Genomic DNA, 72089 nt, shown 5'->3' with positions numbered 1-72089 from the left:
CTGTCATGTGCTGCTCCCATCCTGCGCCCGTTCTGTCATGTGCTGCTGCCATCCTGCGCCCCGTTCTGTCATGTGCTGCTCCCATCCTGCGCCCCCGTTCTGTCATGTGCTGCTCCCATCCTGCGCCCGTTCTGTCATGTGCTGCTGCCATCCTGCGCCCCCGTTCTGTCATGTGCTGCTCCCATCCTGCGCCCGTTTTGTCATGTGCTGCTGCCATCGTGCGCCCGTTCTGTCATGTGCTGTTCCCATCCTGCGCCCCTGTTCTATCATGTGCTGCTCCCATCCTGTGCCCCCGTTCTTTCATGTGCTGCTCCCATCCTGCGCCCCTGTTCTGTCATGTGCTGCTCCCATCCTGCGCCCGTTCTGTCATGTGCTGATGCCATCCTGCGCCCCCATTCTGTCATGTGCTGCTGCCATCCTGCGCCCCCGTTCTGTCATGTGCTGCTCCCATCCTGCGCCCGTTCTGTCATGTGCTGCTGCCATCCTGTGCCCCCGTTCTGTCATGTGATGCTCCCATCTTGCGCCCCCGTTCTGTCATGTGCTGCTCCCATCCTGCGCCCCTGTTCTGTCATGTGCTGCTCCCATCCTGCGCCCGTTCTGTCATGTGCTGCTCCCATCCTGCGCCCGTTCTGTCATGTGCTGCTGCCATCCTGCGCCCCCGTTCTGTCATGTGCTGCTGCCATCCTGCGCCCCTGTTCTGTCATGTGCTGCTGCCATCCTGCGCCCCCGTTCTGTCATGTGCTGCTCCCATCCTTCGCCCCTGTTCTGTCATGTGCTGCTCCCATCCTGCGCCCGTTCTGTCATGTGCTGCTGCCATCCTGTGCCCCCGTTCTGTCATGTGCTGCTCCCATCTTGCGTCCCCATTCTGTCATGTGCTGCTGCCATCCTGTGCCCCCGTTCTGTCATGTGCTGCTACCATCCTGCGCCCGTTGTCATGTGCTGCTACCATCCTGCACCCCTTCTGTCATGTGCTGCTGCCATCCTGCGCCCCCGTTCTGTCATGTGCTGCTGCCATCCTGCGCCCCCGTTCTGTCATGTGCTGCTCCCATCCTGCGCCCCCGTTCTGTCATGTGATGCTCCCATCCTGTGCCCCCGTTCTTTCATGTGCTGCTCCCATCCTGTGCCCCTGTTCTGTCATGTGCTGCTCCCATCTTGCGCTCCCATTCTGTCATGTGCTGCTGCCATCCTGCGCCCCCATTCTGTCATGTGCTGCTACCATCCTGCGCCAACATTGTATTATATGCCCCCCATAAGATGCTCCAATATATATGGCCCGTATGCTGCTGCCATATAAATAAAAAAAAAAATACCATACTCACCTATGGTCGCTGAGTGCTGGGGGCTTGAGCAGGCGGGGACATCGGCGCGCTGTGGGGGTCAGGTGCCAGTATCACCGCTAGCTCAGGCCCCCAGCACTTGCTATAGTCACCTGTCTGTCCCGTTCCAGCGCTGCGCGCTGCCATCTTCCGGCTACTCTGGCTGTGACTGTTCAGTCAGAGGGCGGCGCCGGCGCGCATTAAGCGCGTCATCGCGCCCTCTGAACTGGGAATGTCACAGCAGAGGACCCGGGGGACGGAGCCGCACGCAGCGCTGGCACGGGGGACAGGTGAATATACTTACCCTCCTGGCGGTCCCTGACTCTCTGGTGGAGATCGCGGTGTGCGTTCAGTGTTTATGCATACCGCGATCTCCTGGGAGCGTCACTCTGTGAGACCCAGACTGCGCCGGCGCTTGCGCAGTCTATAAAGGCTTCGGACAGAGTGACGCTCCCAGCGTTATATTATAGATACAGGAGATGACATACAGGTGTATACTATATATAAGGGAGATGACAAACATGTATATACTGAGGTGAAAATGAGAGGTGTGAGGTGAAAATGAAAAGGTGTGAGTGCAAAATGAGAGGAGTGAGGGAAAATAGTGATCGGAAAATGACAGATGTGAGGTCGAAATGACAAGTGTTAGGGGGGAATGAGAAAAGTGAGGGGGAAAATAAGAGGTGTGAGGGGGAAAATAAGAGGTGTGAGGGAGAAAATGAGAGCTGTGAGAGGGAAAATGAAAGATGTGATGGGGAAAATGAGAGGCGTGATGGGAAAATAAGAGAAGTGAGGTGCTATAACTAACCACAGATATTTACTATGCCCAGGCAACGCCGTGCTCTTCAGCTAGTTATATATATAGATAGAAGGCCGAGATTGAGATCTGTCATGCATCATGTGTAAAATAAAAAAACATTGCTATTGTGCACTGTCATTGAGATGGGATCATGGGGGATGGGAATGGATCATGGGGGATAGGATCATGGGGCTGGGAATGGCTCATGGGGCATGGGATCATGGGGAATAGGATCATGGGGGATGGGACTGGATCACGGGGATGGGATCATGGGGGCTGGGAATGGCTCATGGGGGATGGGATCATGGGGGATGGGATCATGGGGAATGGGATCATGGGGGATGGGGCTGGATCATGGAGGATGGGACTGGATCATGGGGCTGGGATCATGGGGGTTGGGAACGTCTCATGGGGGATGGGATCATGGGGGATGGGATCATGGGGATGGGGCTGGATCATGGAGGATGGGGCTGGATCATGGAGGATGGGGCTGGATCATAGGGGATGGGATCGGATCATGGGGGATGGAGGCTCAGGCTGCACTCACCCTAAAAAATGTATTGCACAGCACTTTACTTTAAAAGCAGCACTGCAGCAGCAGGTTATTGAGAGAAATGTAGCCGGGCTAGCACTTTCAGGGAGGGTGTCACCGTGTCAGGCTCTCCTCTGCAGGCTGCACTGCAGCTCACCACACAGCCGTCGCTACAGTCTACAGGCCAGGGCAGGAGTCAGGACAGAAGGTGTCCTCTGCTGAATGTCCTCACATGAACTCGAGCCTGGGAAAATATTCTAAAAAGTTCCCAGGCTTGAGTTCATATGAGGACATCCAGCAGAGGGCGCCTCACCAAAGGTGAAGGTAACTACAAGTCATTGACCTACTTTCCATTAATTCGCTGGGGTTTTACTGGCATGAGCACAGCTGCATTAGCAGAGCTCCTGCTTGTAAAATTAGTTAACCCCTTCAGATGGATTTACAGCGTGGGACGAGACTGATCATCAGAAGGTATGGGATATTTTTTTTTTTTACCTTTTTTACAGAGCGAGGGTCTTCAGGTGGATTACCTGTATAATAAACTATTCCAACAACCTGTGTATTTATTTCATTAAAACACTTTGTAATAATGTGTTTTTTAAACATTTCATACTATTGGATTAATAATGGATAGTTGTCATAATTGACGCCTCTCCATTATTAATCTGGCTTAATGTCACCTTACAATAGCAAGGTGACATTAACCCTTCATTACCCCGTATCCCACCACTACACGGGAATGGGAAGAGAGTGGCCAAGTGCCAGAATAGGCGCATCTTCCAGATGTGCCTTTTCTGGGGTGGCTGGGGGCAGATGTTTTTAGCCAGGGGAGAGCAAATAACCATGGTCTCTCTCCAGGCTATTAATATCTGCCCTCAGTCACTGGCTTTACCATTCTGGCAGAGAAAATTGCGCGGCAGCTCACGCCAATTTTTTCCGCGATTTAACCCTTTAAATTAATAGCTAGAGCGCCCAAATTTTGCACATACACACTACTAACATTAGTAGTGTGGCATATGCAAAAAAAAAAAAGGGATATGAGATGGTTTACTGTATGTAAACCATGTCTCATATCATGTCGGGTTTGGGAAGGAGATAGCAAGAGCCGGCAATTGAATTACCGGCTTTTAAGCTATCTAGCGCAGTATGAAATATTAATATATATACATATATGTGTCTCACTGATATATATATCTATATATATATATATATATATATAAGGAGACAAAATGGAACAGCACAATGCTCACCAGGTGCGGGTGCCTAGCCCCCTGGATAGAATGGTCCAAACATTCATCCAAATTGAATACCAAATACGAAAAAGAAGGCAGCACTCCCAAAGTTTTCAGGTGAAAAAAGATGGAGATTTAATCGACCCACATCACTGTGCGACGTTTCGGCTCACTGAGCCTTTTTCAAGCTATCTAGCGCAGTATGAAATATTAATATATATACATATATGTGTCTCACTGATATATATATCTATATATATATATATATATACCCCTATACTATGTGCAGACATTTATTTTAGCTATTCTATTGTAACCTGTCAGTGTGATTTTACTGTACACCGCACTGAATTGCCAGCTTTTACACCGCTGCGTATTTCTCGCAAGTCACACTGCTGGTCCGTGTGTAATCCGTATTTTTCTGGCCCCCATAGACTTTAATTGGCATATTTTTTTCACAATACGGTGACAAACGCAGCATGCTGTGATTTTTTACGGCCGTAGAACACCGTATAATACGATCAGTAAAATACGGCTGATAGGAGCTGGGGCAGAGAATCATTGTACCGTATGCAATCCGTATTTTCAGCACCTCTCTTACGTCCGTAAACCACGGACGGGTAGTGTGACGCCGGCCTTATTGTGAGTTGTATCATGAAGCTTTCATAATTGGACTTTGATCTTGCTTTATTGTAATATTGGTTTTGTTTTCTTTTGTACATTCCAGTCTGATGAAGGTCAGTGTAATGACCAAAACGTTACACTATTTTCCTGGAGCATATTTCTTTAATAAAAAATAATTCTGCACAAGCATTGAATCTTTTGAGTGCTGGAACAATTTTTTGAATATTTGATAGGGGAGTCGTAACCCCTTTTTCGAGCACCACTGTCATCAGAGGAGTGACATGTCATTATATTTAATATTTATGATGTGTGCCTATACTTATTATCTTACATAACCTGCATCACGCCACAATATATGGCAGTATTTTATGACAAGGGATTTTTTGTATACTATGTGAGAAATGCACTTAACCTGCACTTTAAAACAGAGATATAACGACTAGCCACAGTATATGGTGGTATTTTATGACAAGTGATTTTGTTTAATACACTTTGTGAAAAATGCACTTATCCTGCGCCTTAAAACAGTGCCATAATGACGTTTCAAATACTTTACAAACTATGGACATGCGCAGAAGTCAGAACCTTTCCCAATATGGCAATCTTTTTTTCTTCAGCACCGCATTGCGCAGGTGCATACACATTTGGAATTACGGGAAGGTTGTTATGTCGTCACAGACATGAGCAATAGACTCCTGAGGACGCCGAGGATCTAGCATGTATTTTTAATGAAGAATGTGTCTTTTTAGTCCTTTTTGGCGTGCAACACCTGTGACTAATTAATCACATGATACTTGCAATATTAAGCATTTTGTACACTATATATCACTATACATGTATAAGATATTTTATGAAAGATTTTGTATATTTGCACTTAGCACTTTAATCGATGTAATAAAGTGATTAGGTCTTCACAAATAATGTTTGAAATTTTATGCTAATGAATTCATTAATGACAAGTGCACCCTATATATGTCTGTTGCACTGCTTTGGTTCATTGCTTGAGAAAGGATTTGCTTTATCCGAAACGTTGCCACACCACAGGGCATTAAAGTCCTCTTTTTTACATCTTTTCTGCCGTTTCCCTATATATATATAGAGAGAGAGAGAGAGAGAGAGAGAGAGAGAGAGAGAGAGAGAGAGAGTACAGACCAAAAGTTTGGACACCTTCTCATTTTAAGATTTTTATGTATTTTCATGACTATGAAAATTGTAAATTCACACTGAAGGCATCAGAACTATGAATTAACACATGTGGAATTATATGCTTAACAAAAATGTGTGAAACAACGGAAAATATGTCTCATATTCTAGGTTCTTCAAAGTAGCCACCTTTTGCTTTGATGACTGCTTTGCACACTCTTGGCATTCTCTTGATGAGCTTCAAGAGGTAGTCACCGGGAATGGTTTTCACTTCACAGGTGTGCCCTGTCAGGTTTAATAAGTGGGATTTCTTGCCTTATAAATGGGGCTGGAATCATCAGTTGTGTTGAGCAGACGTCAGGTGGATACACAGCTGAGAGTCCTACTGAATAGACTGTTAGAATTTGTATTATGGCAAGAAAAAAGCAGCTAAGTAAAGAAAAATGAGTGGCCATCATTACTTTAAGAAATGAAGGTCAGTCAGTCCGAAAAATTGGGAAAACTTTGAAAGTGTCCCCAAGTGCAGTTGCAAAAACCATCAAGTGCTACAAAGAAACTGGCTCACATGAGGACAGCCCCAGGAAAGGAAGACCAAGAGTCACCTCTGCTTCTGAGGATAACTTTATCTGAGTCACCAGCCACAGAAATCGCAAGTTAACAGCAGCTCAGATTAGAGACCAGTTCAATGCCACACAGAGTTCTAGCAGCAGGCACATCTTTACAACAACTGTTAAGAGGAGACTTTGTGCAGCAGGCCTTCATGGTAAAATAGCTGCTAGGATACCACTGCTAAGGACAGGCAACAAGCAGAAGATGCTTGTTTAGGCAAAAGAACACAAGGAATGGACATTAGACCAATGGAAATCTGTGCTTTGGTCTGATGAGTCCAAAATTGAGATCTTTGGTTCCAACCACCGTGTCTTTGTGCAAAGCAGAAAAGGTGAACGGATGGACTCTACATGCCTGGTTCCCACCGTGAAGCATGGAGGAGGGGGTGTGATGGAGTGGGGGTGCTTTGCTGGTGACACTGTTGGGGATTTATTCAAAATTGAAGGCATACTGAACCAGCATGGCTACCACAGCATCTTGCAGCGGCATGCTATTCCATCCGGTTTGCGTTTAGTTAGACCATCATTTATTTTTGAACAGGTCAATGACCCGAAACACACCTCCAGGCTGTGTAAGGGCTATTTGACCAAGAAGGAGAGTAATGGGGTGCTACGCCAGATGACCTGGCCTCCAGTCACCAGACCTGAACCCAATCAAGATTGCTTGGGGTGAGCTGGACCGCAGAGTGAAGGCAAAAGGGCCAACAAGTGCTAAGCATCTCTGGGAACTCCTTCAAGATTGTTGGAAGACCATTTCCGGTGACTTCCTCTTGAAGCTCATCAAGAGAATGCCATGAGTGTGCAAAGCAGTCATCAAAGCAAAAGATGGCTACTTTGAAGAACCTAGAATATAAGACAAATTTTCAGTTGTTTCACACTTTTTTGTTAAGTATATAATTCCACATGTGTTAATTCATAGTTTTGATGCCTTCAGTTTGAATTTACAATTTTCATAGTCATGAAAATACAGAAAAATCTTTAAATGAGGTGTGCCCAAATGGTTGGTCTGTACAGTATATATATATATATATATATATATATATATATATATATATATATATACATACATACACACATACACACTCCTACTGATAGGGAATTTAGATTGTGAGCCCCATTGGAGACAACGATGATAATGTGTGCAAACTGTAAAGCGCGGCGGAATGTTAGCGCTATATAAAAATAAAGAGAGAAATTTTTTTTTTTTTTTTTCCATATTTGAGAAAAAAAAAATCACTGGCACGTGCGCTGCAGTATGATCGCATGTGTAATGTGCAGCTAATTCTTTTATTTCATGCTATAAATGAATAAAAAGTCTCAAAATGGCACCGGCCACGCCTGCACAGTACCAGCTATCGGCGATACAATAGCTGCTAGTGCGCAGGCGGTGCCATCTTGCTGTTTAAAAAAAAATGCCTCCTCCAAGATGGCGCCGCCTGCGCAGTAGCATCTATTGGTAATCGCTCATAGATGCTACCACGCAGACGCCGCCATCTTGTAGAAAGTTTTTTTTTTTTCTCTAGTAAGATGGCGCCACCAGGACCCGTGCAGTATCAGCCCGAGTTGCCAGAACAGCAGATCGCCCCCCCAAGTGACCCTATTTTACAAACTACACCTCCCTCAGGAATTCATCTAGGGGTACTATGATCATATTGACACCATATTGTGTCACAGAATTTTATACCATTGCGCAGTGAACAAAAAATTATTGCATTTTTTAAACACTAAAATTTCGTTTTGGCCCCAGATTTTACATTTTCACACAAGAAGTGGATAAATATGGCACCATAATTTGTCCCACAATTTCTGCTGAATGTGGCTATACCCCATATGCGGCTGTACAGTACTGCTTAGCCGTACGGAGAGACTCGGGAGGGACAGAGCGCTGTTTGCCTCTTGGAGAACATCTGTTCCTAGACGAGTTTGCGGACTCCATATACAGAGCCCCTAATTGCTAGAGGAGCAAAATCTCCCCTCAAGTCACCCCATTTTGGAAATTATAGCCCTTTGGGAATTAATTACAGGTGTAGTGACAACTTTGATTCCATGGAGGTTTTCCAGAAATAAGCAGCAATGAATATTGCAGATTGAAAATTGCAAACTGCCATTGTAGTGACCAGTACGCTGTAGTGACCAGTACGTGGCAGTCACTAGTACGTTATGCCCAGCCCGTGCTTCTGGAGGCATGCACCCCTAAGTTAGGCGGGCTCTCATCGCTTCAGAAATGCTAAACATGTGGATGCTAAATGTGGTTTAGGTACACTGTGGGGCTCAGAAATGAGGGAGGCATTTGGAAGTGCAGAATTTGCTGAAATTCTTTTGAGGGGTGATTAGCCATTTTGCTTTTCCAGAGACTTTGTGCTACCAGTAAGGTACAAGCCCTCTATATTTCCATTAACAGATGACAGACCTGAGTGGGGACTTGCTTCAACTCAATCCACAAAAATAGCTTTTATTGGTAACATTTTACATAACGTTTGGGGTCACATTTATCTGGCGCTCTACGCTGACCACTTACTTTGGGGTTTCCAGCTAAATCTCTGACTGACATGATTCAGATGAAACCTCAGAGGGATCCATTCACTATAATGAGGCAGCAGAGTTACTTTGGACTCCATCTGGTCTCTGTTCGGTGATGTCTTTCTATTCAGAGGTGCACAAAACTGTGTCAGACTGCACTTTTATGCACACCTAAAAAGACGGACACCGCCGGATCACAGGTCGTTCAGCATCCACAGTGCCTCCATCTGCCTCATTACAGGGAATGTTCCGCTGGGGCTTCCGTCCGAATCACACATTTCAGATATTTACACAGAAACCCTGGTGTAAGCACTCGGCACAGAGCGCAGTATAAATGTGTGCCAAGCCTTAGGCCGGCGTCACACTCAGCGTATAAAAAATACAGTCCGTAATTTACAGCCGTAATACGCAGAAAAGTCCCCAAAATAGTGGTCTGTATCTCATCCGTAGGCAGGGTGTGTCAGCGTATTTTGCGCATGGCATCCTTCGTATGTAATCCATATGGCATCCGTACTGTGAGATTTTCTCGCAGGCTTGCAAAACCAAAATACGGACATACAATGGATCCATGTTCTCCAAAAATCGTAAAAACAGAGAAATATCTATCTATCTATATATATCTATCTCATACAGCACTAGATAGCTTAAAAGCCGGTAATTCAATTGCCGGCTTTTGCTATCTCCTTCCCAAACCCGATATGATACATGGTTTACATACAGTAAACCAGCTCATATCCCTTTTTTTTTTTTTTTTGCATATTCCACACTACTAATGTTAGTAGTGTGTATGTGCAAAATTTGGGCGCTCTAGCTATTAATTTATAGGGTCAAATCGCAGGAAAAATTGGAGTGGGCTCCCGCGCAATTTTCTCCGCCCGAGTAGTAAAGCCAGTGACTGAGGGCAGATATTAATAGCCTGGAGAGGGACCATGGTTATTGCCCCCCCCCCCCCAGCTAAAAACACCTGCCCCCAGCCACCCCAGAAAAGGCACATCTAGAAGATGCGCCTATTCTGGTACTTGGCCACTCTCTTCCCATTCCCGTGTAGCCGTGGGATATGGGGTAATGAGGGGTTAATGTCACCCTGCTATTGTAAGGTGACATTAAGCCAGGTTAATAATGGAGAGGCATCAATTATGACACCTATCCATTATTAATCCAATAGTATGAAATGGTTGTTGGAATAGTTTATTATACTGGTAATCCACCTGAAGACCCTCGCTCTGTAAAAAAGGTAAAATAAAAAAAAAACAATATCCCATACCTTCCGATGATCAGTCTCGTCCCACTCTGTAAATCCATCTGAAGGGGTTAACTAATTTTACAAGCAGGAGCTCTGCTAATGCAGCTGTGCTCATGCCAGTAAAACCCCATCGAATGAATGGAATGTAGGTCAATGACCTGTAGTTACCTTCAGTTAGCGGTGAGGCGCCCTCTGCTGGATGTCCTCATTCTGAAAAGTTCCCAGGTTCGAGTTCATATATTTTAAGGGTTAAGGGTATGTGCACACGTAGAAAGCTCCTCTGCTGATTTTTCCGCAGCGGATTAGATAAATCCGCAGTGCAAAACCGCTGCGGTTTTTCCTGCGGATTTATCAGGTTTTCTATTGCGGATTCCGCTGCGGTTTTACATCTGCAGTTTTCTATTGGAGCAGGTGTAAAAATGCTGCGGATTCCGCACAAAGAAAGGACATGCTGCGGAAAATAAAACGCTGCGTTTCCACGTGTTTTTTTCCGCAGCATATGCGCTGCGGATTTAGTTTCCCATAGGTTTACATTGTACTGTAAACTCATGGGAAACTGCTGCGGATCCACAGTTGCAGAAACGCTGCGGATCCGCAGCAAAATCCGCAACGTGTGCACATACCCTAACGAGTGGGACAGTTTCATAGATTAAAAGTAATCATTTTTTTTCAAAAAAGTATTTATGGGTACAATATATTTTAGATTAAAAAAAAAAAAATAAAAAAATTTTTTTTTTTTACTTTTATACTTTGTTACACTATGGGACTATCATTTTTTACAGGCTTGTATAGCATGGGGATGCAGTAGTATCCCTATGCTACGTAAATGATCACGCAACTTTGCGATCGCTGGTGACCCGGATGTCATCATGAAGCATGCTGGACTTTTTTTGGGGGAAAAAAAAAAAAAAATGACAGACATCCTAATGCAAACCCAACTGACCCATTACACTGATTAAAGTAGTGTCCATCATGCAGCGCTGTGGAGTCCATTTTGGTGGAGTCGGAGTCATGGAAATTGAGAAGTCAGAGGTTTGGCTTACCGACTCCACAGCCCTGTCATCATTTAACCATTACATTTCCTGCATATGTAACGCTCTTCATTTCCTATCATAGAACAGAAAAACAAACCTCAGAATGCTAGTGTGAACCTCACCTTAGTACTAACTGTAGAGGTCCTGTAGTTTCCGAAAAAGAATACAAAAAAAGGACAACGGAGACCATTTGGAGATTTTCATTTACGATGTTTATTTCAGTTTCATCAGTTTATTCAAATCTTCAAAATAATTTTTTCCTCTTCTACATTTGTTTTTAGTATATAGATATATATATAAAAAAATCCACAAGTGCACCACAGTGTATTAAACATATGGACTGTTAAATGCCCTTTAGCATACCAGTCATAATAACAGCCAACACGCACAGTATGGAGTGACTGGGCCTTGCTCGAGATGCGTGCAGCCGATGCTGAAGATCACTCAGGCCGCACTCATCGCTTCGAATGTCGGATGAACCTTGAAGAACAAACTCTGCCTATTGCTTCTGAGCAAAACGAAATGGAAACCAAAACGCGAGATCTTTGGAACAGCAGGAACTTGCAGAACAATAAAGTGACTTCAACAAGCAGCTAACTGACCACGTACTCAACACGGGCACTGAACTGGATCCCTGAAATCTCTCACAGGATACTCATTTAAAGGGACACTAACAGTAAAGATGGGATTTTTCCCCCCCCCCCCCCCCGAGTTTAATAGGGTTAAGCATGGATAGGTCAGTACCAGTTTTTCAGAAACTGGAACTGCAAACAAACTATGGCTTCTATGAAGAGAATTCAAGCGACTGACAGCCTGTGCGAGAGTTTTCCTTTGTACAGCCAAAATGATGAGGTCTTTACTTGGTTACAAAGCTTTGCCATATAGCTTTGGCCAATCTTTAGGATAGTGTCCCTCTAAAATAAAGAATAATCATTTATAACATCATTTGAGGTGCTTAGGACGTGAATGGGTTTTCACACAATAAGTTTTTTCTGCTTTAAAAAAAAAAAATTATCTTGATATATGAAGACCCATTCACTGACATTATAAACATTTAACTCTTATTGCATTCAGAAGATATCATGACTTTTTCGGGAACTCCGTTTGGAAGAACATAATCCTCAGAGAGGTGAGCGCTAGTGATGAGTGAGGGTGTGTGGATAAAGTGCTCGTGCACCTTCGGCACGCTCGAATACCACGTTTGAGTCCCTGCGGCTGCACCAGCCACAACACATGCAGTGAATCCCTGTTTGCTAGGTGATCCCTGCATGCGTTGCGGCTGTCGAAGCCGCGAGACAAGCAGCTGCGGGGACTCAAACTTGGTATTCAAGCACGCTGAAGATACTCTTAACGCATGAGCATGCTTAGATAACACCTTACATGAGCACATCCGCTCATCACTAGTGAACATTTATATATAGAAAAGGACGAGTAATAATACTGGAGCGGGTATAATTCCATGTGGCGTCTTTAACCCATGTCTTACTTCTAAGTAAGATGTCGACCTACATACCCAATATCGGTGGCGATTACTCATTGCCATTTCACAATGCTTGGAGACATTGATTCATGGTTCACAGACTTCTCATTCCTCAATAGCAGGAATAACAAGAAATGTATCTACGGATATAAAGGGATTTAGGCGTGTCCCTAAAGTGTGAATAGAGCGGACCTCCTGCGAACAAGGTCTATTAGGTTCTGTAATAATATAATGTCAGAACATTAGGCATAGGGCAATGATGTAGCACAGCGGACGCTGCATCTGGTGTATGCACCGAGAGATGTCATACGTATCCCCCTTTGCCAGACAAAAGCCAAGAATGTGTCATTTTGGGCTCAACTACATTGGTATAACCTTATTCTGTATGGAATAGAGCAACTCATCACAATTCCAAACAAAGGCATCCAGAAAAAAAAAAAAAAAAAAAAAAGGATTCTGTGCTGCATACTTTCCTATGGGAGCTTATGGGTTATAGGTAGCACTGTATAAGCATGCCGTGACGTCTGTGGGAGGTACGCAAGAATAATCCCCCGATGCATGCCGCCTATGAAAATGGCAAAATGAGGTGTAAATGTGCCGTACTGATAAAATAAGTGAGGTCCACATCTGACTAATTTACACACGGAGGAGAGATTTGGGACGTCACACAAGTTTCAAAGCTGCGTGACCCCTTAGGAATGAGGTTTATACGGCTGCGAGAGGTCTTCAATAAAATAACAGCGGTCATGCTACCTTTTCCCCATTCATCTCTATGTAAAATGTATCAAAGCTCAAAAGGTAAAATTCTTCTAATCAGATGGGCAGAAATGTTTATTGTCTTTTCTCTGATGGTGAACTTGCGAGATCAGACATCAAAGCAGCACTCGGATAATGCAGGTACTGGTATTGCTGGATTACTGGAATTTACCAGTACTGGACCCAAGAGCCATTCACTGCCTGTTTTCAGAAGCTTTGGAGCTGCTGATCATCCTCCAGCTCCTACAGGGCAGTGTACTTCCTTGACCGTAACTACAGCGTTGTTGTTTTTTTGTTTTCTGAAAATGTCTAATACCAACATATAAAACATTACAAAAAAAAAAAAAAAAGGTGAAAAGAACGATCATCATACCCAGGGACCACGGCTGGACGCTGAAATAATAGACTGTATGAAATAAGAGACCCGACCTCTGCAAGTGTACAGTGGTCCGACGCCATCTACTGGCCAAAGCAGCAAATGTCTGGAGAGACTACGACAGCCCATAATGTCCGCACAGACCTAAATGTTACAACTGCACAAGATGTTGCAGCCGAGTCTACAAGGAGTCATTTTGTGGTACCGTACAGGCACTTGACAGTCTGAAAAAAACATCATGGATGCGATAAAACGCTTTGTGTAAATTACTTTCGCTCCAATATATATACGTCCTTTTCTATAGATATTGCAGAAAATAAATTGTCTTAGCAACAAAGCCAAACAACCTGCTGAGCTCCAAGTTACCTTCAAAGTGGAATTCTTTTATACCCCTTCCTAATACAAAGATCCTATCAGCACGTTTAATTATAATAAAAGGGTGAAGAGAAGTGAGTGGGAGGTAGGAAGTGGTAGAAAGGGATGTAAAGCTTTTTTTTTTTATTTTTATTTTTTATCATTTTTAACAATTTTTTTTCCCCTCTGTATAAAGGATTTCCAGCAGGAGTACGAAGCACCAAGCAGACATCCCACAGCCTTGTTTCTAAACTCCAATCCTGGGTTAATATTCTAAAGCAGAGCATTGTGGGGAGTGCTCACGCAGAGATGTCAATCCTTGTACAAAATTATTAGCCCGCTTGTATTCTCATTTTGTTACTTTATACCCCCCCCCTTTGGTGCCTGCGGATCCTCCTCACCACATGGTGTAACCTCCATCTGAGCCCCCCATGAAGTAGTTGCCTCTTCTCTGTGTGACTATGACGTTGGCACCTTGCATGGCAGCCAGCTGAGCTGCGTTGGGAGGGCAGCCAGGAGGTGGAGGCTGAAAGAGAAGAACCAAAAATCAGGAAAAACTGGACAGATTTATGTAAACAGACGTGCATCAGATTTAAAGGGCACCTGTCATGGTGAAAATGTGAAAATGATATCTGATCTGCAGGTAGGAATGGATGATCTGACTGATCTACATCATTGTGGGGAATACATTCTATTTGATTGAAATCCCTGGTGTCTGTAAGTATACGAATCCAGTAAGCGGTCCTAATGAGTGATTGACAGCCTTCTCCATATAACTGTGCATGCACTGATGGCCGTCAATCACTAGTATGAGCACCCACTGGACTCAGGCATACACACGTTGCCCACAGATCACATGTGACAGGCCCTTTAAAAGTGGGCTCCATCTGCACAGGATGACTGGTCAAACTAAGTCGTCAACTAAGTGCCTCACAGCGGAGCCAGCATTTATATACACCTTCACACCTGCTCCATCATTTCCATCTATCGCCATTCTTCACCTCTTATTTGATTGACAGATCTTGCTTCATCGAATCAGAGAAGGGGAGAGATAGAAAGAAGCCAAGCAGGTGGGGAGGTGTATTTAAAGATTCTGCCACGCTGTGAGGCCCCGCGCGCCTGTACGTGGTTTGAACAGTCATTCTGTGCTGACGCGCTTCGAGTCATTCTTAAATTCTAGTTAAAGAATGTGGATAATTACCAACACAGACGGCCAAACTAACACTCAGCGGCCACCTGCTTTAGGATATATTTTATTTTTGGTAGATTACTGCCAGTGAAGCAGCTGCTGACCAGTGACGCCGTGTGTGATGCTGCAGCTCATCCCCAGACATGGGCCAGGCAGTAAATGGGAGGTGGCGCTCACCAGTCCTTTCCTTCTCCTGACTGTGGCCATGAATTTTATATCCGGAATGAAACCTGTAACCACTTCTAACCCCAGACTATTTTCATTTTTTTCATCCCTTATTTAAGCGTCGTAACTTCTTTTTTACTTTTCAGATGACATAGCCGTGTGAGGGCTGGTTGGCTGCAGGACAAGGAGTAGTTTTGAATAAAACCTCAAATTTTTTTTTTTTTTTTTTTTTTTTTTTAACAAGCTAATGAAATGGAAAATGAAGGGGAAAAAAAAAATTACAATCCAGTGAAATGGCAAATAAGAAAAAAAGGTCCTGCAATATTGCCTTTGCTTTTTGGAGTTTTTGTAGCGTTTATGGTGTGCTAAAGAATGACGTAAGTAACATGATTCAATAATCCAAATATGGGGATCCCAAACGCAAAAAAATTTAAATCACTTCATAGATTGTAAAAAGAAAAAAAAAAAAAAAAAATGGGTTTGCATCATCATTTACTTTTAAAAGTTGGTATGCATGCAAAAGAGAGGTTACTAGAGGATAGGACCATCCTGAATTTGGGTTCACTGACGCTGGTGGGATGACTTATTTATTTTTTTTTTTTTATACACTATTGCTTGTTTCCATCATCGGCTTTGTCTGTTTATTGACCAGACAACATCTGCAAAGAGTTTGTATGTTCTCTCCGTGTTTGCGTGGGTTTCCTCCGGGCACTCCGGTTTCCTCCCACATTCCAAAGACATACTGATAGGGATTGTAGATTGTGAGCCCCATTGGGGACAGCGATGATAATGTATGCAAATTGTAAAGCGCTGCGGAATATGTTAGCGCTATATAAAAATAAAGATCATCAATAAAGATCAGTGTGAACATGCTCCTATTTTGCATGCATACCAACTTATTCTCCAGTTCATTTATTGCAGTTTAATTACACAGTACATAGCAAGGGCACAATAATAATAATAAAAAAAAAAAAATTTAAACACATCCAATTGTGGAACTTAAATAATAAAGATTCTGATTAAAATTAACTTGTTTGTGGGAAACCCCCTTTAACTGGTTTGCTGCATTAGGGTTCCAGCAACACCGCTACTTGCATCCTGTGATAAAACACAGCAGCAATGGCAGCAGATAACTAGTGCAGGCCCGTCGTAACTTCTATTCATACATTCATTATGCAGAAAACTTACTGGCACGCTTGCTGAACTTCCTGCACCAAACCTTGCACCAGCATCATATCCACCTTCAACTAGGAGTGTGGAACCAGGGGGATACACCGGTCCAATGGGGTAGTAAGCCATGGGAAGAGAGGAAGTCATGGGTGCAACCGGCATCGTCTGAGCCATAGGCAGATACATGGACGCTCCTGGGTAAGCTGCCGACATAGCAGCCATGTTAGCAGCAGCAGCTGAGTGAACATATCCTTGGCGATACAGCTGCACAGAAGAGAAAAAACAGACAGGAATAGCATTTAACAAGACATTTAGGAAAAAAGGTTCACATTCCATCAACAAGCAAGTAGCATCAAATCATGTATAAGAGGAATGGAGGGGAGGGGGGATTGGCTGATGTTTCACATACGACTTGTGTCATGTAACTTTACATTAATATTTCTTGTGTAACAGATTCCTGTGAAAGTTGCATGTTCATATAAACCTTGGAAAGACAGCTGTGACAGTGTGCATATACCTCTTGAGCTTTGTTCACACAGGGTACATACTGTGCCATTTTCTACATGCCCTTCATCTCTAAGGTTTTTTCGGGTTACTGTTCGGTGTTTCCCCTCCACCTGCCTCCGGTCTTTATGCAACAGGTCACTGCTTATATATATAGTAACCTGCCTCCTCTGTTTGAAATCCCCCTTCACATAGGAAGAAGCAAGCGGAGAGTCACAGATCAGGAGGAGACGGCCCCGTGCACCCAAATCTGATTAGCAGTATACGACAAATGGTGATTAACCCCTTCATGACCCAGCTTATTTTGACCTTAAAGGGACACGGTCACCTGGATTTTGAGGGAACAATCTTCAGCCATGGAGGCGGGGTTTTGGGGTTTTTGATTCACTCTTTCCTTACCCGCTGGCTGCATGCTGGCTGCAATATTGGATTGAAGTTCATTCTTTGTCCTCCATAGTACACGTCTGCACAAGGCAAGATTGCATGTACTACAGAGGACAGAGAATGAACTTCAATCCAATATTGCAGCCAGCGGGTAAGGAAAGGGTGAATCAAAAACCCCAAAACCCCGCCTCCATGGCTGAAGATTGTTCCCTCCAAATCCAGGTGACAGTGTCCCTTTAATGACCTGGCCGTTTTTTGCAATTCTGACCAGTGTCCCTTTATGAGGTAATAACTCAGGAATGCTTCAACGGATCCTAGCGGTTCTGAGAATGTTTTTTCGTGACATATTGGGCTTCATGTTAGTGGTAAATTTAGGTCAATAAATTCTGCGTTTGTGATAAAAACGGAAATTTGGCGAACACTTTGAAAATTTCGCAATTTTCACAATTTGAATTTTTATTCTGTTAAACCAGAGAGTTATGAGACACAAAATAGTTAATAAATAACATTTCCCACATGTTTACTTTACAACAGCACAATTTTGGAAACAAAATTTTTTTTTGTTAGGAAGTTATAAGGGTTAAAATTCGACCAGCGATTTGTCATTTTTACAACGAAATTTACAAAACCATTTTTTTTAGGGACCACCTCACATTTGAAGTCAGTTTGAGGGGTCTATATGGCTGAAAATACCCAAAAGTGACACCATTCTAAAAACTGCACCCCTCAAGGTACTCAAAACCACATTCAAGAAGTTTATTAACCCTTCAGGTGCTTCACAGCAGCAGAAGCAACATGGAAGGAAAAAATGAACATTTAACTTTTTAGTCACAAAGATGATCTTTTAGCAACAATTTTTTTATTTTCCCAATGGTAAAAGGAGAAACTGAACTACGAAAGTTGTTGTCCAATTTGTCCTGAGTACGCTGATACCTCATATGTGGGGGTAAACCACTGTTTGGGCGCACAGCAGGGCTTGGAAGGGACGGAGCGCCATTTGACTTTTTGAATGAAAAATTGGCTCCACTCTTTAGCGGACACCATGTTGCGTTTGGAGAGCCCCCGTGTGCCTAAAAATTGGAGCTCCCCCACAACTGACCCCATTTTGGAAACTAGACGCCCCAAGGAACTTATCTAGATGCACAGTGAGCACTATAAACCCTCAGGTGCTTCACAAATTGATCCGCAAAAATGAAAAAGTACTTTTTTTCCACAAAAAAATTCTTTTAGCCTCAATTTTTTCATTTTCACATGGGCAACATGATAAAATGGTTCCTAAAATTTGTTGGGCAATTTCTCCTGAGTACACCGATACCTCACATGTGGGGGTAAACCACTGTTTGGGCACATGGTAAGGCTCAGAACGGAAGGAGCGCCATTTGACTTTTTGAATGAAAAATTGGCTCCACTCTTTAGCGGACACCATGTCGCGTTTGGAGAGACCCTGTGTGCCTAAACATTGGAGCTCCCCCACAAGTGACCCCATTTTGGAAACTGGACCCCCCAAGGAACTTATCTAGATGCTAGTGAGCACTATAAACCCTCAGGTGCTTCACAAATTGATCCGTAAAAATGAAAAAGTACTTTTTTTCCACAAAAAATTTCTTTTTGCCTCAATTTTTTCATTTTCACATGGGCAATAGGATAAAATGGATCCTAAAATTTGTTGGGCAATTTCTCCCGAGTACGCCGATACCTTATATGTGGGGGTAAACCACTGTTTGGGCACACGCAGGGCTCGGAAGGGAAGGCACGCCATTTGGCTTTTTAAATGGAAAATTAGCTCCAATCATTAGCGGACACCATGTCGCGTTTGGAGAGCCCCTGTGTGCCTAAACATTGCAGATCCCCCACAAATGACCCCATTTTGGAAACTAGACCCCCAAAGGAACTAATCTAGATGTGTGGTGAGCACTTTGAACCCCCAAGTGCTTCACAGAAGTTTATAACGCAGAGCCATGAAAATAAAAAACAATTTTTCTTTTCTCAAAAATGATTTTTTTAGCCCGCAATTTTTTATTTTCCCAAGGGTAAAAGGAGAAATTTGACCCCAAAAGTTGTCCAGTTTCTCCCGAGTACGGTGATACCCCATATGTGGGGGTAAACCACTGTTTTGGCACATGCCGGGGCTCGGAAGTGAAGTAGTGACGTTTTGAAATGCAGACTTTGATGGAATGCTCTGTGGGCGTCACGTTGCGTTTGCAGAGACCCTGATGTGGCTAAACAGTAGAAACCCCCCACAAGTGACCCCATTTTGGAAACTAGACCCCCAAGGAACTTATCTAGATATGTGGTGAGCACTTTGAACCCCCAAGTGCTTCACAGACGTTTACAACGCAGAGCCGTGAAAATAAAAAATCATTTTTCTTTCCTCAAAAATGATGTTTTAGCAAGCATTTTTTTTATTTTCACAAGGGTAACAGGAGAAATTGGACCCCAATAATTGTTGTGCAGTTTGTCCTGAGTATGCTGGTACCCCATATGTGGGGGTAAACCACTGTTTGGGCACACGTCGGGGCTCGGAAGTGAGGGAGCACCATTTGACTTTTTGAATACAAGATTGGCTGGAATCAATGGTGGCGCCATGTTGCGTTTGGAGACCCCTGATGTGCCTAAACAGTGGAAACCCCTCAATTCTACCTCCAACACTAACCCCAACACACCCCTAACCCTAATCCCAACTGTAGCCATAACCCTAATCACAACCCTAACCACAATCCTAATTCCAACCCTAACCCTAAGGCTATGTGCCCACGTTGCGGATTCGTGTGAGATTTTTCAGCACCATTTTTGAAAAATCTGCAGGTAAAAAGCACTGCGTTTTACCTGTGGATTTACCGCGGATTTCCAGTGTTTTTTGTGTGGATTTCACCTGTGGATTCCTATTGAGGAACAGGTGTAAAACGCTGCGGAATCTGCACAAAGAATTGACATGTTGCGGAAAATACAACTCAGCGTTTCCGCGCGGTATTTTCCGCACCATGGGCACAGCGGATTTGGTTTTGCATAGGTTTGCGATGGAACACTGCTGCGAATCCGCAGCGGCCAATACGCTGCGGATCCGCAGCCAAATCCGCACCGTGTGCACATAGCCTAATTCTAAAAGGTATGTGCACACACTGCGGAAAACGCTGCGGATCCACAGCAGTTTCCCATGAGTTTACAGTTCAATGTAAACCTATGGGAAACAAAAAAAAAAAAAAAAAAAAAATCGCTGTACACATGCTGCGGAAAAACTGCACGTAAACGCAGCGGTTTACATTCCGCAGCATGTCACTTCTTTCTGCGGATTCCGCAGCGGTTTTACAACTGCTCCAAAAGTAAACTGCAGTTGTAAAACCGCAGCGAAATGCGCAGAAAAACCGCGGTAAATCCGCAGCGGTTTAGCACTGCGGATTTATCAAATCCGCTGTGGAAAAATCCGCAGAGGACCAGAATACGTGTGCACATACCAAAGCCCAAGCCCTAACCCTAACCCTAGTTCTTACCCCAACCTTAGTGGAAGAAAAAAAAAAATTCTTTATTTTATTATTGTCCCTACCTATGGGGGTGACAAAGGGGGGGGGGGTCATTTAGTATTTTTTTTATTTTGATCACTGTGATAGGTCACAGTGATCAAAATGCACTTGAAACGAATCTGGAAGATGGCGGCGCCCAGGAAAGAAGACGGACGGACCACGGGAGGCTCGGTAAGTATGATGGGGTGGGGTGGGGTGGGGTGGGGTGGGAGCACGGGGGGGTGGAGGCTGTGGATCGGAGCGCAGGGGGGGTGGTTGGAGCACGGGGGGAGCGGACAGGAGGACGGAGGGGAGTGGAGCTGTGTACCGGAGTGATTGGAGGACTGGGGGGGGGGAAAAAAAAAAAATAATAATAAGTGGGGTGGGGGGGTCGGTTGGTTGGGGTGTTCAGACCAGTGTTTCCAGCCATGGCCGACGATACTGCAGCATCGGCCATGGCTGGATTGTAATTTTTCACCAGTTTTAATAGGTGAAATATTACAAATCGCTCAGATTGGCTGTTGAAAGTGAAACAGCCAATCAGAGCAATCGTAGCCATGATGGGGGTGAAGCCACCCCCCCTGGGCTGTACTACCACTCCCCCTGTCCCTGCAGATCGGGTGAAATGGGAGTTAACCCTTTCACCCAATCTGCAGGGACGCGATCATTCTGTGACACAGCATATGCGTCACAGGTCGGATTGGCACCGATTTTCATGACGCATACGCTGTGTCACAGGTCGGGAAGGGGTTAAAGAAGAAGAACCACAAAGCCGATTTCATTACCAAAGGTAACATTGTAATCAGTATGACAGCGCCATTACAGCCATGTCTTTACTATACATTACAAAATCGGGCCGACAGGTTCCCCTTAACATGTGGCGTATTCTTATCTGGTTCCTTGAAAAGTCCAGGGCAACAACTGCTGCACCAGAAGAATGGGAACAATCCCATAGAAAACTATGACATCAATTGCCACATCTGTTTCAGTACAGAGTTTTGTTATTACATGGAGATTAAAAAAAAAAAAATCAGATAAATGAAAATAAGGCCTATGGCTGGTTTCACATTTGCGTTTAAATCCGCAGCGTTTAGAACGCATCCGAAAGTGGTGAAAAAAACGCATGTAAACGCGTACAAACGCTGCGTTTTTTTAGACGCATGCATTGTCGCATGCGGTTAAAAAAAATGCCGCGTTTGTACGCGTCTACATGCGTTTTTTCCTGCGTTTGCGCTTTTGGTACGCATGATGAGAAATTTCACAAGCTGGTTTTTGTTCATTCTGCTTCACAAAAATCGGAATAAAAAGCAATCAAAAATGTCACGTGCCCGAAAATGTTACCAATAAAAATGTCAACTCGTCCTGCAAAAAACAAGACCTCACATGACTCTGGACCAAAATATGGAAAAATTGTAGCTCTCAAAATATGGTAACGCAAAAAATATTTTTTGGAATAAGCCGGATTACGTACCGGTAATGCTCTTTTAATGAGTCCACGACAGCACCCCACATGAGAGAGAGGGATCCGCCCATAGGAACAGGAAACCTACAGAATAAAAGGAGGCGGTCCCCTCTCCTCCTCAGTTTAGTTACAGAGTATAAAAAGGGGAACCGCAAAAGTGTTAGTATTCATTCTTATTCAGTCACATAAATTTCTTAACTCTATACAACCATTATTTGTGACCTTAAAGGAAAGAGCTGTGCATAATTTAGGGAGGGTAATACATGGGTGCTGTCGTGGACTCATTAAAAGAGCATTACCGGTACGTAATCCGGCTTTTTACCCTTCGCCACGACAGCACCCCACATGAGAGATTTTCAGAGAGTCATTATTTGGGTGGGATTACTGTATTAAGAACAGCTCTACCAAAGGTCAGATCAGAAGACGTGGACAGATCAAGTCTATAATGGTTGTAGAAGGTAGAAGGTGTAGACCAAGTTGCAGCCTTACATATTAAATGGATCGGTACATCTGCTTGTTCCGCCCAGGAGGAAGCCATGGCTCGTGTTGAGTGCGCTTTTATACCCACTGGAGGAATCTCGCCTTTTGACGTATAGGCCAAGCAGATAGCCTCTCTGATCCACCGAGATATGGTAGCTCTCGTGACCCCATGTCCTTTCTTGTGGCCCTGAAAGGAGATAAACAGAGCCCTACTCTCCCTCCATGTCTGACACCTTTCTATATAAGTCAGGATGGCTCTTCTGACATCTAAGGTGTGGAACTTATGATGTTCTGGAGTTACAGGTGAATCAAAAAAGGAAGGGAGAAATATTTCTTGTGACCTGTGGTAGGTGGACGCTACCTTAGGGAGGTATGAGGGGTCTGGTTTCAGGACTATCCGATCATGAAATATCAGTAAGAAAGGTGGGTCTACTGATAGGGCCTGGATGTCACTAACCCGTCTAGCTGAGGTTAGGGCTACTAGTAAGGCTACTTTATATGTTAGGATTTTTAAAGGTATTGAATCTAATGGTTCAAATGGAGAGCTTGTTAAGGCCTCTAATACTAGATTTAAATCCCACGGAGGTAGACGGGGAATATGGACCGGTTTACTACGTTCACAAGATTTTATGAATCTGGAGATCCACCTATTAGCTGCTATATTGCATCCATATAGGGCTCCTAATGCCGAGACCTGAACTCTTAAGGTATTTACAGATAGTCCTAACTCTCGGCCTTTTTGCAAGAACTCTAGGATAGGTGTGAGTGGAACTTGCTTAGTGAACGGTACCGTGTAGAAGTCTAAAAATTTATTCCATACCCTACTATATATTAGGGTGGTAGATCTTTTCCTGCTCAATAAGAGGGTGTTTACTAGTTCTGTTGAGAACCCTCTGGAACTTAATAGTTGCCTCTCAAATTCCACGCCGTCAAGTGAAGACCTTTCACTTGCGGGTGGAAAAAGGGGCCTTGGTACAGCAGCTCCTTGTCTGATGGGAGGATCCAAGGATCGCATAGGCACATGGTCTGGAGACAAGAGAACCATGGTCTTTTCGGCCAGAATGGTGCAATGAGGATTACTCTTGCCTGTTCCCTCCTGATCTTTCTGATCACTAGAGGAATCAGAGACATTGGAGGAAAGGCATATGCCAGTCTGAACCGCCAAGGATGGTGGAGAGAGTCCAACATATCTGGGTGATCCCTGGTGTTCAGGGAAGCGAACCTTTGTACTTGCCGGTTGTCTCTTGTGGCAAATAGGTCGATTTGTGGTATCCCCCATGCTTCTGTTATCCTTCTGAATATGGATTTGTTTAAGGTCCATTCTCCTTGACGCAACTCGTTTCTGCTGAGGTAGTCTGCCCTGATGTTCTCTACACCTTTGATGTGCAGGGCTGTTAAGGATGTTAGATGAGCCTCTGCCAGCTGAAAGATGTTTGCAGCTATGGTCATCAGACTTCCTGACTTTGTACCACCCTGACGGTTCAAGTATGCCACTGCGGTGGAATTGTCTGAGTAAATTCTTACATTTGTTCCATGAATCTGCGGAAGAAAATGATATAAGGCACATTCTATTGCTTTTAACTCCTTCCAGTTGGAGGAACATATTAATTCTGTCTGATCCCAAGTATTTTGGGCCAGATTGTCTTCCATATGTGCTCCCCACCCAATAGGGCTGGCGTCGGTGGTAATTATTTTAGACGGGTCTATTATCCATGGCACACCCCGTGATAGGTGGTCCATGTCTAGCCACCAGGATAGCGATTCTAAGACATTACTGGAAAGAGTTATTCTACTTTCTAGATAACCGTCTTTCCCCTGAGCCGACAATACTTCGTACTGCAATTGACGGGTATGGAATTGTGCCCAAGGTACAGCAGGGATACATGATGATAATGACCCCAGTAAGGACATGGCCTTTCTTAGTGTCATGTAGGGTTTGCGTATTGCGTCTGATACCTTTGATTGTATAGTCAACCTCTTTGACTGAGGAAGAAAGCATTTCTGACTTACGGAGTCTAGCTGGATTCCTAGAAATGTCTGAACGGTTTCTGGATTCAGCCGAGATTTTTCGAAGTTGACGATCCAACCTAACTCCTGTAGGGACGAGATCGTATTAGATAAACGAGTTTTACATTGAAGTGTAGAGCTTCCTACCACTAGAAAGTCATCTAGGTAGGGTATTATCAAGGTATCTCGTTGGCGTAGATGAGCCATCACTTCTAGTATCACCTTAGTGAAGACGCGGGGAGCCATAGAAAGCCCAAATGGCATTGCAACATATTGAAAGTGACGAATCTTTCCCTCCAGGGTGACTGCTACCCTTAGGTACTGCTGATGTTCGGCATGTATGGGAAGATGGTAATAGGCGTCCTTTAAGTCTATTCCGGCCATGAAACACCTAGGGAATAAGAGTTTTATGGTAGAACTAATGGATTCCATTTTGAAGGTATGATTACGCAGGAAAGAATTTAATTTTTTAAGATTTATGATGGTTCTAAATGAACCATCTGGTTTATTAATCAGGAATAAAGGGGAGTAGAACCCTTTCCCTTTTTGATCCTGGGGAACTTCAATCAGGACTTTCTTAGATAGAAGAGATAGGATCTCTATTTCTAGAGCCCTCTGTTGGTCCTGACCTTTTGGAGATGTTATTATGAAGGAATCCCAAGGGATTCGATCAAATTCTAATTTAAGGCCGTATTGCACAATGTCCAGAATCCACTGGCTGGATGTTATCTGTTCCCATTGGGGAAGAAAAAATTTTAATCTGCCGCCTACTTCCTGGTTAGCGGTATTTACGTCTCGGATTATGGGACCCGCTAAAAAAGGCACCTTTTTGCTTTGGGTCCTTCGACTCCCATCGCTCTCTTTGTTCAAGCGGCTTGTTCCTAGTAAAGGGGCGTCTCCTGAAGGCCCTCCTGTAGGATGGAAGATACTGGTTAGGGAAGCCTTTCTTCCTTTCACCTGCTTTATTCAGGAGTTCATCCAGCGTCTTCCCAAAAAGGAACTCACCCTGACAGGGAATCGCACAAAGTTTCGCTTTAGCTTGTGCGTCCCCCTTCCAATTTTTTAGCCAGAGTGCACGCCGGGCTGTGTTGACTAGGCCGGCTGACCTGGCTGCAAGACGTAGCGAGTCCACTGAGGCATCAGCTAGGAATGCTACTGCTTCTTTAATTTGAGGCAATTTCAGCAGGATAGATTCCCTCGAAGTTTTGCCTCTAATCTGTTCCTCCAATTGCTCCGTCCATACTAGTAGAGATCTTGCAGTACAGGTACTAGATATGGCGGGCCTGAACGCCCCCGTATTGACTTCCCATGACCTCTTTAGTAAAGCTTCTGCTTTACGGTCCAGCGGGTCTGTCAGGACCCCTGAATCCTCCACTGGTAGGACCGACTGTTTGGTTGTGGAGGCTACCGCAGCATCAACTTTTGGCACCTTTGACCAGGTGTTTAGGTCTTCATCGCTGAAGGGATAGCGCCTTTTAGAGGATGATGGTAAAAACCCTCTATTCTGCTTGTCCCACTCCTTTTTGACAATATCTTTGATGGTTTGTATGACGGGGAAGGACCTACGTTTCTTCTGTCCTAACCCCGCAAACATTATGTCCTGTGCTGATTTCTTTTCTTTCCCATCTGGGCACCCCATCGTGCTCCTGACAGATTTTATTAAATTGTCCACATTACTGTTGGGAAGACAAAGTCCCCCTTCAGTCTCGGATGAGCTCGGCTGAGATCCCTCTTCGTCTGAAGAAATACATACACCCTCTGACTCCGAACTAACCGGAGACCGGGACCTGCTAGGCTGACGGGTACTGGCGCTACTTGTCTGCGCCAAACCCTGCATCTCTTCTCGGATAATAGCTCTGACATCTGAGGGAGTCATGATATTTTCCTGCCGTAGAGTTTGCATGATACACTCTGCACACAGTTTTTTGGCATAATCATCCGGGAGGGGCTGCGTACATAAAGCACACTCTTTATGCTTAGATTTGTGTGTCCTTTTCTTAGTCTAGAGGAAGGATACAGGAGGAACATATATCAGCATATAGGAAGAGACTCTTTCAAAAACTCACCCAGTGAAGCTGACAGGTACCGGTTCTGGAGGCGGAATTCGTTTGGTGGTAGAACTCTTCTCTGGAGGTCGGCCACCACTCTTTGTGCTGCTCCTCGTGCTTCTCTCCCTGCTGGGAGAGCGCTGTTGCACTGCGGGCAGGTGCGCTTCGTCGGCCGGTGAAGCCATTTCACACACACCGGCCCGACGCTAGCGCTGCATTTTTAAACTTGCCGCCCATTCTCCTGCCTCCCCGGACCAACCCGGAAGTGCTCCCGCGACTTCCGGGTTAGACGCGCCGTTCTCACTCACCATGCGGCCGCCAGAGGCTATTAAGCCGGCCGCTGCAGCGCGCGCGTCCTCACAGTGCCGGCCGGACCTACGGTGACCGGACCCGGACCGTGGATGTTTGGCCAGACGAGGGGGGAGGCTGCAAGCAGGGGCTCCCCCGCCGCTGCTTCTGGTACCGCAGCCCCTGCCGTTCCCACAGAAACCGGCGCAGGCGGGTGCATGGCCCAGGGCTTCCTCTTCATCTGTAGGTAAGCCGGGTCCCTGTAGGAACAGGAAACCTAAACTGAGGAGGAGAGGGGACCGCCTCCTTTTATTCTGTAGGTTTCCTGTTCCTATGGGCGGATCCCTCTCTCTCATGTGGGGTGCTGTCGTGGCGAAGGGTAAAATAAAGTCTTTCAGTGTGCGACGGCTGCTAATCATAAAAATCCACTAGAAAACCCCTTATAAATAGAAATCAAACCCCCCTTCATCACCCCCTTAGTTAGGGAAAATTTTAAAAATTAAAAAAATGTATTTATTTCCATTTTCCCATTAGGGTTAGGGTTAGGGCTAGGGATCCCTTTATCACCTTGATGATGGGGAGTGGCTGATCAGTGTCTAGACTTGTTTTTCTCTATTGAAACGCATGCGTTCAAAAACGCAACCAAACGCATGTGCTTAAAAACGCATGCGTTTACATGGACAGCAATACGTTTTTTTGACGCAATCGAACGAATGCGTTTTTTTGCTGCAAAAAAACACCTCTAGAAATTACATGTTGCATTTCCACGCCAAGACGCAAGCATCGAAAAGACGCATGCGTCGTCAAACGCAGCCAAACGCGTACAAAAAAAAACCGCATGCGTTTTTAATCTAATATATAAAGCTGTGTGTGTGTGTGTGTGTGTGTGTGTGTGTGTGTGTGTGTGTGTGTGTGTGTGTGTGTGTGTGTGTGTGTGTGTGTGTGTGTGTGTGTGTGTCCGGGATTGGCACCTGCACCGTCGCAGCTACAGCCACACGTCTGGACCCCGAGAGCGTCATAGGCTATGTTGTAAGGCGAAATTTTAACCCAGCGCGTTCCAATTCACCAAACAATTTTGCCCCTATCTACATAATGGGGAAAAAAGTGAAAGGAAAAGTGTTGGAGGCGTCGCAGCTACAGCCACAAAATTTTGCACAGTCACACGTCTGGACCCCGAGAGCGTCATAGGCTATGTTGTGAGGTGAAATTTTAACCCCGCGCTTTCCAATTCACCAAACAATTTTGCCCCCATCTACATAATGGGAAAAAATGAAAGGAAAAGTGTAGGAGGCAAATTGACAGCTGCCAGATGTGAACAAGGGGGACTTAAAGAATGAGAGCGATGGCGCCAAAGAGTATATACCGTACAGTTGCTAAGGTGGGGCCCCGACATGGGATACTCACCACACACGGGGATATGAACACACACACAAAATGCGCCACACACTACCACGTGCTTGAACACATATACCACCCTCAGCACACATTTCACCACAAATACACCAACCTCGCCACATAAAAGTTGAAACACAAAAGTCGCCACTCGAAACTCGCCACGCGCAGAACTCGCCACATGCAAAAACTAGGCTCTTGCAAAACTCCCCACAAGTGCAAAACTCACCTCATGGAAAACTCGCCACACGCAAAACTTGCACACGCGGAAAAATTGCCACATGCACAAAAGTTGCAACACATGCAAAAGTTGCCTCACACAAAACTTGCACATACTCAAAAGGCACCACACATAAAACTCGCCACGCGCAAAACTCGCCATGCGCTAAACTTGCTGCACACAACTTGCTACACTAACCTATCACATGCAACTCGACACACAAAAAGTTGCTACACGCATGTTGCCACACAAAACTCATCTCACAAAAGTCGCTACATGCATGTCGCCACACGCAACTCAACACACACAACTTGACAAACGAAACTCGCCCTAAAACACACACAAGTCTGGTATTATCCTTCAAAAATAAAAAAATCTGATTAATAAGTAGACAAACTACAACAAATGTACCATATAGGAAATACGGCAGCTGTCAGTCACATGACCTGTCTATTATGTCTATGTGTGAGCTAATATATACTGCCAGGGGGAGGGCTTCCTGTTGGCTGGGGATTTATCAGGCTGCCAATTTAGCTTACAAATACTGAGGTAAAAATACTGACCAAATAGCATGTGAACGCGGTCTAATACAGGAGGAGATGACACACAGGCATATACTATATACAGGAGAGATGACACACAGGTATATACTATATACAGGAGAGATAACACACAGGTATATACTATATAGAGGAGGAGATGACATACAGGTACATACTATATACAGGAGGAGATGATATACAGGTATATACTATATACAGGAGGAGATGACATACAGGTATATGCTATATATAGAAGATGACACAGGTATATACTATATACAGGAGGAGAGGACATACAGGTATATACTATATACAGGAGGAGATGACATACAGGTATATGCTATATATAGAAGATGACATGCAGGTATATACTATATACAGGGGAGATGACAGGTATATACTATATACAGGAGGAGATGACATACAGGTATATACTATATACAGGAGGAGATGACATACAGGTATATGCTATATATAGAAGATGACATGCAGGTATATACTATATACAGGGGAGATGACACACAGGTATATACTATATACAGGAGGAGATGACATACAGGTATATACTATATATAGAAGGAGATGACATTCAGGTATATACTATATATAGGGGAGATGACACACAGCAGGTATATACTATATACAGGGGAGATGACATACAGGTATATACTATATACAGGAGATGACATACAGATGTATACTATATATAAGGGAGATGACAAACATGTATATACTGAGGTAATGAGGTGAAAATGAGAGGTGTGAGGTGAAAATGAAAAGGTGTGAGTGCAAAATGAGAGGAGTGAGGAAAAATAGTGGAGTGATCAGAAAATGACAGATGTGAGGTTGAAATGACAAGTGTTAGGGGGGAATGAGAGGAGTGAGGGAGAAAATGAGAAATGTGAGGGGGAAAATGAGAGGCGTGGTGGGAAAATAAGAGAAGTGAGGTGCTATAACTAATCACAGATATTTACTATGCCCAGGCAACGCCGGGCTCTTCAGCTAGTGTTAAATATAGGAAAACACGACGCATGCGTTTATATGCGTTACAAACGCAGTGGCAAAAAACGCAAATGTGAAGCCAGCCTAAAACATACAAATATTTACAGTATGTCATCAGCAACAAATAATATTTATTATTAAATAATTGTATCTGAACAAAAAGTAAAATTAATCAATCATCTTGTTATCCAATCTTTGGTTACAAGCTGCCGATATAAGTGGCCCCTGCTGTCGGGGGCCAACTACTGGCTTCACTACTAAGTGATGGGGGCACGTGTAAGACAAACCTGGAACACTGCAGGAGCCAAGTGTGTATTATTGAGTTGAGTATAAGGAAATGTATTTATTTTTTTTTTTTTAAAAAAGGTCATGTGACCCATCTAAATATATATAATTGTCTAAGGGGTACTTCCGTCTGTCTGTCCTTCTGTCACGGTTATTCATTCGCTGATTGGTCTCGGCAGCTGCCTGTCATGGCTGCCGCAACCAATCAGCGACAGGCACAGTCCGATTAGTCCCTCCCCTGCTCTCACTGCCCGACACCCGCTCCATAATCCCCTCCACTCACAGAGGGTTAATGGCAGCAGTAACGGCCCGCTGTGTAACGCACTCCGTTACCGCTGCAATTAACCCTGTGTGTCCCCAACTATTTATTATTGATGCTGGCTATGCAGCATCAATAGTAAAAATATGTCATGTTAAAAATAATAATAATAAAAAAACCTGCTATACTCACCCTCCGCTGCCTTTGCCGCTCCTCGCCACTCTCCCGGGACCGCTCCATTGCAAGCGGCAGCTTCCGGTCCCAGGGCTGGTGTGCAACAAGGACCTGCCGTGACGTCACGGTCATGTGACCACGATGTCATCATAGGTCCTGCTCAGACCAGCCCTGGGATCGGAAGCTGCCGCTTGCAATGGAGCGGTCCCGGGAGAGTGGCGAGGAGCGGCAAATGGTAAGTATAGCAGGACTTCCAACGGGCCTTCGGAAGGTGAGTATATGTTTATTTTTTTTTTTTTTTAAGTCTCTGTGGCTCTGTGCTGGGCAACACACTACGTGGCTGGGCAACACACTACGTGACTGGGCAACACACTACGTGGACATGCATATTCTAGAATACCCGATGCGTTAGAATCGGGCCACCATCTAGTAAAGAAAATAATTGGCCACTATCTTATTTCATGCTGGCAAAATAAATAGTGACTTTTAGGTTATGATTTAGCCACTATAACCACGGCGATAGTGGTCATTGCTGCACAAACATAACAGAAAGGAGAGATTTAACCAGATCAACGAAGCATTAACACAGTAATAGGCATGGAGCAGGGGCGGACACAGACTGCAGAGGGCCCCTGTGCAAGAAATCTTCCCGCTTCCCCCCCCCCCAATAGCGCAACAAAGTTATGTAAACATATAGGCAGGGGTGGGATTCAAATTTTTAACAACAGGTTCTGTGTTTGTGTGTAGGAACACAGTGATATTGCGAAGCTGGGGTCACCACAATCGTATAAAGGTACTGAGGCAACGTTTCGGCCCTGTTGTGGGCCTTTGTCAAGCATCACCACAGGGACGTCAGCACACCGGATCCGCAGCACAAACTGGGATATTTTCCCCTTCCCTGACTTACTTTTTCTCTGCATTTACGCCAAACGTTTTCCCTGGAGCCTGCCTCATGCTACTATCTGTCCCACAATTTCGGGGTACCTTCCACTTTTTTCTTTCTACAACAAGTGAGGTTTGACAAAGGCCCACAACAGGGCCGAAACGTTACCTCAGTACCTTTATACGATTGTGGTGACCCCAGCTTCGCAATATCACTGTGGTGAACATAATAAATTACTTCTCTGCATATGAAAAAACCAAAAACTCGAGTGCGGCTGTTTTTTACTTATTTGTGAAGTTACCTTGGTTCAGCCTGCACCTATCTACATTGACCAGAGTGCACGCCTTTGCTATTTCTATTTTGTGTGTAAGAAAACCACACCCATTTTGTAAGCCACACCCATTTACACACACATCTTTTCCTCAAACATATACAAGTAGGGGCGCAGTTAAACCATGCCTCCCAACTTTTGAAGAGGGGAAAGAGGGATAAAGTTTGTGGCGCGTGCAGCGGCAAATTTTAAGCCATGCCTCTGACGACACCCATTTCACAACTAGTCTCACCCATATCCACATCCGAACCACAGCCATTTAGCACTGCTGATCACACTGTTTCATAAACAGTAATTATAAACAAAAAAATATGGCCACACATGATGCTCCATACTGTATTATGGCCACACATTTACTCCTACACGCGGCTCCGCTCCGTACACCTCATACACACACGGCTCCGCTCCGTACACCTCATACACACACGGCTCCGCTCCGTACACCTCATACACACACACACGGCTCCGCACACCTCACACACACACGGCTCTGCTCCGTACACCTCATACACACACGGCTCCACTCTGTACACCTCGTACACACACGGCTCTGCTACATCCACACTGTAAACAACTCCTGACATTACACATAAGCTTACCGTCTAGCACCATGACAGCACAGCAGAGTCCTGCAATACACGGAGGCCCCTGATCATGTGACTCCTGACTTCTCCCCTCCTGTGACCTCATCACAGGTCCTGAGCAAGCTTCAGTGACTCCTCCCTTCCTGGTCCAGCGTCTGCTACCCGTCACCTCACCGCAGACCACAGCAGTGACAGCCAGCTAGACAGCAGCATAATATATGCTAGCAGGTGAGGAGGGGGGCCCATTTAACTGTCATATCACATGCGTGCAGCAGAGCGGGCCCCCCGGCTTCTCCTGTTAGCAGTAATACTACCGCCGGCTGTCATTCACATTCACTGCTTTGTATGTCCGTTGGGGGGCCCCCTCCCGCTCTGGGCCCCTGTGCGGTTGCACAGGTTGAACAGGCGGTATGTCCGCCCATGGCGTGGAGATCGGTCATAAGATCACAGGCTCGCTGCAATCTACACTCATATTATGCAACAAAAGCTATTCATTTTTAACACGCATTTTGTAGAAACGGCATTGCTGATGTCATCTAGTTGTACAATTTGGCTTATAACAATGTAATGTACATAGTTTGCCACACAATCTGACATCAGTCACAACTACACCCCCCCCCCCCTCCCCCGATGTCCAACAAGTATTATGTACGGGTCCTATTTTAATTAATAGAGCCCTTACACAATATCCCGTGGGGTCAGAAAGTTCCTGAGGAAGCATGGAGCTGTATCTCCAAGTCCAAGGTCAGATCTAGTAGGCCTGAATAAGCTCTAGAAAACCGCATGCCATTATTTATCCCACACTATAAACGGGAAAAGGAAAAATAAAAGGCCAGAATTGCTGTTTTTTTTCTTTTTTTTTTTTTGGGGGGGGGGGGGGGGGGGGGGGGCCATCTTTCCTCCCCCAGAAAATTAAATAGTCCTGGTGCTAATAAAAACACAGAAAAACCTACATGGCTAGACAGACAAATAACTAATGCCACAGAATAAGGGTATCATTAACACAATAATGGAACAACAACAACTCTGCCCATAAAAAAAACTACGACTTGTACAAATACTTTGGAGGAAAAAAAATAGATTTCTAAATTTTTTATTTTTTTTTACACTTAAATGGATACGGCTAGACAATAAAACATATCAGGTTATATTATACTATACCTCAGAATAAGCAGGAGGAGCGTCTGTGTACGGGGGAGCTTGAGAGAGATGCATGGCTGCTGGTGGGTAGGCAGACTGAGTATTGGGAGCCTGGGTTGGGTAGGCTGGAGGAGTTGGGTATTGTTCTGTAGAGGAAGGACCGAAGGAGAAGTAAAAAGGAGGGTGTCAATACATAGGAAACAGAAATATCACATAAAGCAGGCGTTTCTGGCCAATACTTCCATTACATGGTGACCATTAATGAACGCTGCCATGTAATACACTTGGCACGCCGACTGTGGAGATCATTATCAGTTTTTTGTTTTACACAGCACCAACATAATCTGCAGCGCCGCACAGATAGTGTCACCATTTACAACAGTCCTGTCCCAAATAACGCTCACAATCTACAACACCAATTCCAGAAAAAGTAGGTACGCTGTGAATGTGGCGATATGGAAGCAGTGTGCGGTTTCACATTTTCTGGATGAAATACGCACGGCTGTCCCTGATCTAGACGTTGTTCTAAACACTATATAATGCTGAGTATTCAGAACGCCTTTCAACATGTGCAAGTTGCTCACGCCATTGGCACTGATGCAGCCCCATATGGGCAGATAGCTCAAAATCCTCCCTATGGGCAGATACACTCGATGGTCGCTCTTAAGTTCACAGAACACTGCATTCAAGGTTTATACAAAAAAAAAATAAAAAAACAAAACATTTTGATTCATCAAGCACAGAACAATTTTGCATTTTGTGTTAGTAGCCCACTGGAAATGCGCTTTAGCCCAGGAAAGACTGCATCATTTCCCTATTGTGTCGATATATCAATTCTGCTTTGTATGACTCTCCTAAGCAGTTTAGGTCATAGAAAGTTGAATAAAGTGATGGCTTGATATCTGCGATCCGATGCCTTACTCCACACAAATCCATATTCATCTTGTATACGATGAGCTCTTAATATCTATGGGCCCGACACAGATCTCCCTGAGAATTATTATACATGAATAGGGGTGTTACCAGTGTGAGACATGTAATGACTGACAGTCTGCTCTCTATCACACTCGGCTCTGCAGTGAGATCAGAGCTAACACAGAACACACACATTTCCATGCAGAGTTGTCCTCAGTGCTGGCAGCTATCCTGCAGAGCTGTGACTGCTCATAACCAACACAATAGCAGAGGTGAACCTTGTCGCATTACAAACACAACAGGCATCTTTGCAGTTGTCCTTTCGCAAATCTTCAGCTTCCACCTCACAGGCAGCATGTGTGTGCATGCAGGGCTGTGGAGTCGAAGTTGTGGAGTTGGAGCCCATTTTGGTGGAGTCGGAGTCATGGATATTGAGAAGTTGGAGGTTTGACTTACCGACTCCACAGCCCTGTATACAACAGAACTGACAACTCTGCGAGAATACAACTGCACATGTGTTTGTTGTGTCTGTAATGAGACAAGGTTGAAATCTGCTGTACTTTGTTGGTTATATCAAAACCAAAGAATTAAGCTTAAGTCACACTTAGGCTACGTTCAGACTAGCGTTGTGCGACGCGACGCACAACGCACCGAAAAACGCGGCAAAACGCACGCAAAAACGCTGCGTTTTGCGACGCGTGCGTCGTTTTTTGCCGAAAATCGGACGCAAGAAAAATGCAACTTGTTGCGTTTTCTTGGTCCGACGCTTGCGGCAAAAAAGACGCATTTGTCGCAAAACGCAACAAGCAAAAACGCATGTGTCCCCCATGTTAAACATAGGGGCGCATGACGCGTGCGTCGCCCGACGCGGCGCCGACGCACACTAGCACAACGCTAGTCTGAATGTACACTAAACGACTTACCAACGATCACAACCAGCGATACGACCTGGCAGTGATCGTTGGTAAGTCGTTGTGTGGTCACTGGGGAGCTGTCACACAGACCGCTCTCTCCAGCGACCAACAATCAGGGGAAAGACTTCGGCATCGTTGAAACGGTCTTCAACGATGCCGAAGTCCCCAGGTAAACATCGGGTTACTAAGTGCAGGGCCGCGCTTAGTAACCCGATATTTACCCTGGTTACCATTGTAAAAGTTAAAAAAAAAAAAAAAAACAGTACATACTCACATTCTGATGTCTGTCACTTCCCCCGGCGTCCACAGGGTTAAGACTGCTTTTGGCAGGAGCACTGCTAATGCACGTGCTGCTGCCGAGAGCTTCCCTGCTGTTACTGCCGGCGCTGACAGTCAGTTACTGCCGGCGGGGGATGTGACAGACATCAGAATGTGAGTATGTAGTTTTTTTTTTGTTTTGTTTTTTTTTTTACTTTTACAATGGTAACCAGGGTAAATATCGGGTTACCAAGCGCAACCCTGCGTTTATTAACCCGATATTTACCCTGGTTACAAGTGAACACATAGCTGGATCGGCGTCACACACGCCGATCCAGCGATGACAGCGGGTGATCAGCGACCAAAAAAAGGTCCTGATAATTCCCCAGCGACCAACGATCTCCCAGCAGGGGTCTGATCGTTGGTCGCTGTCACACATAACGAGATCGTTAGCGGGATCTTTGCTACGTCACCAAAAGCGTGACGCTGCAACGATATCGTTAACGATATCGTTATGTGCGACTCCCCCTTTACACCGGAACATATGTTGGTGTAGCAGCAATGTGTAGGTGCACATTCATACTGTAGCCATTTAACAGACAATCTAGGAAATAAACAAAATGAGCAAATACCCTGCAGACTTAAAAATGGATGGGTACAGAGCAGGACCCAGATCTGACCGTTCAGACACTTGTTGGGTAACGTCAAGTATCACAGTCCGTATGATGAAACAAGTTTATTGTGGAAATTTACAAGGATTTTTCTACATAATGAAAGCATGCTGAAAAATTACACAAGGAAATTAATATAAAAAATATTAATAAATACCAACATTCAGTTTTAGACCGGTTTTACACAATAATATAATGTACAGTATCAGGCAATAAATCTACAGCCAGTAGAAGAAAAAAAAAGAAGGGGGTGTGAATTCACCTGCAAAAGAAACAAAAATATGCAAAAGTCGGTGGGAGGGACGAACACAAGCCAATAAAATTAGAGCCAATTATGTGTTCAACGAGAGATTTTATCTCTAGCAACAGCTCACACAGGAATATATAAATTATTTTGAAACAATGTATATTAAATGTAGGGTGCCATCATATACGTGAATGACCATAGCCCAATCGTAGGAGAGAGGTCCCGGGATTTTATTTGACGGGAAGTCAGATAGTATAAGAATAAATAATAAATCTACCATATGTATGCATCCCAGAGATGAATAGGGAAAAGATGTAAAAAGAAAAAAAGGGGGGGATGTATATCAGTAATACAATGAAGAGAAGAAAACACCTAAAGAGTCAGGTAATCTCAGATTCAAAAGTCCAGGTATTAGAATAAAGGACCAGAAGATCAGAGGTATATTGAAATAGTAAGACACTTGACCATGAACAGCTATATAGACAAAATGTCCAGCCCAAAAAGGTCTTAACAGTCAGGCCTGGGTCCTGATCTGTCCCTATATATTTTAAGGTCTGCTGACACAGTGAGGAGAACAAGAGTTAAGGTACCTTCACACTGAACGATATCGCTAGCGATCCGTGACGTTGCAGCGTCCTGGATAGCGATATCGTTCAGTTTGACAGGCAGCAGCGATCAGGCCCCTGCTGTGTCATCGCTGGTCGGAGCAGAAAGTCCAGAACTTTATTTCATCGCTGGATCTCCCGCAGACATCGCTGAATCGGCGTGTGTGACGCTGATTCAGCGATGTCTTCACTGGTAACCAGGGTAAACATCGGGTAACTAAGCGCAGGGCCGCGCTTAGTAACCCGATGTTTACCCTGGTTACCAGTGTAAATGTAAAAAAAAAAAACAAATACTACATACTTACATTCTGGCGTCTGTCCTCTCCGGCGCTGTGCTTCTCTTCACTGTGTAAGCGCAGCGGCCGGAAAGCACAGCGGTGACGTCACCGCTGTGCACCGCTTTCCGGCCGGCGCCTAGTACAGAGAAGCAGAGCGCCAGAGAGGACAGACGCCGGAATGTAAGCATGTATTGTTTGGGGTTTTTTTACGTTTACACTGGTAACCAGGGTAAACATCGGGTTACTAAGCGCGGCCCTGCGCTTAGTAACCCGATGGTTACCAGGGGACTTCGGGATCGTTGGTCGCTGGAGAGCGGTCTGTGTGACAGCTCTCCAGCGACCACACAGCGACGCTGCAGCGATCGGGATCGTTGTCTAGATCGCTGCAGCGTTGCTTAATGTGACGGTACCTTTAGGGTCAGTCCCAATTGGGTACACTGTCGTGGTGGGATGGCTTTTACGCTTTTTATTTGAATCAAAATAGTGTCAACTAAGTACCCCATGTACTATTACTATTTACTCACTTACTGCAGGATATTTGCTCATTCTGTTTTTATCTTAGGTGCAAAGAATAAAGCTCCCTATCCTTGGCACGGTAGTGCATATCTCCAGCGCCGCATTCAGTCTCTCGATGACTCCTCTGCTCAGGTGGACCTGATCTTTTCTTGTCTTCAAGAGCTGAAGAGAATTTCTGATCAAGGGCTAGTGCTGGCGGAAACATCAACATTTTCAAACAGTGGATGTACCCATATCAATAAAAATCATTTCTCCTTTTTTCAAATGTGCCCCAATTTAAAATTATTTTTATTTTAAATTGGATTACGTTTGAAAAAGGCTCAGATTGAGCAAAAACGCTCATTTAGATTAGAGTAACAATCAGAATATCAGAAGAGTGAGTGCTGATCGTTTTTGTACTGTATTACTAGGACGCCATCTCTGGATGTGAGCACCACAACGTTGACGGGTGATAACGTGATTCCGTTTATCAACTTTTTACAAGCACTCATGTGACCTGGTTGCAAATTAACCCTCCAGCTGTTTTTCATTGGTACCACTTACCCAGTCTTACCTTAACTAGGTCTGAAAGGTAAGAAGGCATTTATTTTTATTATTATTTTGTTCTGCAGGCTGGTGCCAGTAAGAGGAGGTTGTTAACTCCTTAGTATATTTTCCATGTGCAAGGATTCTGGAGCACTCAGAGGAAACCCATACAAACACAAGGAAAACATACTAACTCTTTGCAGATGATGCGCTTAGTTAAAGAGGTTGTCCACTACTTTAGCGTTGATCACCTATCCTTAGGAGAAATCAGCAATGTCTGATCGTCCAGAGATCGACACCAGTGGCTGGCAATACTCACTTGCAGAGCTGGCTGTCTTGTGGTGGCGGCCGAGCCTTGGTACTGCTCATCCGCCTTCTATTCAAATGAAAATAGAGGCGGATGCGTATTACCCTTCAGCAGCCACTACCAGAAGACGGCCAGCTCCGCGAGTGTTTTCAGCCGGTGGGCGCTACAAACAATGACAGCTAATTGATGAAGGTGCTGGGTGTCAGACAGTGGCCAATTAGACATTGATGATCTCCATCATAAGGATAGACTATCAATACTAAAGTAGTGGACAACCTCTATAAAATTAAAAACAAGAACCATGTCTGCAAATCAACAGTGCTATCCACAGAGCCAGATTGCTGCCAATGGCGGTCATTAGGACTCCAGCGCTGCAAGACCAACAGGGCACCCACCAAAACGCTCAGCCCAGGTAAGTAGGGCATTAATCAGGGAGGCAACACAGAGACCAAAAATGTAACCCTGAGGGAGCTGCAGAGTTCCCAAGCAGGGACTAGAGTATCTATCCATACAACTATAATAAGCCACACACTCCATAGAGGTGGTCTTTATGGAAGAGTGGCCAGAAAAATGCCTTTACTTACACACATAAATTGTAAGGCTCGTTTTGAGTTTGCCAGAAGACATGTCGGAGCCTCCCCAAATGTATGGAGGAAGGTGCTGTGGTCAGATGACACCTTAATTGAACTTTTTGGCCACCAAAGTAAACGCTATTTCTGGCGCCAAACCAACACACCAATCACCCCAAGAACATGGTGGTGGCAGCATCTCGCTCTGGGGATGTTTTATGGCAGCAGGGACAGGGAAAATGGTTTGAGTCAAGAGGAAGATGGATAGTGCGAAATACAGGGATATTCTTGAACAAAACCTGTTTCAAGTCTGTCAGTAATTTGAGACTCAGACGGAGGTTCACCTATCAAGACAATGACCCAAAGCATACTGCTAAAGCAACACTTGGGTGGTTTAAGGGGAAACGTGTAAATGTTTTGGAGTGGCCTAGTCAAAGCCCAGACCTTAATCCAACTGAGAATCTGTGGTGAGACTTCAGGATTGCTGTTCACCAGAGCAAAACCATGTAACCAGCTAACTTGAAGGAGCTGAAGCAGTTTTGCCTTGAGGAATGGGCAAAAATTCCAGTGGCAAGATGTGGAAAGCTCAGACTCAACCAAACCGATTTGCAGCTGTAATTGCAGCAAAAAGAAGGCTCTACAAAGTACTGACTTTAAGGGGTGAATAGCTATGCACACTGAAGTTTTCAGTTATTTTGTACTAGGGGCAGCACTGTGGGTCACAGGTTAGCACTGCAGCGCTGGAGTCCTGGGTTCAAATCCCACCAAGGACAACATCTGCAAGGAGTTTGTAGGTTTTCCCCGTGTTTGAGTGCATTCCCTCCTTGTTCTCCAGTTTCCTGCCACACTCCAAAGACATACTGATAGGAAATCTAGATTGTGAGCCCCAATGGGGACAGTGCCGATAATGTCTGTAAAGCGCTGTGGAATTAATGGCGCTAGATAAGTGAGTAAAATAAATTAAATAAAATGCTGTTTGCTTCACAATTAAAAGAAAAACAAAATGTTCACAGTTGTAGGCATGTTCTTTACATCTAGTGATGCAAACCGTCAAAAAAAAAATTGAAATTCCAGGTTGGGAAGACAAAAAGTGACAATACTTTTGCAATCCATTGTACATAGCAGCCGCAATAAAGTGAGTGTGCCACACTTTGCAGCTACTTACTATTACAGTAGTAGAGGAGTTCCCTAAAAAGAATGAAAAAAGGTTGCCCAGATATGACAAACTTTTAGGTTTGATGCATTATTTAAAGGGAGCCCGTCAGCAGGATTGTGCACAGTAACCTACACACAGTGTGAGGTCGGTGTCATTATACTGATTACAATGATACCTTGGACGAAGAAATCCGTTGTGTGTGTGTGTGTGTGTGTGTGTGTGTGTGTGTGTGTGTGTGTGTGTGTGTGTGTGTGTGTGTGTGTGTGTCAGACTGCTGCTGATAGGTCACTGATCCCTCACCGACCTGCCTCCTACTTTGCATCATGAAAAAAAAAAAAACACAACACACACACCTTCTGCAGACAGGCTCTGGCCATGGCAGCACAATCGCATGTGTATATACAATTAATATGGTTGAGATTATCCTGATATTCAAAAAAAAAAAAAAAAATCCATTTGAAAATGGCGCCCGCCTCACCTGCGCAGTAGCAGCTATCAGTGTATATAGAGGTGATCCGATAGCTACTACTGCGTAGACGGCGCCATCTTGCTAGAGAAAAAAAAAAAAATCAGATCACCTCTATACACACATATAAAGATTAAACAGCCACAAGACGGATTTCATCAAAACAGGTAGCATTGAAATCAGTATAACAGCGCCGACCTGACACTGTCTGTAGGTTACTGAGCACAATCCTGCTGACAGGTTCCCGTTAAATGGGTGGGCCAAGACGTATAATGCACGTTGTAAATATTTGCCTTTAAGCCCTAACCACTTGTCATTTGCTTTACTACAAAATTTCCTACCATTATCCTTATATATTATTTTGAGAGGAGTTTCAGAATGTCTTAGGTGAATAGCCCCAGTTACTTCCCAGCAGCTTCTATAACTCCCAGTTGCCCCCTGAAATAGGACATCATTATGGAATGGCAGCGACATAAGCGGTGGTATGTAACCACAGTGCCACCACCTGATCATGTCCTGTTTCATTATAGGTATGGACCACCCCTTTATTCCTACATTGTGTTAGTGCAAGCAGCTTCTAGAAACGAGTAAATGTGTAGTATAAGGCTGGCGTCACACTAGCGTATTGCATCCAATGCGAGAACATCGGATGCGATATGCTAATGACCCTCGGCTCCTGCTCGCAGCAGAGCAGGAGCCGAGTGTCATGGGTCTGTGCTCCGATTCTCTCGCACAGGGAGGATCGGAGCACAGCTGCGGAGGAGGCGGAGAAATGAATTTCTCCATCTCCTCCATTTCTGGGGTCCGCTTATAGCGCTGTCTCACTCACACCCATAGGCTTATATGGGTGCGAGTGAGCCGAGAGTTTTCCTCGGTCCGAGACAATCGCAGCATGCTGCGATTGTCTCGGACCGAGAAAAACGGCCGACAAAGTCGGCTGGTGGGAGCTGCCCCATATGGTAACATTGGTCCGAGTGCAATGCGATTTTTTATCGCATTGCACTCGGCCGTATTATGGTCTAGTGTGACCCCGGCCTTAAGTCCAATAATAGTATGAAGCCCAGCACATGATGGTTTAAAGTCCAATAATTTTTTATCGTGAATCCAGTAAAGAGACTGTCAGCACAGGATGACTGCTTAACCTAAAGGTACAGTTACACTAAACGACTTACCAACGATCACAACCAGCGATACGACCTAGCCGTGACTGTTGGCAAGTCGTTGTGTGGTCGCTGGGGAGCTGTCACACAGACCGCTCTCTCCAGCGACCAACGATCAGGGGAACGACTTTGGCATCGTTGAAACTGTCTTCAACGATGCCGAAGTCCCCGGGTAAACATTCGCTGTGCTCTGCTTTACGGCCGGCGCTGACAGTCAGTACAGGGAAGCTGACGCCGGGGGAAGTGACAGACATCGGAATGTGAGTATGTACTGTTTTTATTTTTTTTTTTACTTTTACAATGGTAACCAGGGTAAATATCGGGTTACTAAGCGTGACCCTGCGCTTAGTAACCCGATATTTACCCTGGTTACAAGTGAACACATCGCTGGATCGGCGTCACACACGCCGATCCAGCGATGACAGCGGGTGATCAGCGACCAAAAAATATGTGTGACTCCCCCTTTACACCGGAACATATGTTGGTGTAGCAGCAATGTGTAGGTGCACATTCATACTGTAGCCATTTAACAGACAGAATCTAGGAAATAAACAAAATGAGCAAATACCCTGCAGACTTAAAAATGGATGGGTACAGAGCAGGACCCAGATCTGACCGTTCAGACACTTGTTGGGTAACGTCAAGTATCACAGTCCGTATGATGAAACAAACAAGTTTATTGTGGAAATTTACAAGTGTCACACACGCCGATTCAGCGATGGCAGCGGGTGATCAGCGACCAAAAAAAAAAGGTCCTGATCATTCCCAGCGACAAACGATCTCCCAGCAGGGGCCTGATCGTTGGTCGCGGTCACGCATAACGATACGTTGACGATATAGTTGCTACGTCACAAAAAGCGTGACGTTGCAACGATATCGTTAACGAAATCGTTATGTGTGAAGGTACCTTAAGTCCTGCCGCTCAGTGATTCATGGCGGGGCCATTTATATACACACACCTTTTCACCTGCTTGGTTTTCCCCTCTATCTGCATCCCAACTCTGACAGCTCTGGCTTCATAAAGCCAGAGAAAAGTGGAGATAGAAAACAAGCAGGTAACATAGTAACATAGTTAGTAAGGCCGAAAAAAGACATTTGTCCATCCAGTTCAGCCTATATTCCATTATAATAAATACCCAGATCTACGTCCTTCTACAGAACCTAATAATTGTATGATACAATATTGTTCTGCTCCAGGAAGACATCCAGGCCTCTCTTGAACCCCTCGACTGAGTTCGCCATCACCACCTCCTCAGGCAAGCAATTCCAGATTCTCACTGCCCTAACAGTAAAGAATCCTCTTCTATGTTGGTGGAAAAACCTTCTCTCCTCCAGACGCAAAGAATGCCCCCTTGTGCCCGTCACCTTCCTTGGTATAAACAGATCCTCAGCGAGATATTTGTATTGTCCCCTTATATACTTATACATGGTTATTAGATCGCCCCTCAGTCGTCTTTTTTCTAGACTAAATAATCCTAATTTCGCTAATCTATCTGGGTATTGTAGTTCTCCCATCCCCTTTATTAATTTTGTTGCCCTCCTTTGTACTCGCTCTAGTTCCATTATATCCTTCCTGAGCACCGGTGCCCAAAACTGGACACAGTACTCCATGTGCGGTCTAACTAGGGATTTGTACAGAGGCAGTATAATGCTCTCATCATGTGTATCCAGACCTCTTTTAATGCACCCCATGATCCTGTTTGCCTTGGCAGCTGCTGCCTGGCACTGGCTGCTCCAGGTAAGTTTATCATTAACTAGGATCCCCAAGTCCTTCTCCCTGTCAGATTTACCCAGTGGTTTCCCATTCAGTGTGTAATGGTGATATTGATTCCTTCTTCCCATGTGTATAACCTTACATTTATCATTGTTAAACCTCATCTGCCACCTTTCAGCCCAAGTTTCCAACTTATCCAGATCCATCTGTAGCAGAATACTATCTTCTCTTGTATTAACTGCTTTACATAGTTTTGTATCATCTGCAAATATCGATATTTTACTGTGTAAACCTTCTACCAGATCATTAATGAATATGTTGAAGAGAACAGGTCCCAATACTGACCCCTGCGGTACCCCACTGGTCACAGCGACCCAGTTAGAGACTATACCATTTATAACCACCCTCTGCTTTCTATCACTAAGCCAGTTACTAACCCATTTACACACATTTTCCCCCAGACCAAGCATTCTCATTTTGTGTACCAACCTCTTGTGCGGCACGGTATCAAACGCTTTGGAAAAATCGAGATATACCACGTCCAATGACTCACCGTAGTCCAGCCTATAGCTTACCTCTTCATAAAAACTGATTAGATTGGTTTGACAGGAGCGATTTTCTCATAAACCCATGCTGATATGGAGTTAAACAGTTATTCTCATTGAGATAATCCAGAATAACATCCCTCAGAAACCCTTCAAATATTTTACCAACAATAGAGGTTAGACTTACTGGCCTATAATTTCCAGGTTCACTTTTAGAGCCCTTTTTGAATACTAGGAAGGAATTTGTAATTAGAGTTAATTTTGTAATCCTTATGGAGCGAAGCGTATACATGAAAAGAGGCAAGATGAACAACTACCAGAATATCTGGGGGGTTTGGTTGGACTTTCCCAGATTGGTTTCCCCAGAACTCATCAAAAATAGGATATTAGGGTTATAAAAGAGTGTACGGGAAGAAAAACATTAGACTCGAACAAAGAAGAACCAGGAAAACATACTCAGAAGGGAGGTAAGAACATTTCTAAAACAATCCACAGCAAAGAGATTGGAACAAAACAAAATCCTCTAAACTGCATGCTCGCAAACGCCAGAAGCCTGACAAACAAGATGGAAGAACTAGAAGCAGAAATATCTACAGGTAACTTTGACATAGTGGGAATAACCGAGACATGGTTAGATGAAAGCTATGACTGGGCAGTTAACTTACAGGGTTACAGTCTGTTTAGAAAGGATCGTAAAAATCGGAGAGGAGGAGGGGTTTGTCTCTATGTAAAGTCTTGTCTAAAGTCCACTTTAAGGGAGGATATTAGCGAAGGGAATGAGGATGTCGAGTCCATATGGGTCGAAATTCATGGAGGGAAAAATGGTAACAAAATTCTCATTGGGGTCTGTTACAAACCCCCAAATATAACAGAAATCATGGAAAGTCTACTTCTAAAGCAGATAGATGAAGCTGCAACCCATAATGAGGCCCTGGTTATGGGGGACTTTAACTACCCGGATATTAACTGGGAAACAGAAACCTGTGAAACCCATAAAGGCAACAGGTTTCTGCTAATAACCAAGAAAAATTATCTTTCACAATTGGTGCAGAATCCAACCAGAGGAGCAGCACTTTTAGACCCAATACTATCTAATAGACCTGACAGAATAACAAATCTGCAGGTGGTTGGGCATTTAGGAAATAGCGACCACAATATTGTGCAGTGTCACCTGTCTTTCACTAGGGGGACTTGTCAGGGAGTCACAAAAACACTGAACTTTAGGAAGGCAAAGTTTGACCAGCTTAGAGATGCCCTTAATCTGGTAGACTGGGACAATATCCTCAGAAATAAGAATACAGATAATAAATGGGAAATGTTTAATAACATCCTAAATAGGCACTGTAAGCGGTTTATACCTTGTGGGAATAAAAGGACTAGAAATAGGAAAAACCCAATGTGGCTAAACAAAGAAGTAAGACAAGCAATTAACAGTAAAAAGAAAGCATTTGCACTACTAAAGCAGGATGGCACCATTGAAGCTCTAAAACTATAGGGAGAAAAATACTTTATCTAAAAAACTAATTAAAGCTGCCAAAAAGGAAACAGAGAAGCACATTGCTAAGGAGAGTAAAACTAATCCCAAACTGTTCTTCAACTATATCAATAGTAAAAGAATAAAAACTGAAAATGTAGGCCCCTTAAAAAATAGTGAGGAAAGAATGGTTGTAGATAACGAGGAAAAAGCTAACATATTAAACACCTTCTTCTCCACGGTATTCACGGTGGAAAATGAAATGCTAGGTGAAATCCCAAGAAACAATGAAAACCCTATATTAAGGGTCACCAATCTAACCCAAGAAGAGATGCGAAATCGGCTAAATAAGATTAAAATAGATAAATCTCCGGGTCCGGATGGCATACACCCACGAGTACTAAGAGAACTAAGTAATGTAATAGATAAACCATTATTTCTTATTTTTAGGGACTCTATAGCGACGGGGTCTGTTCCGCAGGACTGGCGCATAGCAAATGTGGTGCCAATATTCAAAAAGGGCTCTAAAAGTGAACCTGGAAATTATAGGCCAGTAAGTCTAACCTCTATTGTTGGTAAAATATTTGAAGGGTTTCTGAAGGATGTTATTCTGGATTATCTCAATGAGAATAACTGTTTAACTCCATATCAGCATGGGTTTATGAGAAAATCGCTCCTGTCAAACCAATCTAATCAGTTTTTATGAAGAGGTAAGCTATAGGCTGGACTACGGTGAGTCATTGGACGTGGTATATCTTGATTTTTCCAAAGCGTTTGATACCGTGCCGCACAAGAGGTTGGTACACAAAATGAGAATGCTTGGTCTGGGGGAAAATGTGTGTAAATGGGTTAGTAACTGGCTTAGTGATAGAAAGCAGAGGGTGGTTATAAATGGTATAGTCTCTAACTGGGTCGCTGTGACCAGTGGGGTACCGCAGGGGTCAGTATTGGGAACTGTTCTCTTCAACATATTCATTAATGATCTGGTAGAAGGTTTACACAGTAAAATATCGATATTTGCAGATGATACAAAACTATGTAAAGCAGTTAATACAAGAGAATATAGTATTCTGCTACAGATGGATCTGGATAAGTTGGAAACTTGGGCTGAAAGGTGGCAGATGAGGTTTAACAATGATAAATGTAAGGTTATACACATGGGAAGAAGGAATCAATATCACCATTACACACTGAACGGGAAACCACTGGGTAAATCTGACAGGGAGGAGGACTTGGGGATCCTAGTTAATGATAAACTTACCTGGAGCAGCCAGTGCCAGGCAGCAGCTGCCAAGGCAAACAGGATCATGGGGTGCATTAAGAGAGGTCTGGATACACATGATGAGAGCATTATACTGCCTCTGTACAAATCCCTAGTTAGACCGCACATGGAGTACTGTGTCCAGTTTTGGGCACCGGTGCTCAGGAAGGATATAATGGAACTAGAGAGAGTACAAAGGAGGGCAACAAAATTAATAAAGGGGATGGGAGAACTACAATACCCAGATAGATTAGCGAAATTAGGATTATTTAGTCTAGAAAAAAGACGACTGAGGGGCGATCTAATAACCATGTATAAGTATATAAGGGGACAATACAAATATCTCGCTGGGGATCTGTTTATACCAAGGAAGGTGACGGGCACAAGAGGGCATTCTTTGCGTCTGGAGGAGAGAAGGTTTTTCCACCAACATAGAAGAGGATTCTTTACTGTTAGGGCAGTGAGAATCTGGAATTGCTTGCCTGAGGAGGTGGTGATGGCGAACTCAGTCGAGGGGTTCAAGAGAGGCCTGGATGTCTTCCTGGAGCAGAACAATATTGTATCATACAATTATTAGGTTCTGTAGAAGGACGTAGATCTGGGGATTTATTATGATGGAATATAGGCTGAACTGGATGGACAAATGTCTTTTTTCAGCCTTACTAACTATGTTACTATGTTACAACATTGTAATACATGACTAAGGATTGTAGAAGCGTGCCGGGGGTGGTTTTCTTGTTATGGGAGGGGGGAGAGATGGGTTTGGTCTATTTACATTTATTAAAAAAAAAAATGGGGAAAATATTATCATTTGTACTCTAATACATGCTTATGTATGTAATGTTATCCTTTCTGCTTCCTTCAATAATAAGTATTTGATTTGTAAAAAAAAAAAAAAAAAAAAAAAACAACAAAAAGCAGGTGGGAATGTGCATTTAAATGACTGGCCATGCCATTAAGCACTGTGCGCCTGCACTTTGTTTGAAAGGTCACTCTGTGCTGACAGTCCCTTTAAAGTGTTGAACGATTTTCAAGCCATTCTTTAATGTAGTTGATTGATGTGAAAAACATCAGGAAAACATTTCTGTACTTTCTATATTCTAAATAAATGTATTATAAAGATTATTACATTCTTTAACCACAGTGTGCTGGACTTGAAACTAATATTTTATTTTATAAAGTACGTCTGGAGCTTTGTCCATGCACTTGCACTTATCAGTTGCAGGTTGGATGAACGCACGCACATCAAGCAGGGGTGAGCTGTATCTAACAACACTATTCATCTGTTGTAGGCCTGGGAGCAGATTTGCGGGTCGGAGGCTTGTAATCTAAACTCTTTTTCTCTGTATACAAATACACGCACTGCGCTGACTAGTATAATGTTGCAGCAGTTCCTCTCATCAGTCCTGGCTGACGCATTGTGTAGAATATTAGTACAAGAGGGTGGTTGTTAGATTGCTGTATGCATAGAAACTTTCCCCGCTTCCCCCCGAGGGCTTGTTTTCCTGCAGATCCCTATGGGCAACATCTTGTTCAGCACAACTGCAATCAGCATGGATTCACCATCTCATGTTAGCGACGCAGCAGAAAAATAATTGTCGGGAACTGCAGAGTCAGCTCTTCCGCCAGAGGAGAGGGATGAAATACACGCTGGATGGAGCAGCTTTGTCTCTGGATGTAGGATCCTTGTAGAGAAGGCACCGGCAGTGTTAGATATGCCTGCAGTGTGACATAAGCCAGTGCTGGGAACACGGACTCACAGCCATGGATGCAGGGCATGTGTGGGAGGGCAGGAAGTGGCGGAATATGGCATATGGCCCCTGGCACTCTGCCACCATCCTCTGCTTGTGTTAAATGAGGACATGAATATTGGCAGCCTATGTAATGCAGCAAGTTGGTAGATTTCAGTTTATAGAAGACCTTCTTACGTAATAGAGAAATCACTGTTTCCATGTACACAACCGTTCTATACCACAGTCCAGATATCATAACAGATTTATATATGGCACATATCTAGATAAAAGTGGAATGAAAAATAAATCTATAAAATGAAATTACGTGAGATTCACAAATGTGCAAATCCCCCACTGCACACAGGTGTAGTGATACATCCACACGGCCACAGATATATACAGTACAGACCAAAAGTTTGGACACACCTTCTCATTTAAAGATTTTTCTGTATTTTCATGACTATGAAAATTGTACATTCACACTGATGGCATCAAAACTATGAATTAACACATGTGGAATTATATACTTAACAAAAAAGTGTGAAACAACTGAAACTATGTCTTATACTCTAGGTTCTTCAAAGTAGCCACCTTTTGCTTTGATGACAGCTTTGCACACTCTTGGCATTCTCTTGATGAGCTTCAAGAGGTAGTCACCGGGAATGGTCTTCCAACAATCTTGAAGGAATTCCCAGAGATGCTTAGCACTTGTTTGCCCTTTTGCCTTCACTATGCGGTCCAGCTCACCCCAAACCATCTCGATTGGGTTCAGGTCTGGTGACTGTGGAGGCCAGGTCGTCTGGCGTAGCACCCCATCACTCTCCTAATTGGTCAAATAGCCCTTACACAGCCTGGAGGTGTGTATGGGGTCACTGTCCTGTTGAAAAATAAATGATGGTCCAAATAAACGCAAACCGGATGGAAGAGCATACCGCTGCAAGATGCTGTGGTAGCCATGCTGGTTCAGTATGCCTTCAATTTTGAATAAATCCCCAACAGTGTCACCAGCAAAGCACCATCACACCTCCTCCATGCTTCACGGTGGGAACCAGGCATGTAGAGTCCATCCGTTCATCTTTTCTGCGTCGCACAAAGACACGGTGGTTGGAACCAAAGATCTCAAATTTGGACTCATCAGACCAAAGCACAGATTTCCACTGGTCTAATGTCCATTCCTTGTGTTCTTTAGCCCAAACAATTCTCTTCTGCTTGTTGCCTGTCCTTAGCAGTGGTTTCCTAGCAGCTATTTTACCATGAAGGCCTGCTGCACAGTCTCCTCTTAACAGTTGGTGTAGAGATGTGTCTGCTGCTAGAACTCTGTGTGGCATTGACCTGGTCTCTAATCTGAGCTGCTGTTAACCTGCGATTTCTGAGGCTGTGACTCGGATAAACTTATCCTCAGAAGCAGAGGTGGCTCTTGGTCTTCCTTTCCTGGGGCGGTCCTCATGTGAGCCAGTTTCTTTGTAGCGCTGGATGGTTTCTGCAACTGCACTTGGGGACACTTTCAAAGTTTGCCCAATTTTTCAGAATGACTGACCTTCATTTCTTAAACTAATGATGGCCAGTCGCTTTTCTTTACTTAGCAGCTTTTTTTTTTTGTCCCAACACCATTTATAAGACCATAAATCCCACTTGTGAAGTGAAAACCATTCCCGGTGACTACCTCTTGAAGCTCATCAAGAGGATGCCAAGAGTGTGCAAAGCAGTCAAAGCAAAAGATGGCTACTTTGAAGAACCTAGAATATATGACAATTTCAGTTTCACACTTTTTGGTTAACTATATAATTCCACATGTGTTAATTCATAGTTTTGATGCCTTCAATGTGAATGTACAATTTTCAGTCATAAAAATACAGAAAAATCTTTAAATGAGGTGTGTAGAACTTTTGGTCTGTACTGTAAGCATCCACTGTGTGTCAGCTACACAATAGATCAAACATATATTAGAGGCCATGTTTAGAGTTGTCAGGCCCAGTTTCTTTGAGGCTCCGCACCTACACATCTGATATTTTAGTCTACCGTACTTATAAAGTAGCAGACAGCACACAATTATAGATAGTGATAATGTCACAATCAGTAGAAATCGCTGACAATCTCTCAGGGCTGCGGAATCGGAGTCGGAGTTAGTTTTGGTTGGAGTCGGTAGAAAAGTACCGACTCCAGCTTTTAAAAAAAATGTATTAATATTTCATAATTGAACTTTCATATGAATTTTATAAATGTTACTCAAATATATATGTTCTATCAAACTATGAACAACAGTGATAAGCAGTTCTGCTGGAGATAGAGACATTTCTTAAGGTACCTGTATACAGCAATCAACCAACAGCACTCAGATGGAGGATGCACGCTTCAAAGTCCCAGGATCCAACTGGACCAATAATACCAGAAGAAAAAGAAGGAGCAGCATCCATTCCAGGTGAAGAGTTTTCATGAAAAATCTTTATTCTGCCATCACGTATTCCTGTGATGGCAGAATAAAGATTTTTCATGAAAACTCTTCACCTGGAATGGATGCTGCTCCTTCTTTTTCTTCTCTCATTTCTTAAGGTACCGTCACACTCAGCGACGCTGCAGCGATATAGACAACGAGCCGACCTAAACTAGATCGCTGGAGCGTCGCTGTTTAGGTCGCTGTAGAGACGTCAAACACAGCAGCTCTAGAACGATGCAGGAGCGATCCAGTGATGTAACGGCGACTCACTTCTCGTTCTCGCTGGTTGTTAGCTCCATGTCAAACAGCCGGAGTGTAACGATCTGACACACATCTAGGGGCCCTATGCTCGTTGCTGGCGTCGTTGCTTTTGATATCAAACATGACGATACACGCCGACCTGGCGACGAAATAAAGTTCTGGACTTCTAGCTCCGACCAGCGATGGCACAGCGGGATCCAGTTCGCTGTTGCGTGTCAAACACAACAAGATCGCTATCCAGGATGCTGCAACGTAACGGATTGTTGTCGTTCTCTTTGCAAAGTTGCTGAGTGTGACGGTACCTTTACTTCTTGTGTGTCACTGTTCTCCACTGCCCTTATCTAATCTTATACTTGGTTAACCTCATGCTGCCCCAACCCCCCTACTTTCAATGTATGAAACTGAAAATGTGTTGCAAATTTTCGAAAAATATTTGGATCACAAAGGACCGTGCAAAGCGTTCCCGCATAGAAGAGTCATCCCCAAAGAACACAGCCAGTGCATTTCATGTGCACTAAAAGAAATTGAGAAATTTGACCATTCATCAAAAATAACAGTGCAACAAGCGATTCCTCTGTATCCTGACATTGTCAGAGATGTTGCCCAAGTGGTTACTGCTTTGCCACCAACCCAAGTTAGTGTAGAGAGGTTGTTCTCTGCTCTCAAAATAATTAGATCAGATTTGAGGGCATCCATGAAGGGGGATCTGATAGAGGCAATACTTTTTCTGAGGACAAATTTATAGATTTCTTCTTATTAACTGCATAACAGTGCATATATATATTGCATATTAAGGCTACGTTCAGATTAGCGTTGCGCCGCTGCGTCGGCGACGCAACACACGACGCACGAAAAAACGCGTGCAAACGCACGCAAAAACGCTGCGTTTTGCGACGCGTGCGTCGTTTTTTGACGAAAATCGGACGCAAGAAAAATGCGACTTGTTGCATTTTCTTGCGTCCGACGCTAGCGTCAAAAAACGACGCACGTGTCGGAAAACGCAACAAGAAAAACGCATGCGTCCCCCATGTTAAACATAGGGGCGCATGACGCGTGCGTCGCCGCTGCGTTTCCCGACGCAGCGTCGGCAAACGCTAATCTGAACGTAGCCTAAGCCACAGTTGCGACTCCGACTCCTTTATAAATGGACAATTCGTAACAATAAATTTACAGTTGTAAAATATTATCATCGTGCTTATTCAGTTTCTCACCATCATATAAGTAATCAGACCACTTAGAGCAAAAACTATATTTATTAGAATATAGCAAATAATTTTATAAACTTTTCTAAACTCGTGTAAGTAAGGGTGGTTTCACACTTGCGTTTTTGTCTGCAGCGTTTTTTTTTTTCAAAAAAACGCATGCTTTTTTTTTCCTATATTTAACATTGAAAACGCATGCGTTTTTTTGTGTACGCGTTTGATCGCGTTTTGTAATGCATGCGTTTTTTTACTGCATGCGTTCATTTTCTGAAATGCTACTTGTAGTATTTTTAGAAGCGTTTTTTTGACCAAAAAAAAAAGCATGCGTTTTCATGCGTTTTTTTGGGTCAAAAAATACATTGGAGTCAATGGGGACGCATGCGTTTTTTGGTGCATGCGTTTTTTGCGGTAAAAAACGCATGCGTTTTTTTATTAAAAAAACAGAAAACACACTGATATGCCACCCCCCCAACATAAAGGTGATAAAGGGAACCTAACCCTACCCCTAACCCTAACCCTAAGGGATCCTAACCCTAACCCTACCCCTAACCCTAAGGGATCCTAACCCTAACCCTAAGGGATCCTAACCCTAATCCCTTTATGGTTAGGGTTAGGATCCCTTAGGGTTAGGGGTAGGGTTAGGGGTAGGGTTAGGGGTAGGGTTAGGATCCCTTAGGGTTAGGGGTAGGGGTAGGATCCCTTTAGGGTTATGATCCCTACCCCTAACCCTAACCATTTCTGTTTATAGTGGGTTTTTTACTTTATTTTGATGATTGGCAGCTGTCACACATTTCTCATCATGCGTTTAAAAAACGCAAACGCATGTAAAAGCGTCAAAACGCCGTGTTTTTTTTCACCACATGCAAAAACGCATGCGTCAAAAAAACGCAGCGTTTACAGGCGTTTTTTCACCATGCTTTTTTTTGCGTTTTTTACCGCAAAAACGCACCCGAAAAAACTCCAATGTGAAAAGAGCCTAAGACACTGTCAAAGCATCAAAACATCAACAGCTATTGCATTTGTTATCACACATTGGGGGATGCGTTATTTTCATGGATTCATTATCTCAAAAACTAGAGACATTTCAGCAAAAGAAAAGGGTTTTTTAGTTAATCTCCCCCAAAATAACCTACAGCCATTGAAAAAAACCATGGAAACTTAAAAGCGTTTTGTTTTGTTTTTTAGGCTGTTGTAATCTATGGTGTAGGGTTTTTTTTTCCTTGGACAAAGTGGTGCACAGGAAAATGAGACTTGTCCATGATACGGATCCAAGTGTAAAACAAAAATTGCCACATCTATGGATTAGTGAAAAGAGAAAAAAAAAATAAAAAATGGCAGCACTTTTATGACATCCATGTGCTAACCATTTTTCAAAGGACTGTCTAATAGGAGAAGCTTGAGGAATATCCAGTCTTTCCCCCCCCCCCCATCGGCGAAAATATGATGAAACTGATGGTAAAACCCGACGCCCTAACCAACCTGAGGAGACTAATCAAACGCACTGATCAGGCTGGGACCATTTATTAGATACGATAGAAAATCACTAATGTCTGAACTAGTCCTAAGAAAGCCTAAGGCTGCCGTCACACTAGCAGTATTTGGTCAGTATTTTACATCAGTATTTGTAAGCCAAAATAGAAACATATGCTCCACTTCTGCATTTATCACCCGCTCCTGGTTTTGGCTCACAAATACTGATGTAAAATACTGACCAAATACCGCTAGTGTGATGGCAGCCTAAGAGCAGCCAGTCACTCTGTGCCATCATCACACAGGGTTTTGATCTGTGAATTGGGACAGATGATTTAACTCTTCCAATAAGTTAAAAAAAAAAAAAAAAAGTTTTAAAAAAGTTGATGAGATTCCAAAGTTTCTCGCAGTCCTGTCTATCTATATTGCATATATTCTATATGTTCAGAAGCAACAGCTGCAGCGTGGAGGACAGTACAGCAATATTTAGCAGTGTAGTGGTGAATCCTGCACTGAGATGAGAGAAGCACTTAAGGTACCGTCACACTGAACGATATCGCTAGCGATCCGTGACGTTGCAGCGTCCTGGCTAGCGATATCGTTCAGTTTGACAGGCAGCAGCGATCAGGATCCTGCTGTGCCATCGCTGGTCGGAGCAGAAAGTCCAGAACTTTATTTCGTCGCTGGATCTCCCGCAGACATCGCTGAATCAGCGTGTGTGACGCTGATTCAGCGATGTCTTCACTGGTAACCAGGGTAAACATCGGGTTACTAGGCGCAGGGCCGCGCTTAGTAACCCGATGTTTACCCTGGTTACCAGCGTAAAAGTAAAAAAACAAACACTACATACTTACCTTCCGCTGTCTGTCCCCCGGCGCTCTGCTTTTCTGCACTGTGAGCGCCAGCCGGAAAGCAGAGCAGTGACGTCACCGCTGTGCTTTCCGGCCGCTGTGCTCACAGTGCAGAGGAAAGCAGAGCGCCGAAGGACAGACAGCGGAAGGCAAGTATGTAGTGTTTGTTTTTTTACTTTTACGCTGGTAACCAGGGTAAACATCGGGTTACTAAGCGCGGCCCTGCGCCTAGTAACCCGATGTTTACCCTGGTTACCAGGGAACAGGCATCGTTGGTCGCTGGAGAGCTGTCTGTGTGACAGCTCTCCAGCGACGCTGCAGCGATCGACATCGTTGTCGGTATCGCTGCAGTGTCGCTTAGTGTGACGGTACCTTTACCAGAAACAGCCACAATGTCAGCCTTTCATCCTGTCCCTCCAATCTCTATAGACTTCCGGAGGCAGCATCTCTGGTCTTGAGCAAGAATGATTTTAGCTGATTTTCTGAGTGAATGATCAAGAGGCAAAAGGGGGGGAGGGGGGGAATGTGTCTCAAAAGCGGAGAAAGAAGCCTATTGCTCTTATCAGATATATTGCAATGTTTAGTTTATTTGCTTGTGCTATCTATATATGCACAGACTGTTGGGACCACCTTAAAGGGACTATTAGCACAGAATGACTGTTCAAGCCAGGTCCAGCCACTCGTGCATCATGTGAGGCCGATCACAACAACACCTTCCCACTCCTCTGACTGACAGTTCTGGCTTCATAGAGCCAGAGAAGAGGGAAGACAAGCAGGTGGGAAGTTAAAGGATTGGCCTCGCCATGATGCACCGAGTGGTCGGACTTGGTTTGAACAGTCATTCTTTGCCAACAGCATCCCTTTACTACAATGCAGAGAATTACAGTGACTTGCAAAAGTATTTGACCCCTTGGCATTTTTCGTGTTTTTCTATCTCAGAACCTGGAATTTCAGGATTTTGCCTACAACTGTGAACATTTGGCTTTCTTTTTGTGAAGCAAACAAATAACTGAAAACTTCAGTGTGCGTAACTATTCACCCCCTAAAGTCAGTACTTTGTAGAGCCTTCATTTTGCGGCAATTAAGGCTGCAAATCGCTTTGCATAAGTCTCAGCTTTCCACATCTTGCCACTGGGATTTTTGCCCATTCCGCAAGGCAAAATTGCTACTTTATGTAAGGGTATGTGTCGACGTTCAGGATTGCTTCAGGATGTGGTCAGGATTTTATGCAGGTAAAATCCTGACCAAATCTGCACCTGAGGTCACTGGCAGGTCACCTGCGCTGTCCTTGTGTTTTTTTCTGCAATGTAAGGACATGCTGCGTTCTTAAGACACGCCGCATGTGCGTTTTCGCGGGTGTGCCGCATGCGTTTTTTACCGAATAGTGGAGACGGGATTTCATTAAATCCCCTCCACTATGCTGTAACATCTGGACGCTGCGGCTCAACGCAGCGTAAAAAACGCAGCGTTTCCTGAACGTGGAAACATACCCTAAGGCTACTTTCACACTTGCATCTTTTAGCTTCCGTCACAATCCGTCGATTCTTGAGAATGCAGGATCCTGCATTTTCCCATAGACTTGTATTAGCGACGGATTGTGACGGATGGCCAGCCATTTCATCCGTTGTGCACTGGATCCGTCGGAAAATAGCGGTCCGTCATGCGGAGAAAACGTTTCTACACGTCGGAAAATCGGTCAGCGACGCATCCTGTGCTGCCCGTCTGCTATAATGGAAGCCTATGGACGCAGGATCCGTCGGTTACCGTCACACACTGGAATCCAGCGACGTATCACGTATTTCCCCTCTGAGCATGCCCGGGAGGATTTTCATATGCGGAGAAAAGAGTCCCAGTCTCTCTCGTCCCCTCCCCCCCCGGACATTTCATTCCCTAAAATCTCTCCTTTGAAATTGTGGCAACAACGCAAACGTCACACATGTTTTTCACTATTTTCATAACTGGACGACGACACACAGCAGAAGACGCAAGTGTGAAAGTAGCCTTAGGCCAGTCTCACACGCCCAGATTATTCCGGTACCGGAGAAAATGGTACCGGAGTTATCCGTGTGCTCACGTAGGCCATCCGTGTGGGATCCGTGTGATGTCTGCGAGTAAGTTTTTAAGGTCCGTGTGCTGTACGTGTGTCCGTGTATTGCAACAGTTTTTACAATTTTAACCCTATGACAGGAAAAATGCACACAGACAGCATCTGTGTGCGATATGTGTTTACACAGACCCATTGACTTTAATGGGTCCGTGTGATCCGAGCGCTCCCACGAACACTGACATGTCTCCGTGTTTTGCAAACGGACACACGGTCCGTGAAAACACGCTGTCATGTGCAGAGACACATTGATTTTAATGTGTCTACGTGAGTCAGTGTCTCCGGTACGTGAGGAAACTGTCACCTCACGTACCGGAGCCACTGACGTGTAAAACCGGCCTTAGATGGTTTCTGCTGTGCACCAGAGACATTCCAAGTCTGATCTCAGATTCTCAATTGGATTTAGGTCTAGGCTTTGACCAGGTCACTCCAGAACATTTACACGTTTCCCCTTAAACCACTCGAGTGCTGCTTTAGCAGTATGCTTTGGGTCATTGTCTTGTTGAAAGGTGAACCTCTGTCCCAGTCTCAAATTACAGACAAACAAGTTTTGCTAAAGATTATGTATTTCGCACCATCCATCTTCCCCTCTACTCAGACCATGTTCCTTGTCCCTGCTGACGAAATACATCCCCACAGCATGATGCTGCCACCACCATGTTTCACTGTGTGGATGGAGTTCTTGGGGTGATGAGCTGTATTGGTTTGGTGCCAGACAGTGTTTACCTTCGTGTCCAAAAAGTTCAGTTTTGGTCTCATCTGATCACAGCACCTTCCTTTATACATTTAGGAAGTCTCCCACATTTCTTTTGGCAAACTCAAAAAACGAGTCTTACAATTTTTTGTGCGCAAGTAAAGTTTTGTTTTCTGCGCACTCTTCCATAAAGACCACCTCTACGGAATGTATGGCTTAGGCTACTTTCACACTTCCGTCGGCCCGACGTACCTTGTGCTAAGTTTAGCACAACGTGGGCAGCGGATGCAGTTTTACAACGCATCTGCTGCCCATTGCAATGAGCGGGGAGGAGGGGCGGAGTTTCGGCCACGCATGTCCGGTCGAAAATAGCGGACACATCGCACAAAAAAAAGTTACATTGAACTCTTTTTGTGCGTCGCGTCCGCCAAAACACGACGGATGCTACGTGTGCCCATCCGTCGCTAATACAAGTCTATGGGCAAAACACGCATCCTGCAAGCACATTTGCAGGATGCGTTATTTGCCCATAACGACGGATTGCGACGGAGCCCAGAAGACGGAAGAGGGAAAGTAGCCTTATAGTGGACAGATACTCCAGTCTCTGCTTGGGAACTCTGCAGCTCCTTCAGGGTTACCTTTGGTCCCTGTGCTGCCTCTCTGATTAATGCCCTACTTGCCCGGGATGAGAGTTTTGGTGGGCAGCCCTCTCTTGCCAGGTTTGTTGTGGTACCATGTTCTTTCCATTTGATGGTGCTCGGGAATGGGGATCATCAGAGATTGGGAGTGTGCAATAAATATATTTATTTTTTTAAATAAACCAACATCTTTGTCCCTGACTTGTTTGGAGATCTCCATGATGGTGTTTGGTTAGTGGTGCTGCGCATCTGTGGCTTTTCAGATAAAGTGCATATACTGACAGACCATGTGACAGATTGCTCACAGGTGGACTTCCTTTCATTAAACATGTGAATTAGGAAGGCAATTGATGCACCTGAGTTTTTAGGAGCGTCATAGAATAAGGGGTGGAATATATATATGCACATGCCTATTTTTAGTTATTTGATCCCATAAATTTAATTAATGCCTATATTTTTCTCACTTCACCAACATAGACTATTTAGTACAGATGCATCACACAGAAACAAATACACAAATATTTATACACAAGTGATAACGTAACAAAGTAGGTAAAAAGCCAAGGGGGTAAATACTTTCACAAGCCACAAACGTTGTAGCTACTTGAGTTTCGATACTCCAAGTGACCTGGTACGTAGAGGATTGGCCACCATTGCCACATTCTTCTGCCAGTCCCCATTTTCTGTAGTTCCAAACTTGTATCTCCAGCTGTTATAAAACTACAACTCCCAGCATGCCCTCAGCCATCACAACACAATAGTCTTAGCTTTGCCACAGGTTGGAGATCACTGATGTGGAAGAACATTTCCTACTAACACGTCCCTAGCAATGAGGCGATCTAATGCCGCCTAGCACATCAGGTGACAGGTGCGGAGTAACAACAGGAAGGAAAAAATATTTATCTTGTTACACAACTGTCCGTGTAATTAACATGTGGTAAAGTGAGCCGCCTGCATGACACAGCACATGACAAGTCAGTGACGGCAGCCTGGCACGGGCAGGGTTAATGACACTACGTGGACTCTCGTCTCAGAAGAGTCATATACATGTGAGGCCGACTGCAGCCAGGGCAGATATTACACTGACAGCGCCCTGTACACACCGGCTCACTATACTATTTACTCCGGGGCACCTAGCCATAGGTTGGTGGTATGGGCACTGACTGGGAAACGTCTTTCCCTGCATACTGGCACACAGAGCAGTGAATGGTCATGCCACTTTAATTGCTTGCAGATCAGCAGAACGCCCAACGCGTCCCGACTACATCCAAAGAGCTGAGCGGGCAGAGCATGCAGTACCGCGTCTGACCACACGGGGGCCCTGACTGGCCGCTAGGAACTGGCACCATGCCGAACACTAGAAAGACAAAGCGGCCGGGCCCAGAACTAGCCCTGACTGGGGGACGGGAAATACTCCGTGGGGGCGTCCTTCCCCCACCCACAAAATGAGCCCGATTATGTGGCAGGGGAGCTGCGACTTGTAGTCCCCCGTCAGCCAGACATAGACGCCTGTCATTCCCAACATTAGCAAGTCATACCTTCGCGTAAGGGGTTAATCGCAAAGCATGATGGTACCTGCTGCTGGGATGGGCTCCCAGGCCTGTGCGCAGGTGACAGGACGAGGTGCGCACCCCGCAATCACACGGCAGCAGCGCCCTGTACGGAGCCTCCGTCCCCGCCTCCCCTCCCCGCAGCGCCCGGGAAGCGGCACACTCACCCTTGTTGTTCATGTCGCCGGTGCCGTGCACAGTCTGCGTTTTCCGTGTTGTTGTTGAGGATGATTCTACTTCCGCTTCTCTCCACTTCCTTATTGTGTTGTGTGCGCTCTGCACGGAGGTGACCACATACATGTACCTCCCACAGCAGCGCCCCCTGGCGGCACCGCCGCACACTCAGCCTGAAGTCTAAGGGCAGTGTTTAGTAGATGTGTCTCACACTGATCCGTCTGTCTCACAGTGATCTGTCTGTCTCACACTGATCCGTCTGTCTCACACTGATCCGTCTGTCTCACACTGATCTGTCTGTCTCACAGTGATCTGTCTGTCTCACACTGATCCGTCTGTCTCACACTGATATGTATGTCTCACACTGATCTGCCTGTCTCACACTGATCCGTCTGTCTCACACTGATCTGTCTGTCTCACACTGATCTGTCTGTCTCACACTGATCTGCCTGTCTCACACTGATCTGTATGTCTCACACTGATCTGCCTGTCTCACACTGATCTGTCTGTCTCACACTGATCTGTCTGTCTCACACTGATCTGTCTGTCTCACACTGATCTGTCTGTCTCACACTGATCCGTCTGTCTCACACTGATCCGTCTGTCTCACAGTGATCTGTCTGTCTCACACTGACCTGTCTGTCTCACACTGATCTGTCTGTCTCACACTGATCTGCCTGTCTCACACTGATCTGTATGTCTCACACTGATCTGCCTGTCTCACACTGATCTGTATGTCTCACACTGATCTGCCTGTCTCACACTGATCTGTCTGTCTCACACTGATCTGTCTGTCTCACACTGATCCGTCTGTCTCACACTGATCCGTCTGTCTCACACTGATCTGTATGTCTCACACTGATCTGTCTGTCTCACACTGATATGTATGTCTCACACTGATCTGCCTGTCTCACACTGATCTGTCTGTCTCACACTGATCTGTCTGTCTCACACTGATCCGTCTGTCTCACACTGATCCGTCTGTCTCACACTGATCTGTCTGTCTCACACTGATCTGTATGTCTCACACTGATCTGTCTGTCTCACACTGATATGTATGTCTCACACTGATCTGCCTGTCTCACACTGATCTGTCTGTCTCACACTGATCCGTCTGTCTCACACTGATCCGTCTGTCTCACACTGATCTGTCTGTCTCACACTGATCTGTCTGTCTCACACTGATCTGTCTGTCTCACACTGATCTGCCTGTCTCACACTGATCTGTCTGTCTCACACTGATCTGTCTGTCTCACACTGATCTGTATGTCTCACACTGATCTGTCTGTCTCACACTGATCTGTATGTCTCACACTGATCTGTCTGTCTCACACTGATCTGTATGTCTCACACTGATCTGTCTGTCTCACACTGATCCGTCTGTCTCACACTGATCCGTCTGTCTCACACTGATCTGTCTGTCTCACACTGATCTGTATGTCTCACACTGATCTGTCTGTCTCACACTGATCTGTATGTCTCACACTGATATGGATGTCTCACACTGATCTGCCTGTCTCACACTGATCTGTCTGTCTCACACTGATCCGTCTGTCTCACACTAATCCGTCTGTCTCACACTGATCTGTCTGTCTCACACTGATCTGTCTGTCTCACACTGATCTGTATGTCTCACACTGATCTGCCTGTCTCACACTGATCTGTCTGTCTCACACTGATCCGTCTGTCTCACACTGATCTGCATGTCTCACACTGATCTGCCTGTCTCACACTGATCTGTCTGTCTCACACTGATCCGTCTGTCTCACACTGATCCGTCTGTCTCACACTGATCTGTCTGTCTCACACTGATCTGTATGTCTCACACTGATCTGTCTGTCTCACACTGATATGTATGTCTCACACTGATCTGCCTGTCTCACACTGATCTGTCTGTCTCACACTGATCCGTCTGTCTCACACTGATCCGTCTGTCTCACACTGATCTGTCTGTCTCACACTGATCTGCCTGTCTCACACTGATCTGTATGTCTCACACTGATCTGCCTGTCTCACACTGATCTGTCTGTCTCACACTGATCTGTCTGTCTCACACTGATCCGTCTGTCTCACACTGATCCGTCTGTCTCACACTGATCTGTCTGTCTCACACTGATCTGCCTGTCTCACACTGATCTGTATGTCTCACACTGATCTGCCTGTCTCACACTGATCTGTCTGTCTCACACTGATCTGTATGTCTCACACTGATCTGTCTGTCTCACACTGATCTGTCTGTCTCACACTGATCCGTCTGTCTCACACTGATCCGTCTGTCTCACACTGATCTGTCTGTCTCACACTGATCTGTATGTCTCACACTGATCTGTCTGTCTCACACTGATATGTATGTCTCACACTGATCTGCCTGTCTCACACTGATCTGTCTGTCTCACACTGATCCGTCTGTCTCACACTGATCCGTCTGTCTCACACTGATCTGTCTGTCTCACACTGATCTGTCTGTCTCACACTGATCTGTCTGTCTCACACTGATCTGTCTGTCTCACACTGATCTGCCTGTCTCACACTGATCTGTATGTCTCACACTGATCCGTCTGTCTCACACTGATCTGTCTGTCTCACACTGATCCGTCTGTCTCACACTGATCTGTCTGTCTCACACTGATCCGTCTGTCTCACACTGATCTGTCTGTCTCACACTGATCTGTCTGTCTCACACTGATCTGCCTGTCTCACACTGATCTGTCTGTCTCACACTGATCTGTCTGTCTCACACTGATCTGTATGTCTCACACTGATCTGTCTGTCTCACACTGATCTGTATGTCTCACACTGATCTGTCTGTCTCACACTGATCTGTATGTCTCACACTGATCTGTCTGTCTCACACTGATCCGTCTGTCTCACACTGATCCGTCTGTCTCACACTGATCTGTCTGTCTCACACTGATCTGTATGTCTCACACTGATCTGTCTGTCTCACACTGATCTGTATGTCTCACACTGATATGGATGTCTCACACTGATCTGCCTGTCTCACACTGATCTGTCTGTCTCACACTGATCCGTCTGTCTCACACTAATCCGTCTGTCTCACACTGATCTGTCTGTCTCACACTGATCTGTATGTCTCACACTGATCTGTATGTCTCACACTGATCTGTCTGTCTCACACTGATATGTATGTCTCACACTGATCTGCCTGTCTCACACTGATCTGTCTGTCTCACACTGATCCGTCTGTCTCACACTGATCCGTCTGTCTCACACTGATCTGTCTGTCTCACACTGATCTGTCTGTCTCACACTGATCTGTCTGTCTCACACTGATCTGCCTGTCTCACACTGATCTGTCTGTCTCACACTGATCTGTCTGTCTCACACTGATCTGTATGTCTCACACTGATCTGTCTGTCTCACACTGATCTGTATGTCTCACACTGATCTGTCTGTCTCACACTGATCTGTATGTCTCACACTGATCTGTCTGTCTCACACTGATCCGTCTGTCTCACACTGATCCGTCTGTCTCACACTGATCTGTCTGTCTCACACTGATCTGTATGTCTCACACTGATCTGTCTGTCTCACACTGATCTGTATGTCTCACACTGATATGGATGTCTCACACTGATCTGCCTGTCTCACACTGATCTGTCTGTCTCACACTGATCCGTCTGTCTCACACTAATCCGTCTGTCTCACACTGATCTGTCTGTCTCACACTGATCTGTCTGTCTCACACTGATCTGTATGTCTCACACTGATCTGCCTGTCTCACACTGATCTGTCTGTCTCACACTGATCCGTCTGTCTCACACTGATCTGCATGTCTCACACTGATCTGCCTGTCTCACACTGATCTGTCTGTCTCACACTGATCCGTCTGTCTCACACTGATCCGTCTGTCTCACACTGATCTGTCTGTCTCACACTGATCTGTATGTCTCACACTGATCTGTCTGTCTCACACTGATATGTATGTCTCACACTGATCTGCCTGTCTCACACTGATCTGTCTGTCTCACACTGATCCGTCTGTCTCACACTGATCCGTCTGTCTCACACTGATCTGTCTGTCTCACACTGATCTGCCTGTCTCACACTGATCTGTATGTCTCACACTGATCTGCCTGTCTCACACTGATCTGTCTGTCTCACACTGATCTGTCTGTCTCACACTGATCCGTCTGTCTCACACTGATCCGTCTGTCTCACACTGATCTGTCTGTCTCACACTGATCTGCCTGTCTCACACTGATCTGTATGTCTCACACTGATCTGCCTGTCTCACACTGATCTGTCTGTCTCACACTGATCTGTATGTCTCACACTGATCTGTCTGTCTCACACTGATCTGTCTGTCTCACACTGATCCGTCTGTCTCACACTGATCCGTCTGTCTCACACTGATCTGTCTGTCTCACACTGATCTGTATGTCTCACACTGATCTGTCTGTCTCACACTGATATGTATGTCTCACACTGATCTGCCTGTCTCACACTGATCTGTCTGTCTCACACTGATCCGTCTGTCTCACACTGATCCGTCTGTCTCACACTGATCTGTCTGTCTCACACTGATCTGTCTGTCTCACACTGATCTGTCTGTCTCACACTGATCTGTCTGTCTCACACTGATCTGCCTGTCTCACACTGATCTGTATGTCTCACACTGATCCGTCTGTCTCACACTGATCTGTCTGTCTCACACTGATCTGTATGTCTCACACTGATCTGTCTGTCTCACACTGATCTGTCTGTCTCACACTAGTCTGTCTGTCTCACACTGATCCGTCTGTCTCACACTGATCTGTCTGTCTCACACTGATCTGTCTGTCTCACACTGATCCGTCTGTCTCACACTGATCTGTCTGTCTCACACTGATCTGTATGTCTCACACTGATCTGTCTGTCTCACACTGATCTGTCTGTCTCACACTAGTCTGTCTGTCTCACACTGATCCGTCTGTCTCACACTGATCTGTCTGTCTCACACTGATCTGTCTGTCTCACACTGATCTGTCTGTCTCACACTGATCCGTCTGTCTCACACTGATCTGTCTGTCTCACACTAGTCTGTCTGTCTCACACTGATCCGTCTGTCTCACACTGATCTGTCTGTCTCACACTGATCTGTATGTCTCACACTGATCTGTCTGTCTCACACTGATCTGTCTCACACTGATCTGCCTGTCTCACACTGATCTGCCTGTCTCACACTAGTCTGTCTGTCTCACACTGATCCGTCTGTCTCACACTGATCTGTCTCACACTGATCTGCCTGTCTCACACTGATCTGCCTGTCTCACACTAGTCTGTCTGTCTCACACTGATCCGTCTGTCTCACACTGATCTGTCTCACACTGATCTGTCTGTCTCACACTGATCTGTCTCACACTGATCTGCCTGTCTCACGCTGATCCGTCTGTCTCACACTGATCTGCCTGTCTCACACTGATCCGTCTGTCTCACACTGATCCGTCTGTCTCACACTGATCTGCCTGTCTCACACTGATCCGTCTGTCTCACACTGATCTGCCTGTCTCACACTGATCCGTCTGTCTCACACTGATCTGTCTCACACTGATCTGTCTGTCTCACACTGATCTGTCTCACACTGATCTGTCTGTCTCACACTGATCTGTCTCACACTGATCCGTCTGTCTCACACTGATCCGTCTGTCTCACACTGATCTGTCTGTCTCACACTGATCTGTATGTCTCACACTGATCTGTCTGTCTCACACTGATCCGTCTGTCTCACACTGATCTGTCTGTCTCACACTGATCTGTATGTCTCACACTGATCTGTCTGTCTCACACTGATATGTATGTCTCACACTGATCTGCCTGTCTCACACTGATCTGTCTGTCTCACACTGATCCGTCTGTCTCACACTGATCCGTCTGTCTCACACTGATCTGTCTGTCTCACACTGATCTGCCTGTCTCACACTGATCTGTATGTCTCACACTGATCTGCCTGTCTCACACTGATCTGTCTGTCTCACACTGATCTGTATGTCTCACACTGATCTGTCTGTCTCACACTGATCTGTCTGTCTCACACTGATCCGTCTGTCTCACACTGATCCGTCTGTCTCACACTGATCTGTCTGTCTCACACTGATCTGTATGTCTCACACTGATCTGTCTGTCTCACACTGATATGTATGTCTCACACTGATCTGCCTGTCTCACACTGATCTGTCTGTCTCACACTGATCCGTCTGTCTCACACTGATCCGTCTGTCTCACACTGATCTGTCTGTCTCACACTGATCTGTCTGTCTCACACTGATCTGTCTGTCTCACACTGATCTGTCTGTCTCACACTGATCTGCCTGTCTCACACTGATCTGTATGTCTCACACTGATCCGTCTGTCTCACACTGATCCGTCTGTCTCACACTGATCTGTCTGTCTCACACTGATCTGTATGTCTCACACTGATCTGTCTGTCTCACACTGATCTGCCTGTCTCACACTAGTCTGTCTGTCTCACACTGATCCGTCTGTCTCACACTGATCTGTCTGTCTCACACTGATCTGTATGTCTCACACTGATCTGTCTGTCTCACACTGATCTGTCTGTCTCACACTGATCTGTCTGTCTCACACTGATCTGTCTGTCTCACACTGATCTGCCTGTCTCACACTGATCTGTATGTCTCACACTGATCCGTCTGTCTCACACTGATCCGTCTGTCTCACACTGATCTGTCTGTCTCACACTGATCTGTATGTCTCACACTGATCTGTCTGTCTCACACTGATCTGTCTGTCTCACACTAGTCTGTCTGTCTCACACTGATCCGTCTGTCTCACACTGATCTGTCTGTCTCACACTGATCTGTATGTCTCACACTGATCTGTCTGTCTCACACTGATCTGTCTGTCTCACACTGATCTGTCTGTCTCACACTGATCTGTCTGTCTCACACTGATCTGTCTGTCTCACACTGATCTGCCTGTCTCACACTGATCTGTATGTCTCACACTGATCTGCCTGTCTCACACTGATCTGTCTGTCTCACACTGATCTGTATGTCTCACACTGATCTGTCTGTCTCACACTGATCTGTATGTCTCACACTGATCCGTCTGTCTCACACTGATCCGTCTGTCTCACACTGATCTGTCTGTCTCACACTGATCTGTATGTCTCACACTGATCTGTCTGTCTCACACTGATCTGTCTGTCTCACACTAGTCTGTCTGTCTCACACTGATCCGTCTGTCTCACACTGATCTGTCTGTCTCACACTGATCTGTATGTCTCACACTGATCTGTCTGTCTCACACTGATCTGTCTGTCTCACACTGATCTGTATGTCTCACACTGATCCGTCTGTCTCACACTGATCCGTCTGTCTCACACTGATCTGCCTGTCTCACACTGATCTGCCTGTCTCACACTGATCTGTATGTCTCACACTGATCCGTCTGTCTCACACTGATCCGTCTGTCTCACACTGATCTGTCTGTCTCACACTGATCTGTCTGTCTCACACTGATCTGCCTGTCTCACACTGATCTGTATGTCTCACACTGATCTGCCTGTCTCACACTAGTCTGTCTGTCTCACACTGATCCGTCTGTCTCACACTGATCTGTCTCACACTGATCTGCCTGTCTCACACTGATCTGCCTGTCTCACACTAGTCTGTCTGTCTCACACTGATCTGTCTCACACTGATCTGTCTGTCTCACACTGATCTGTCTCACACTGATCTGCCTGTCTCACACTGATCCGTCTCACACTGATCTGCCTGTCTCACACTGATCCGTCTGTCTCACACTGATCCGTCTGTCTCACACTGATCCGTCTGTCTCACACTGATCTGCCTGTCTCACACTGATCCGTCTGTCTCACACTGATCTGCCTGTCTCACACTGATCCGTCTGTCTCACACTGATCTGCCTGTCTCACACTGATCTGTCTGTCTCACACTGATCCGTCTGTCTCACACTGATCTGTCTCACACTGATCTGTCTGTCTCACACTGATCTGTCTCACACTGATCTGTCTGTCTCACACTGATCTGTCTCACACTGATCCGTCTGTCTCACACTGATCCGTCTGTCTCACACTGATCTGTCTGTCTCACACTGATCTGTATGTCTCACACTGATCTGTCTGTCTCACACTGATCTGTCTGTCTCACACTGATCTGTATGTCTCACACTGATCTGTCTGTCTCACACTGATCTGTCTGTCTCACACTGATCTGCCTGTCTCACACTGATCTGTATGTCTCACACTGATCTGCCTGTCTCACACTGATCTGTCTGTCTCACACTGATCTGTATGTCTCACACTGATCTGTCTGTCTCACACTAATCTGTCTGTCTCACACTGATCTGCCTGTCTCACACTGATCTGTATGTCTCACACTGATCCGTCTGTCTCACACTGATCTGTCTGTCTCACACTGATCTGTATGTCTCACACTGATCTGTCTGTCTCACACTGATCTGTCTGTCTCACACTAGTCTGTCTGTCTCACACTGATCCGTCTGTCTCACACTGATCTGTCTCACACTGATCTGCCTGTCTCACACTGATCTGCCTGTCTCACACTAGTCTGTCTGTCTCACACTGATCCGTCTGTCTCACACTGATCTGTCTCACACTGATCTGCCTGTCTCACACTGATCTGCCTGTCTCACACTAGTCTGTCTGTCTCACACTGATCCGTCTGTCTCACACTGATCTGTCTCACACTGATCTGTCTGTCTCACACTGATCTGTCTCACACTGATCTGCCTGTCTCACACTGATCCGTCTGTCTCACACTGATCTGCCTGTCTCACACTGATCCGTCTGTCTCACACTGATCCGTCTGTCTCACACTGATCTGCCTGTCTCACACTGATCCGTCTGTCTCACACTGATCTGCCTGTCTCACACTGATCCGTCTGTCTCACACTGATCCGTCTGTCTCACACTGATCTGCCTGTCTCACACTGATCCGTCTGTCTCACACTGATCTGCCTGTCTCACACTGATCTGTCTGTCTCACACTGATCCGTCTGTCTCACACTGATCTGTCTCACACTGATCTGTCTGTCTCACACTGATCTGTCTGTCTCACACTGATCTGCCTGTCTCACACTGATCCGTCTGTCTCACACTGATCTGCCTGTCTCACACTGATCTGCCTGTCTCACACTGATCTGTCTGTCTCACACTGATCCGTCTGTCTCACACTGATCTGTCTCACACTGATCTGTCTGTCTCACACTGATCTGTCTGTCTCACACTGATCTGCCTGTCTCACACTGATCCGTCTGTCTCACACTGATCTGCCTGTCTCACACTGATCCGTCTGTCTCACACTGATCCGTCTGTCTCACACTGATCTGCCTGTCTCACACTGATCCGTCTGTCTCACACTGATCTGCCTGTCTTACACTGATCTGTCTGTCTCACACTGATCCGTCTGTCTCACACTGATCTGTCTCACACTGATCTGTCTGTCTCACACTGATCTGTCTCACACTGATCTGCCTGTCTCACACTGATCCGTCTGTCTCACACTGATCTGCCTGTCTCACACTGATCCGTCTGTCTCACACTGATCTGCCTGTCTCACACTGATCCGTCTGTCTCACACTGATCCGTCTGTCTCACACTGATCTGCCTGTGTCACACTGATCTGTCTGTCTCACACTGATCTGCCTGTCTCACACTGATCTGTCTGTCTCACACTGATCTGTCTGTCTCACACTGATCTGTCTGTCTCACACTGATCTGCCTGTCTCACACTGATCTGTCTGTCTCACACTGATCTGTCTGTCTCACACTGATCTGTCTGTCTCACACTGATCTGCCTGTCTCACACTGATCTGCCTGTCTCACACTAGTCTGTCTGTCTCACACTGATCCGTCTGTCTCACACTGATCTGTCTGTCTCACACTGATCTGTCTCACACTGATCTGCCTGTCTCACACTGATCCGTCTGTCTCACACTGATCCGTCTGTCTCACACTGATCCGTCTGTCTCACACTGATCTGTCTGTCTCACACTGATCTGCCTGTCTCACACTGATCTGTCTGTCTCACACTGATCTGTCTGTCTCACACTGATCTGCCTGTCTCACACTGATCTGCCTGTCTCACACTGATCTGTCTGTCTCACACTGATCTGTCTGTCTCACACTGATCTGTCTGTCTCACACTGATCTGTCTGTCTCACACTGATCTGCCTGTCTCACACTGATCTGTCTGTCTCACACTGATCTGCCTGTCTCACACTGATCTGTCTGTCTCACACTGATCTGTCTGTCTCACACTGATCTGTCTGTCTCACACTGATCTGCCTGTCTCACACTGATCTGTCTGTCTCACACTGATCTGCCTGTCTCACACTGATCTGTCTGTCTCACACTGATCTGTCTGTCTCACACTGATCTGCCTGTCTCACACTGATCTGCCTGTCTCACACTGATCTGTCTGTCTCACACTGATCTGTCTCACACTGATCTGCCTGTCTCACACTGATCCGTCTGTCTCACACTGATCCGTCTGTCTCACACTGATCTGCCTGTCTCACACTGATCCGTCTGTCTCACACTGATCCGTCTGTCTCACACTGATCTGCCTGTCTCACACTGATCCGTCTGTCTCACACTGATCCGTCTGTCTCACACTGATCTGCCTGTCTCACACTGATCTGTCTGTCTCACACTGATCTGCCTGTCTCACACTGATCTGTCTGTCTCACACTGATCTGTCTGTCTCACACTGATCTGCCTGTCTCACACTGATCTGCCTGTCTCACACTAGTCTGTCTGTCTCACACTGATCCGTCTGTCTCACACTGATCTGTCTGTCTCACACTGATCTGTCTCACACTGATCTGTATGTCTCACACTGATCTGTATGTCTCACACTGATCTGTCTGTCTCACACTGATCTGTCTGTCTCACACTGATCCGTCTGTCTCACACTGATCTGTCTGTCTCACACTGATCTGTCTCACACTGATCTGTATGTCTCACACTGATCTGTCTGTCTCACACTGATCTGTCTGTCTCACACTGATCTGCCTGTCTCACACTGATCTGTCTGTCTCACACTGATCTGTCTGTCTCACACTGATCTGTCTGTCTCACACTGATCTGCCTGTCTCACACTGATCTGTCTGTCTCACACTGATCTGCCTGTCTCACACTGATCTGTCTGTCTCACACTGATCTGTCTGTCTCACACTGATCTGTCTGTCTCACACTGATCTGCCTGTCTCACACTGATCTGCCTGTCTCACACTGATCTGCCTGTCTCACACTGATCTGTCTGTCTCACACTGATCTGTCTGTCTCACACTGATCTGCCTGTCTCACACTAGTCTGTCTGTCTCACACTGATCCGTCTGTCTCACACTGATCTGTCTGTCTCAC

General features: G+C 45.1%; 1 protein-coding gene across 1 annotated transcript; it reads right to left on the bottom strand.

The window, feature by feature from the left end:
• Positions 1-11755: 11755 nt before the first annotated feature.
• On the bottom strand, positions 11756-60822 carry DAZAP2 (DAZ associated protein 2). Its single transcript, XM_069758626.1, has 4 exons — positions 60709-60822; positions 34045-34169; positions 16560-16805; positions 11756-14543 (listed from the first exon to the last, which is right to left on the bottom strand). Exons 1-4 carry the CDS (start codon positions 60719-60721, stop codon positions 14415-14417), a joined length of 513 nt encoding a protein of 170 aa, XP_069614727.1. The 5' UTR covers positions 60722-60822; the 3' UTR covers positions 11756-14414.
• Between the last annotated feature and the right edge of the window lie 11267 nt (positions 60823-72089).

This window comes from Ranitomeya imitator, chromosome 3, assembly GCF_032444005.1.
Source record: "Ranitomeya imitator isolate aRanImi1 chromosome 3, aRanImi1.pri, whole genome shotgun sequence".
Taxonomy (NCBI): Eukaryota; Metazoa; Chordata; class Amphibia; order Anura; family Dendrobatidae; genus Ranitomeya; species Ranitomeya imitator.
This window is presented reverse-complemented; position numbering and strand designations above follow the sequence as displayed.

Coding starts and splice junctions, on each gene's coding strand:
- DAZAP2 (XM_069758626.1), bottom strand. Junction 16,806..34,044: donor CTCCTCCTGCTTATTCTGAG/GTATAGTATAAT, acceptor TCTTCTGTGCAG/CTGTATCGCCAAGGATATGT. Junction 14,544..16,559: donor GAAGTTCAGCAAGCGTGCCA/GTAAGTTTTCTG, acceptor CTTCTCTTTCAG/CCTCCACCTCCTGGCTGCCC.